The following is a 60948-nucleotide window of genomic DNA, read 5'->3' as shown; positions in this document are numbered from 1 at the left end:
CAGCAGCTCCTGCAAGCAGGTTCCATGCACCATCACGTGGAGACTATCTGTTCCGAAGTTCACTTTGGGAAGGGAAGCCTGCAAGAAAGGTTGCTCTGACTTGTTGCATGTGTACTGGAGCTGGAGGATGTGGTATCTGGAGGACTGTACTAGAATTTCAAGCGATCACTTTTAGAGCAGGGCAGGTTCCTGGTCCTGCTTCCAACTGGAATCAGTCTGGAAAGAGACAGTTTAAAGCAAGGGCTGGTTTGTTGTGCCTTGGTGAGCAGCCTTCTTTGTCTCTCTCTGTTTTAGGTCCTTGTGTGTTATTGTTCAGCATTCCAAGAAATAAAGTAGCCTTATGTTGCAACCTTCCAGCAAGAGAGTTTATAGCAGAACCTAACAGATGCCAGATCAAGAGGGAGCCAGATCAAGAGGGGGTGGGGGGGGGATAAACATGGGGAAATAGTTTTACTTTGTGTAATGACCCATCCACTCCCAGTCTCTATTCAAGCCTAAGTTAATTGTATCCAGTTTGCCCATTAATTCCAATTCAGCAGTCTCTGGTTGGAGTCTCTTTTTGAAGTTTTTTTGTTGAAGAATTGCCACTTTTAGGTCTGTGAAACCTGTTTTTATGTACTTGAAAACTGTTATCATGTCCCCTCTCAGTCGTCCCTCCCCCCTTCAGACCCTTCAGACCATTTCTCCAGTTTGTCCAGATCATTTTGAATTATTCTCCTCTCCTCCAAAGCACTTGCAACCCCTCCTGGCTTGGTATCGTCCGCAAACTTTATATACCATTATCTAAATCTTGTCTGTGCCCACCAGGGAAACTCTCCCACATCTCACTGCTGCTGGAAGCACAGACGCTCCGTGCTAGGCTCCTCGAGCCCCACTGTTTCTCTCTGCAAGCTCTCAACTGACACACCCCACCTTGCTCCTCTTGGCTGCCTGGTGCTTTGTCTTCTGGGCACCCACCAGGTACCCCACTCCTCTGCCTCTGGGGAAGCAGGGCTCCCCCGTCCCCGGGGTTCCCCTCAGTCCAGCATGCTATGGAGCCCAAGGCATTTCAATGGGTTTAGAGTAAAACCAAACTGAAGTTTATTTAACAGTGCTTGGAAGAATAATTCAAATAAAAGCAAGTCAAAGGGTTTGTAAATATGAGAAAACACGACACAATCTATGGCCTGTGCTAATTAACAAGGGACTTTCCTGTCTGATAAGGGATTGTTCACCATCCTTGTGGTGCTTGCCCGGTTCAAAGAGCCGGGACCCGGCCCCAGAGCCCTTCTCTGTAATCGATTCCATCTTGTGCCTTTCTATACCACTACAGACTATTGTCTGCACCCCAGAAGGCCAGCTCTTCAGAGAGCTCTTCCGGGGTTCCTTTGCCTGTGTAAATGCCCAAGGCTCCACCTCCTCCAGACCGGAAGCAAAATGCTCGCTCCAGGGATGTCCGTTGTCCCCTGTGCGGAAGGAGTTAGCCCTGTGATAAGTTGAACTGTCAACAGATTTGGAACAAAATATCACACGTTACACAGAGCTGGAACTATGCCACACGGAAACATCTCGCACTGAGAATGGCACTGAGCTAGTGCTTAGCTTTCGGCACAGACCGCAACCAAACTCCGGGGGTGTAATAACGAGAAGGTGGTCAGACACAGATGGGATCTATCTGCCAGGGCCTGCCTGGGAACGTCTGGGGATAGGGTACACTTAGAACCAGTGTTACTTGGGATGAACAGTAAAACCATCTCTGCCTAAGTCACTGGCTGATTTACACACATTCGTACATTTCTAGGCAAAGGAAATGCAGTCGATGTAAGCTACCAGGATGTCAGTAAGGCATTTGATACGGTTCCACAAGGAATTTATTAGTTAAACTGGAGAAGGTGGGGATTAATATGAGAGTGGAAAGGCGGGTAGGGAACTGGCTAAAGGAGGACTACAACGGGTCACACTGAAAGGTGAACTGTTTGGCTGGAGGGAGGTTACTAGCAGAGTTCAGCAGGGATTGGTCTTGTGGTCAATCTCATTTAACATTTTCATTCATGACCTTGGCACAGAAAGTGGGTGCGTGCTAATAAAACACAGATGACACAAAAGTTTACACTAGTGTTGCCGGTGGAGTCTCTGTAACTTGAAGTCTTTAAGTCAAGATGTGAGGACGTCAGTGACTCAGCCAGAGGTCAGGGGTCTCTCACAGGAGAGGATGGGGAGGCTCTGTGGCCTGTGATATGCAGGAGGTCAGTCTAGATGATCACGATGGCCCCTTCTGGACACAAAGTCTGTGAGTCTCTGATGCTAAGGCAAGCAGGGCTGCTGATGCGGTGGGATGGGGTTAGGCCGGGTGAGGGGCGCCATCTCTCTCCGCCAAGCCAGTTTGGGCAAGGAGCCAGCCACAGGCCTTCCCCACTCGCCTGCCTGGTGTTGTCTGCAGGCTTTCTCAGCAAGGACTGTCTGTTGTTCGAGGGACCCTATTAGAAACACCCCACTAGGCGACGAATCCCCTTTCACCACTACATCTGGAGATCTATCAGTTAGCCAGTTTTGAATCCGTTTACTGTGCGCCATGCTGATTCTGTGGCATAGCACCACCAGAACGGGGCAGTGTTTCAGGCCAGGGAATGTAGATCGGGGGTCAGCGTTTACTCTTCCTCCGTGCTCACAGCGTATCCATTCTGTGATGACGAGGCGGAGGATGAGCGGAGACTATTGCGGCTGAGCTGCTGAGTTCCCTCCATTAGCAAACAGCCCCTCCTGGCGCTCAACACCTGCAGCTGCACACAGCCAGCCTATGAAACTCTCTGTTCTCAGTGTGGTTACCTTGCAATTATTCCCTCATTTGTTCCTTCCCCCCTTCTCTGGCGTCCTGCAATAGCGTAAGGGTGTAAACGCTGTGACTGCGGGCGTCTGTTGTTCACTCTGTCTATACGGCACCCGGCACAACGGGGTTGTGTCCTTCCGCCAAGTACATGAGACCAGCAGGGCGGCAGGAGCAGTGTCTAGCTGTCAGAGAACAAGGAGGCAGGAAATCTGCTGCCTTTGCTTGTCTCTGCCACAGATTTCCTTTGTGGCCTTGGGGAAGTCACTTAATCGCTCTGTGCCCAGTTTCTCCAGCTGTAAGTTAGGAATATACTGCTTATCTACCTTGCGGGCAGGGGAGGGGTGAGATCTGAGATCCTCTGATGGATTGTTACTGTAAAACTGAATCGGCTTAAAAACTGGAGAAAAAATGCACATAGCCAGAGAGTCTCAGATTCGGCTGCCCTTGTGGGGGATTTGCCCAGCTGGCCTGTGATGTTTCACTTGCCAAGAGGGCCATTGGCCCCCTGACTGCTGCTGGCTATGGCCCAGAGCTGGGAGCCTCAGGCATTGACCGTTGCCCAGAATGGGAAGCCTCTGTTTCTTTGGGACTCTTCTCTTTTCCTGAGGGAGACACCAATGTGGTGCTCCATGGCAGGACCCTTTTGCCGCCCTCCCCAGGGCCCAAGAGGCCTGTTGCCAGCACTAAACCCACCCCTGGTTCTTTGGACATAGGACAGAGACGTCCCTGAAAATTCAGGAGGCAACAGCTAGGCCCACACGCCCCTCGTCCCTCCCTGTCCCCACTCAGCCCCCCTTGAGAGGAGGAAGCCGGTTTGCCTTTACCCTGGCTTTGCCCAAAGGCAGAGGAATCGAAGGGGAGCAAGGCAGAAGGGGGTGACAGAGGCTCTCAGGATGACGTGCTTGGTGTGGGATAGAGCAGGGTGGAGCCTGCTGGGTGATGCCGTTTGCAGACATGGCCTCCTGGCTTGGCTTTGCTCCCCCGCGTTTGCCGACGCTGCTGAGCACTGGGCCGAATTCTTGGGCGGGGTCAATTGCTGCGTTCGTGCCGGCTGTGCATGAGGACAATCTACACCGCCAGGCCCAGGCGGGTGTCAAGCAAACCAGCCAGCAGCTCCCTGGGCCCGCCGTGGATCTCGGCAGCCCCAGCCCAGCGGGGACCCTCAGCCCTCCCAGGGCCCTGCTCCTGCGCTCCGTCTGGCTGGGAGCCAACGCGGTGGCTGCGGCCTCCCCACTCACTGCGTCCCTGCTGGGCCTGGGCGGGGAAGGAGCAGCCAGGAGGAATGGGAGTAGGGGAGGTGGCAGGGACAGAATGTGGGGTGGGCTCAGTCCTGGACTCCCTCAAGTCCCCTACCCCAGGTCCCCCAGGGTCCCCCCAGAAAGTGCCAGCACCCCCCCACACACTCTCCCCACACTCTCTGCCTGCCACCCATTCAGCTTCCCACCCTCCCTCCTGCCACTCTTGCCCTCTTCCTCCTCCTTTCGTAAAGGGAAATCATGCCTCACCAATCTACTAGAATGCTTTGAGGGGGTCAACAACCACCAGGGCAAGGGGGATCCAGCGTACTTAGACTTTCAGAAAGCCTTTGATAGGGTCCCTCACGAAAAGCTCTTAAGCAAAGTAAGCTGTGATGGGATAAGAGAGAAGGTCATTTTGTGCATCAGTAACTGGTTAAAAGATAGGAGACAAAAGGTAGGAATAAACGGTCAGTTTTCATGGTGGAGGGAGGTGAAGAGTGGTGTCCCCCAAGGGTCTATACTGGGACCAGTCCTATTCAACAAATGATCTGGAAAAAGGGGTAAACAGTAAGGGGGAAAAATGTGCAGAGAATACAAAATTACTCAGGCTACTTAAATCCAAAGCAGACTGCGAAGAGTTACAAAGGGATCTCACAAAACTGGGTGACAAAATGGCAGCTGAAATGCAAAGTAATGCACATTGGGAAGCATAATCTCAACTACACACATAAAACGATGGAGCTGTTCCCACTCAAGAGAGAGATCTGGGAGTCATTGTGGCTAGCTCTCTGCAAACATCCACTCAGTGTGCAACGGCAGCCACAAAAGCGAAGAGAGAGTTAGGAAAGAAGGCTGCACCGAGGGATTTTTTTCCTCTTCTGTTCTTGAGGGGAGAGCCCCCCTGCTTCCAGACAGGTCCTGGTGGGACTGGATAGCCTGGCACTCCCCCAGCCCCTCTGCCATGCCTGAGGGGCTGGAGCAAAGGGTAGCTGGGGGAAAGCAGCTGCAAATGCCCTCCAGGCTGCCCCAGGGGCTGGAGCTGCCCACATCCAAAGCCCCACGTCCTCATCTGAGCAGGAGAGGAGCAGGCTAGCCTACCCACCCCGGCCCTGCTTGACTCAGCGCCCCTGCCCTGGGAGCAGAGCCCGGGGGTCAGGCAGCAGCCGGCAGTGTGTGGGCTAAGAATAAGGGGGACCGGTGCCATTCACAGCAGCTCCCTCCCCCCGTGCAGACAGCAAGGGCCACCTGCTAACAGCCCGGCCACCCTCCAGCGCTAGCCAGACCACCAGACGCAGCCAAGGCCTGGCCTTCTCCCATCCCCGCGGGCTGTCCATCTGACCCCCTCTCCCTGCCCGGCAGCTGCTGGCCCCTTAGAGGCTTTGTTATGTCCACACGCTGGGCAGTTTTGCAAGGTCATTTTTCAAAGAAAAATCCTAAACGCTCTAAAAAAATGGAGGGGAGAGAAAATAAAACCTGGCCCCAGTGTCCCAGAGAAGGAAGTGCCTGGACACGCCTGTGGTAGACCCCAGCCTGCCTGGCCCCTGCAAAATTCCCTGGTTTGGATGCATGACACACACCACACAGCGGAGGTCACCCGTGGGCTGGAGGCTGTCCTGGGTCCTACATGATTTGTAGGGGGTTAGCCTGACTGAGGGTAGTGGGGGAGGTGACCGCCCCTCAGGACGGCTTGGGAGCAAATGGACCTGGAGAGGGAGAGGTGCTAACTGCCTCTGGGGTGAGGAGGAGGGTGCCCGCTGCCCCTGGGTCTGGATTCAAAGGGGTGCTGGATGCCCATCCGACAGGTATTGGGGTGACTTAGTTTGAGGGGCGGGGGAGCAGCTGAGAACCCTTTGGCTGGGTTTTTAGTGTGCATCACTTGAACTGCTGGCCTGGGCTGGCTTTCCTTGCAATTCAGTAATCACATCCCTATTGATGTGTTGATGAACCCCAGGGCAAGGGAGAACTGGGGTTGTTTCTGTGTCAGGCCTGTTGATTTGCAGCATCAGCCAGGCCCTTTGCCGGCCTGTCCTAAGGAGCTGCCGTGTTTTGGCACAGAGGGAGGGGGTTGGCGGGGCTCGGTTTGTGCAGACCTGGGTGCTCCCCCTGGTGCTGTGGGGCCTCGAGGATTATTTTCAGGGGGCAGCGAATTCTGGCTGCATCAACCCTTAGAAAACAAGAAGCTAACCGCTCAGCAGGCACCAGCAGCTGCCCCCAGACCTCCTGTGTCCCCCCCGGCCCCCGGCCCTCCCAGCGCACACAGAGACTCAGACACATCGGTGAAGGCTGCAATGTAAGGCTTTTATTTGACTGTCACAGCCTGCCGGCCCCCGGGCGGCATTTCCAAGGGTGCAGAGGGGCCTGGAGCGACGCAAGCTCTCTCCGTCCCGCGGGTCCCTGCTGAAGGCTCAGTGGTACTGGTGACCCAGCGCGTGGGCCACCACGCTGACCAGCTTCTGCCAGGCGGCCTGGCAGGCAGGGGTGAACTCCCTCCCGAAGTGGGCAGCCAGGATGATGATGAGGATGTCACCCAGGAGCTGCAGGGGAGAAGGAGGAAAATACCCCCTTGAACCTCCGCACACCTGTTTGCCGGGGTTCCCAACCCCCTTCCCAACCTTTTGCTCCATCGTTTCTGCTCGTCTCTTGTCTCTTTTCAAACACACCAAGGGCAGCCCAGGCCATGGCTTAGGGGTACAAGAGCCCGTCAGACACTTTCTGGCCCAGCCGGGGGCCCTCTCTAGGGCATATAGACTGCGAGCATTGTTTTCAGTAGTCCTTTTCCTGTCCCTGATCCCCACCTCCCTCGTGCAGAGGGCCCCAACAAGGGTTGGTCACTGTATCTAAGTCCCACGTGAGCCCCAGGGGGGGTCCCCTCCAAAGCCGTGTGTTCCCTTCACACGCCTCGTTCCACCCCTTGCTTCTTTGCATCCCCCAGCCCCGCCTGCCCTAGTTCACCTGCTATGCACCGCCCCACACCTGCCTTTCTCCCCTGGTTCTCTACACCCACCCCGGTTTCCCCTGCTTCAATGACTCTCTCCCATAGACCCTCCTCCCTCAGCCCCCCGCTTCGCTGGCTGACCCAGCTGGCCCCGTCTGCAGTGCGGTTCTGGTGCCACTTCCTGGCGCCGGTCCCCAAAAATGCCACCCAAAGGTTTTTTGTCAGTGGCCGAGCCAGACATTTCTGGAGGGGGGAAAAAACCTGGGTTGGCTGAAAAATCTTTCTGTTTTGTTTTGTTTTTCAAAGATTTTCAAAGGCCCAAACTGAAAACGGTCCATTTTTAACAAACAAACAATCTGGTTTGGGTTTTTTTTTTTATGGAAAACTGGCAAATTTTGGACCAAGTTAACATGAAAAAGAACCCGAAATGGCCATTTCCCTGCCAGGCTGTGTGCAGCTGGGACTAAGCAGAGATCTGCTCCGGCGCACACAGGGTGGGAGGAAGTGGGGGTGGAGGAGAGCCCTTCATGCTGTGGCAATCCCTGCCTTCCTCAAAGGATCCCCTTTCCCACCAGAGTCCCACCCCACTGCTGCTCCCCCTGAACCTCTGCTCCCCTCGGCACCAGGCCTTGCCCACCCCAAATACCCCACCCCTTCACGGCATGATTACTGACCATGGGACACTGCAAACTCCCCCTCTTTGGGGGAGACCCCATTTATGGCAGGCTGGCAACTCTCTGCAGTATTATTTACTCACTGCGTCTAAGCGCCCATTGTCCCGGAGCTTCCCCCAAAGTGATGCCTCCCTGTCCTGGAGGGAAAAGTCCGTACCTGTGTCCCTAGGGGGCTGGGCAGAGGGGTCAGCCCGGAGCGCAACTCACCCTGAAGTTCTCGGGGTCCACGTGTAGCCTGTCACAATGCAGCTCGCTCAGCTTGGCATAGGTGGCCTTGATGTTGTCCAGGTTCTTCACGGCGTCCCCAAAGGAGGTCAGCACCTTCTTGCCGTGGTCACGGACCTTGGGGTTGCCCACGATGGCGGTGGGGCTGGAGAGGTTCCCGAAGGAAGAGAAAAACCTCTGGGTCCAGGGGTAGACGATCAGCAGCCTAGAGAGAGGGAGACAGGAGCAGAGACAGACGCAGGGTTACTGCAGCCTCCCTGCAGAAGCAGAAGCAGCAGCTTCGCCAGCCCGGGAGACAGGGGGGCAGATGCCATGGGGCTGGGCCTACCTGGCCAGGGCTTCGCCACCACATTCGGCCACGTTGACCTTGCCCCACAGGCCGGTAATGAGCTGCTTCTCTTCGGCTGTCCAGTGCACCATGGTGAGGAGCGAGGGGTCCTTTGCAGATGCAGCTGAGGGAGGAACCTGTAGCTGAGGGGTAGACCCCCAGTGGGGCCTTTATCCTCCGGCCTCCGCTCCTCCCCCTCTCTGTGGACACGGCCATTGGTCAGCCCTGGGGTGGGGTCTGCGCGGGCTGGGGAGGGATGGCCTGGGCAGGGTGTGATCTCCGAGGAGGGGGCCCCAGGGCAAGATGAGGGCAGGGCTCAGTACTAGCCCCCGCTCTCTATACCAGCACCCCACCGCTCTCGAAGGGGGTCTGTGACCCCAGCAGGGAGCTGGCCCGAGGGATATGTACTAGTCCAGTTCCACTTAGCCCTTCCCAACTGGGCTGGGCTGGGCCTGTGTCCAGTGCCAAATGCCTCAGGGGCAGGGGCAGAGCTCCTCGGGTTCAGCCTGTTTCAAAAGAACCCCAAAGCAAGCAGAAAACCAGCTCTCCTGCAATAATCATTTACACAAGTCGTGGGGGGCGGGGACGACAATTCCCCTTGGACCCTTGGGGGACACTTTACCAGGCATCCTCTCTCCACCCCCCGCCCTGGGGATCAGCACATGGGCTCTCTAAGCCCTCTGAAAGGGGCATAAGCAGGCACCCAGGTTAGCACTGCTGCTCTCTGCAGAGGGGAATTTCCTTGTCCCCAGCTCCACTCGAGTGGATAGAAAGCTCCCCCATACACACACGCTCTGCCCGCTGTTTAAAACGACCAACCAACAGGCCACAGGGCCGGCTCACCCCTTCTGCCACGTGGCAGCCCGTCAGCTACCCAAGCCGCCGTCTACCGGGGCCTGTCCCTCAATCCGGGTCTCTCACCAGCCTGCTTGAAATTCAGAAGCCCACAAAAGTCCATCACACAAGCTGGGTTGCCTCGGGCACTGGAGTGTGATTCTGGGGAGCATTGATTCGGGACAAAGGCTGTCTTGGAAAGGTATGTCGTACCCCGTGACCATAAGCCCAGTCAGCCTGGGGTTCATCCTGATCTCTTCGCACAAGGAGTCCCCCAGCCCCGGCCACTCTGTTCCCAGCGCGTGGCCTCTGGGGAGACATTTGCCTTGCTTATATCGCCTGCTCACGCCAATGTACCCGCTGTGGTTCCCAGCATGAAGTCTGGAGGGCGCGGCGCAGAGGAGGTACTGACTGCCCCCTACTGGGGAAGTCGGGGAACTCGATAGCCTCTACTGCCGTAGGGGGCTGGCGGGTGGCAAACACCCCTTAGTCTATTCACTGTGTTTGGCATGGGGGGGCGGGGAGGGCAGGCGTAAGTGTCTCCTACCTTTGGTAGTGGGAAGGAGGCTGGTGGGGGACAGGGGGAAGTATCCATTGCATGTTGCTGCTATGGGATACCACTTTCCTCTGTTGTTTCCTGTTCTCCTGGACAGTAAAGAATGTCTCTGTTACTCTGATGGCTATTCACATGAAAGCAGCAGGCCCTGTGCAGCCAGGAAGGAAAGTGCTGTCCTGCTCAGGCCAGGTTACATAAGAACATAAGACCGGCCAGACTGAGTCAGCAAAAGGTCCATCCAGCCCAGTGTCCTGTCTTCCCACAGTGGCCAATGGCAGGTGCTCCAGAGGGAGTGAACAGAACAGGGAATCATCAAGTGATCCATCCCCTGTCGCTCATGCCCAGCTGCTGGCAAACAGAGGCTAGGGACACCATCCCAGCCCATCCTGGCTAATAGCCATTGATGGGCCTATCCGCCATGAATTTATCTAGTTCTTTTTTAAACCCTGTTATAGTCTTAGCCTTCACAACATCCTCTGGCAAGGAGTTCCACAGGTTGACTGTGCGTTGTGTGAAGAAATACTTCCTTTTGTGTTTTAAATGTGCAGCCTATTCATTTCATTGGGTGACCCCTAGTTCTTGTGTCCTGAGAAGGGGTAAATAACACTTCCTTATCTACTTTCTCCACATCCATCATGATTTCATAGATGTCTCTCATATCCCCCCTTAGTCGTCTCTTTTCCAGGCTGAACAGTCCAAGTCTTATTAATCTCTCCTCATATGGAAACCGTTCCATACCCCAAATCATTTTTGTTTTGCTCTTTTCTGAACCTTTTCCAGTTCCAATACATCTTTTTTTAAATGGGGCGACCACATCGGCACGCAGTATTCAAGATGTTGGCATCCCATGGGTTTATACAGAGGTAATATGATATTTTGTGTCTTATTATCTATCCCTTCCCTCATGGTTCTAAAATTCTGTTTGCTTTTTTGCCTGTTGTTACACACTGAGTAGATGTTTTCGGGGAAATATCCACAACACCAAGATCTCTTTCTTGAGTGGTAACAGCTAATTTGGACCCCATCATTGTATATGTATAGTGGGGATTATGTTTTCCAATGTGCATTAATTTGCATTTATTTACAACCTACGGGTCCCGTCCTGCGAACGCTTATATATGTGATTAACTTCACACACAAAGGGGCGGGGGGTGAGGGGGCTCTTGGAAACTGATGGCAGCTACTCCCGGGCATCAAGTTACTCATATGCACAACAGTGGCAGGATCAGGCCCCAGGAGGCCACGCAATGGCCAAAGGGTGTTGGCAAGGGATGTACTGAACCAAGTCTGGCCAGGTCTTGATAGCTCCCTTTAAACCATTTATCTAAAAACTGCCCCCACCCATGCCTGGACTGAGTGGGTGTGAGTCAGCAAACTGCTCAGAAGCAGCATGCCAGCAGAGGGCATGGGCTGATAAAAACCTTCCCTTTGGGGACGGGGCTGGGGGGTGTAGTTCTTATTTGTTCCTGCTGCTAGAAAGACAATAAATAAATAGTGCACTGAAATACCCCAGGGGGTCCCATGCACTTTCTGCTTTCTGCTTACAGCAGCTTACACAACTGCTCATCCAAGTTGCTCCTTAGTGGAGCATGTGTGTGTGTGAGACGCTCTCTCTTAGTGCGCTCACTTGTGGCAGGCCTGGAGGTCCCCTGGCCCTGTTGATTTGTGAGGCTGGTTTTCAGAGCACAGGGCCCTGGCCCTTAGAAGCGAAGAAAGACAAACCAGTGAAGGCACTGACCTATTGTTGCTCTAGGAAACCTACAAGCACCCCCCGGTTCTCGTTGCCCCTCGCCCCCACCCCACCCATGTACACATGGACACAGGGACTCAGAGAGACTTCAGCAGAAGGTTTTTATTTGGTTGTTACAGCCTGTCACTCCCAGAAGGGGATTCTCATGGGTGCATAGGAGCCTGGGAGGTATCTGGAGACCTCCCGCTGGTGGGTCCCTCCAGATGATTCAGTGGTAGTGGAGGGTCAGAGCATGGGCCACTGCACTGACCAGCTTTTGCCAGGCGGCCTGCCAGGTGGGAGTGCACTCCTTCCCGAAGTGAATGGCCAGGACAATGATGAGGATACTGCCCAGGAGCTGGAGGAGAAGGAAGAAAATACCCCCAGGTAAGCACCGCTCCGAACTCCCACCTCTCTCTTTGCAGATCTCAGGGCAGGTGCAGGGGATATTTACCTTGTGGAGTCCTCGAACTATTCTGGGAGTTCATAAATCTATCTGGAGACTGTGCTCCTTTCCACTCTATAATATAAACTCACTTACCTCCCTCCCCAGGAGAGCCCATTAAAGAACATTAACCAGCAACCTGGTTCTGTAGCTCTAGGGCACTCTTGGAGGCCCTATATAGAGAATATGGATTGTTGGCCTGAGCCTCCATTGCATCACGCCAGCCTCACCCCAGCCCAGACCATCCTCTTTCACTGGTGTTACAAACTCCAGGGGGACTCTGGCATTCGGGTGTTTCTGCCAGTGGAATTTCTCACTGCCCTTCCTTGCTCAGAGGAGCCTGTGTGTCTCTGCAGAATGACATGAAACTGAGCACCTGGTGCCTTCCAAAATGCTCCATGAGGTTCTTAGCCTTGGGACACCTGCCGAGCCAGGATGCTCCCCTCTCGCATCGGGCCCAGAGCACAAATCCAAACAGCAGCCCCCAGTAACTGCAATATCAGGATTCAGGGAGGTGGGAATTTGTGCTACCAAAGAGTTGCCGGGAAATGCATTTCACCCCAGAAAGCTCCTGGCACTCACCGGCATGCCTGGGTTGTCTCTTCGCCAAATCCCATTCTTCTTTCCTTCTGCGTCTCTCCTGTTTCTGACTCATACACTGTCCTTCTGGCTCCTCCAGGCTGATGGTCTCTCTCCTGACACCCCCTGGCTCAGACCTCCTCTTGCTCCCATAGCTGCTTTCACTTTTCCTTATGCTTCCTCCTGGCTGCCCTCACTTTACCCACCTCCTCCCCATCCCTCTCTGCCTTTCCCTTCCCCTCCTGCCTCCACTCCTCCTCTTCCTCAGTCACCTGCCTGCGCCCGGAACCCGTTACCACACTTTGACTTCTTCCCCCTCCCATACCATGGCTCCATGCCCTCCTCGTCTCTCTCCTGCCAGCCTCGTGGTTTCCTCACCCTGTCCCTTGAGGCTTTTGCTGCCACTCCCCCAACGCGCGTGAACCTCCTGCCTGTAGGAGAAGCACTCCCACGGGTGCATCCCCTTGCCTGCTGCCCACCTCTCTACGCTTTCCCCACTCAGAACTTTCCCTCCCAATCTGAATGCCTTTCATGTTTAGCCCTCTCCCACAGATGGCATCTGCAGATTTGTCACAGGGGTCCCTGAACCTGAGACAATTCAGAATTTCCCCTTGAGCCCTCACTGGTGAAGACCCTGATCATCCAAGCCTGGTATCACTTCCATGGGTGGTATGGCGCTCCTGATGCCACTACCTGGGAGGCCACCTTTGACCCTGCTCTCCTGGGAGTTTGCCTGCAAGTGACTGCCCCAGAACCAAGGATGGCCACAGTTGCTCCTGCTGGCCATGCTCTGGGGATGAGCAGGGGGCTGGGAAGAGGGGTCAGCCCGGAGCCGGACTCACCTTGAAGTTCTCGGGATCCACATGCAGCGTATCGCAGTGCAGCTTGCTCAGGTCAGCGAAGGTTTCCTTGATATGGTCCATGTTCTTCACGGCAGACCCAAAGGAGTTCAGCACCTTCTTGCCATGCTCTTGGATCTTGACGTTGTGCATGATGGCGCTGGAGCTGGTGAGGTTCCCGAAGTCAGAGAAAAACTTCTGGGTCCAGGGGTAGACGATCAGCAGCCTAGAGAGAGGGAGACACAAGCAGAGACACAAACGGAGTTAGTGCAGCCTCCCTGAAGAAGCAGTAGCTTCTCCAGCCCGGGAAGCAGCGGGGCAGATGCCGTGGGGCTGGGCCTACCTGGCCAGGGATTCGCCTCCAATCTCTGCCACATTGATCTTGTCCCACATGCTGGTAATGTAGTGCTTCTCTTCGGCTGTCCAGTGCATCATGGTAATGAGAGTGGATCTGCTCGGCGCGTCAGCTGAGTGAGGAACCAGTAGCTGAGCTGGAGTCCCCTTCGGGGACTTTTATACCCTAACCACGGCTCCTCCTCATCTTAGCCCACAGGGCCATTGGCCGGGCCCGGGGCCAACACTGCCAGGGCAGCCTGGGGGAGGAGGCAATGTGTGTTGGGGTGTGGTCTGCGGGGCAAAGTGCCCGGGGCTAATGCAGCCGGAGAGCTCAGGTCCCCCTCCATCTGTTCTCCCGGCTACGGCCAGGCAGCTCCCATACCCAGCTTCCAAGGGATGGTGCAGAGGTCTAGCCTGAGACCTAAGGACTGCACCCACCCCGCTCACCCCCTCAAAGGAAGGCTCACCCTGGGCAACAAGTCCCGGGTGACGGCTGGATGAAAACATTTGCTTGTCCCCCTTGATTTGAACCCGGTCGGCTCTGGGCACACCTCGGTCTCGTATTAGTATGGTCGCCAGTCAGATGAGCTATGATTTATTGCCCAGCCCCAGGGCCCCGTCCCGCCCGACGGGGTAAGGGCGATGACCTGAGCACCAGGGTTGCCCGGGTCCTGGGGCCTGGTCACTGGGACATGGGTCTGACCTCTGGAAAGGCGTCATCTAGGGGCCACGCATTGTGAGGCCGCTCTGGGTAGCCACGTCCACACTGGTAAAAAGCTTTGTAGAGCAGGACAAAGCCCTTGCATGCTGCCCTGAGCCATGGAGGGGGCGGGGGGCACAGGGCAGACATGATTGTGTTGGACTAGGCATCTGCTTCCACCTCCATCCAGCCCCACGCACGGGCTTTGGGTCACCTGAGACACAGCAATTGTGAGCCTGATCCAGAGCCAGCGGGAGCCAATGGCTGCCCAGCTCTTTGGGTCAGGCTCCGAAGGAGATGTTAGGCTATGGGGCAGCCCAGGCAGGGCCCTGGCTCTCCAGGGAAAAAGCAGCGCAAGTCTTCATTGTGAGTCACTGATTTAAACACGTGCAGATACTTTCAGGGCCTGCTTTTGGGCCAGGCCCTCCATCTTTCCACCTGATTACCGTGTGTCTGCATTGGAGCGGAAAAGAGCATGCACAACACAGGGGTACGGAAACTCCCCCCGCCCCTCCTTGCCGTGGCCTAGCGAGCGTCGAGAGGGGGCTGGGGCCTGGTGATCGCTACACGAGCAGGCAGGCGATCTGCAGGGGCAAGGGGGAAGGGGCATTCGTCACGGGAGGGCGCAGTGAACGTCCCCCGGGTGTTTTTGTGGGTAGTAAATTGACCGTTCAATGAGGTCTTTCTCAAGCTGGCTGCGCTGGTGCACACAGAAAAGAAGGAGCGCTCCCATCCCAGTCCCGGGGCCTGCTCCCACCGACACTTGTGCGTGCGAGTAACTTTACACACGTGAGCAGCCCCACCACACCTGCGGAAGCAGCAGCAGCCTTCTTGCACCATGACACCTGTGTGGTGTTATACACTGTCCTGTTAAAACATCTGTGTGTGTGTGTGTGAGTGTGTGTGTGTGAGAAAGAGAGAGAGTATTTCTCTCTGTGTGTGTATTTCTGTGTGTGTGAGAGAGAGAGTGTGTGTATTTCTGTGTTTGTGTGAGAGACAGAGAGTATTCTATGTGTGTGTACTTCTCTGTGTGTGTGTATTTCTGTGTGTGTGAGAGAGTGTATTCTCTCTGTGCGTGTACTTTTGTGTGTGTGTGTGTATTTTCTGTGTGTGTGCATTTCTCTGTGTGTGTATCTCCCTGTGTGTGTGTATTTCTATGTGTGTCTCTGTGTGTATGTATTTTCTGTGTGTGTGTATTTCTGTGTGTGTGTGTGAGAGAGAGAGTGTGTATTTCTGTGTGTGTGTGTGTGTATTTCTGTGTGTGTATGTGAGAGAGCGTGTATTTCTCTGTGTGTGTGCTTGTGTATTTGTGTGTGTGTGTATTTCTCTCTCTCTCTCTCTCTGTATTTCTCTGTGTGTGCTTGTGTATTTGTGTGTGTGTGTTCAGTTGTGACAGGCCTGACTACTCCCTGGTACTGCCCTGCTCGATGTACGACTTTCAGAGTGCAGGGAAGTCTCATTTCCACCAGCCCTTAGAAAACAAGCCATGAGCTACCCCATTTCCTGGTTATGAAATGTCCAAGCACCCTGTCCCTGCCCCTCCCCGGGCCCTCGGGCCCGCAGCACATACAGACTAAGGGAGGACAGGCAGACTGCAGGGGATGGTTTTTATTTGACGGTTTGGCCATCGGTATTTCCCTGAGGGGGGCTGTGCCTGGAAAATAGCAGGCTGTCTTGCTCTGGTGGGTCCCAGCAGCGGGTTTTGTGGCACTCGTGGGTCACCACATGGAGCCAGCTTTCGCCAGGCTGCCTGGCACACAGGAGTGAACGCCATCAGGGTGACGATGAGGAGTCAGCCAGGAGCTGGAGGGGAGAAGGAAGAAAATCCTCCCCACCCCCCTTTAAATCTCTCTCTTCCCCCTTGACTTTGCCCTCCCTCCCAGGTGGGGAAAGGCAAAAGTCACACAAGGGCTCAGGCACCTTCTAGGCTTGTTCGGGAGGGTTTTAACCTCAGGACTCCCACCCAGAGAGGTGGTAAAATCCCCCCAGCACAGGAATTAGTCTCTATTTATCCAAGTATTCGGTGAGATGCTGGGAGCGGTTTTGTCACAGCCCAGGGTCTGCCATCACACTTCCTATGGGGCACTCCCCGGGATCCTGAATTTCCTCCATTCCCCTTAGCTCTCTGCCTCCGATCCCACTCGCTTCTCCTTCAGGGCCTCTGCTGTCCTTTCCACTCCACCGCCGGCTGCTTCAGTCCCTCCTCACTTCCCCTGGTTCCAGCCTCTTCATTCTCCAGCGCTGGCTTTCGCTTCACTTCCCCCCTCCTCTTTTGCTGCCCTGGTGGTTAACCACCTCCTGGGTCTCGCACCCTGCCTTTCCCTTCCCCTCCTGCCTCCTTTCCTCCTTCACTCTTGATTTCTCCCACTTGTGCAACTCCCTCCTCTGGCTACTCCAGGCTGCACGTTCTTCCCATCAGCCTGTCTGGCCCCTCTCCCCACAAGTTCCCCTGGAGCCCCTGACCCCTTTCACGGGTGGCACCGGCCGTGTATTGATGCATGTGACCGACTCAGAGAGGCTTTGGAGGTTCCCCTGAGCTGTCTCTCGTGGGTGCGCTGCTCATCCCCCACTGGCATAGGTACAAGACCTGAGCACCTTGGCGCCAGGGGGTTGGTGAGGTTGGCGGGGAGACAGGAACAGAGACAGGCCCACGGTTAAGCACCTCCCTGCAGAAACGGCTGCTTCTCCAGGGAAGGAGGCAGCTGAGTGGTGCCCATTGAACAGGTGGGAAATCCAGGCATGGGGCAACTGAATGACTTGACCAGGGTTCTGGAGCAGAACTTGAGCCCTCTCTCCTGAGCCCCAGGCCGGTGCGTTAGCTGCAAGACCTTCCTTTCCTTGTGTTGTCTGGCAAAAAGTCCCACAGTTGTGGCCAATAATGCTCTGTCCTCAGGGCCTGAGAACGGGAACCTGAGTCTGTCTGACTGTCTGGGGAGCCAGCAGGGTGCGTGAGGTGCAGGGGCTGTGTGTTTGTATCAGTGTCTATTGCTAATGGCATGGTAAATTAGTCACATAAGGCAGTGGCAAAATAGGCCTCCTCCAAGCCACATTTATTAACCCTACCCTGCCTGGAAGGCAGGTCAGGATCCTTCACCCCATTGTACTATTGGGGAAACGGAGGCACTGTGCAGGGACGGGAGTTGCCCAAGCCCACAGAGGGAGAGTGCGTCAGAGCCAGAAATGGAACTCGGGAGAGCCTGCGTTACAGACGGGCCCTGGGCCAGAAACAGGAACTGCAGCTAGAATCCCAAAACAAACCTACGGCTTAACCTTCTTCTGTAGCCTGCTGTGGGGAAGGGTGAATGCGGATATCCTCGGGCAGGGCACCGACTGTCCTTCCGAACCCCGGGGCTGTGAGCTGTGGCAATTAACATCATCCCTCCCACCCCCACATCTGCTGGAGGGAATGGGGGGTGGGTCTTTCAATTGGACCCTTAGTAACTGGCCTAGCGGCTGGGGGAAGCAGTAGACACGAGAGATCTCAGTTGCGGTGAGGCTTTTGACACCATCCTCCAGGACTTTCCCCACGCCAACTAGGGCAGTGCGGTCACATGTCATTACTGTATGGTGGGTGCACAACCAGTTGGAAGTCTGTACTCAAAGAATCATTGTCAATGATTCATTATCCAGCTGGGAGGGCGTATCTAGTGGGATCCTGGCGGGGTCAGTCCTGGGTCCAGTGCTGTTCTACGTTTCGTTAATGACTTGGAGTGAAGAGAATGCGTATCAAGTTTGTGGACGTCGGCGAGCCGGGAGGGGCTGCTAGCACTTTGGAGGTCAGGATTAACCTCTGAGGATAGGACAAGAAGCAATGGGCTTAAATTGCAGCGAGAGAGGTTTAGGTTGGACAATAGGAAAAACTTCCTAACTGTCCGGGTGGTGAAGCACTGGAATAAATTGCCTAGGGAGGTTGTGGAATCTCCATCATTGGGGACTTTTAAGAGCAGGTTTGGACAAAAACCTGTCAGGGATGGTCTAGATAATTCTTAGTCCTGCCATGAGTGCAGGGGACTGGACGAGATGACCTCTTGAGGTCCCTTTCAGTTCTATGATTAGAATTCAAACTGATCTTCACAAATTGGAGAATTGGTCTGAAATCAGCAAGATGATTCAAAAAAGACAAGTGCAACTGTAACACCGACAGACCCCGGTCATCAGGATCAAACCTGGGACCTCTGGAGCTAAATGCCACATGGCTCTTAGCTAAGGCTGTAGAGCAGACTCATTAATCTCTAAGTGATCTCAGTGCCACTAGATGGGACAGAACACCACACCCAGGAGGTGTGTGGGTTCCAGATGGTTCCCTGTCAGGGAATCGAACCCCGGTTTCCCGCATGATGGGAGGGGAAACTTAGTTTCCCACTATACTTAGGAAGAGAAAATGAAAGGCACAGCCACAAACTGGGGGATGACTGGCTAGGTGGTCATACTGCTTTACCGGACCTGGGGCTATAGTGGATCACAAATTAAACATGAGTCAACAGTCTGATGCTGTTGCGAAAGAAGCAAATCTCATTCTGGAGTGGATTGACAAGAGTGTTGCCTGTAGGGCAAGGCAGATAATTGTTCTGCTTCACTCCGCACTGGTGAGGCCTCAGCTGTGACCTGTGTCCTGCTGTGGGCCCCACGCTTTAGGAAAGATGGGGACAACTGGAGAGAGTCCAGAGGAGAGCAAGAAAACGGATCAGAGGTTTGGAAAACCTGACCCATGAGGAAAGGTTGAAAGACCTGGCCCTGGTTAGCCTAGAGAAGAGAGGGCTGAGGAGGGACATGGTAACGGTTCTCAGCGATGTAAAAGCGTGTGATAAAGAGGACTGTTCTCTGTGGCCACCGAAGGCAGGACAAGAAGCAATGGGCTTAAACTGCAGCGAGGAGTTTTAGGTCTGATATTAGGAAAAACTTTCTAACTCTCAGGGCAGAGAAGCTCTGGAAGAAGTTACTAGGGAAGTTGTAGGATCCCCGTCACTTAGCCACTCCCAGTCTCTATTTAAGCCTATTCATTTGCAAATTGGATACTATTAATTTAGGCTTAAATAGAGACTGGGAGTGGCTAAGTCATTATGCAAGGTAGCCTATTTCCCCTTGTTTTTTTCCTACCCCCCCCCCCCCCGATGTTCTGGTTTAACTTGGATTTAAACTTGGAGAGTGGTCAGTTTTGAAGGGGTTTTACCAGCAGGAGAGTGAGTTTGTGTGTGTATGGGGGTGGGGGGGTGAGAAAACCTGGATTTGTGCTGGAAATGGCCCACCTGATGATCACTTTAGATAAGCTATTACCAGCAGGACAGTGGGGTGGGAGGAGGTATTTTTTCATATTCTCTGTGTATATATAAAGTCTGCTACAGTTTCCACGGCATGCATCCGATGAAGTGAGCTGTAGCTCACGAAAGCTCATGCTCAAATAAATTGGTTAGTCTCTAAGGTGCCACAAGTCCTCCTTTTCATTCAAGGATCTGAAGACCACTGTCATGTCCCCCTTCAATCTCCAGTCTCCAAGCTAAACATACCCAGTTCCTTCAGCCTTTGCTCATATGACTCGTACTCCATCCCTTGGATCCTCTTTGTCTCGCGCCTCTAGATCCTTTCCAGTTTCTCTACATCTTTCCAACACATCGGAGCCCCAAACTGGGCCCCGAGCTGCAGCTGAGGCCTGGCCAGCGCGGAGCGGAGCGGTGCTCTCACCTCCCGTGACTCGCCTGCTCTGCCTCTGCTCATGCAGCCTCACCTTGCATTTGCTTTGTTTGCAGCAGCATCGCATTGCAGACTCCTGCTGATGTTGCGATCCACCCTGAGGCCCCATGCTGCTGCCAAACCCCGCAAGGAGGAGCATGTTAATTATGTGCATTGCATTGGCTACTAGGGCCCACGGACAAGAGCAGGGCTGATCCAGCCCCTGTACGGATGCAGAGCAAGGCCTTGTCCGCGCTAGCAAGCCTTTGCCTGCAGAGCTCTGCGGGGCCGGCCGTAGCGGCAGGCCCCACAATGGAGACACAGCTTATACCAGCCAAAGACTACCTTAGCCAGCATCACTTATGCCACTTCCCCAAACAAACAAGCTCTCCTGGGGAAAGTGCTCTTTGGCCAGCCTAAATGTGTCGACACTGGGACTTTGGCTGGCATGGCTCTGTTGGTTGGCGCATGATTCTTTTGCCCGTCTAACCGACACAGGCCAGGCCGGGCCGACAACCCCAGCTCCAGGGACCTGGCCCTCTAGCTAGGCAGGACCAGGAGGGGGAGAAAAGACGTACCACTTTGCACACGGAGCCCGAGGGCCCAGCGAGATGAAGTGAGCTGCCCAAGGTCTGGGTTAGAGCTGAGGCCAAGCCAGCACCTTTCCTGCGAGTGCGGCCTTCCGCTCTGTGTGAACAGCCGCTCTGACTGGAGGCGCCCTGTGTTCCCTCAGCCCTGCGTTCCTGCTTCGCGGGTAAAGCTGGAAGGGATTGGTAAGAGCAGGGAAACTGAGGCAGGTGCCAGACTTGTGTGGCATGTAGGGGACTTGGGCATCCCTCAAAATGCAGGCCAGCTGTGGGGTACGAAGCATGGCGCTGAACTGGCGTTGCTGAATCTCCGGTTTATTGACCGGTTTGTTGATTTGGAGTGTTTTTCTTCAAGCCCAGCTCCCGGAGTCATTTGGGGGTGGGAAAATTTCAGATTTTTAAGTTCCCAGTTTGGCCCTGTGCGGAGACAACCTGGAAACCGTCAAGCCCCCGGGCTCAATACCCAGAAGGCAAAGGGGAAAGAATCCAACAGATTTTTAAAATCTCGTGATTTCAAAACCAGTCCCGTGACTTTGGAGGGCCTGACTCGTGATTTTGGCATCCCAGTGCCAGGCCTGTCTCTCAGCCTGGTCAGTTGGAAGTGCGGTGCCGGGCTGGGGGAGCACTTGTTGTAAACTGCCCAAACCAAAGTGGTTTGGCTGTTTGCCTTCCAGCTCCGTGATTCAGAGGGAGGGACTGTCCCGTCTGCTGCAGCCTCTGTAGGTCCCTCCAGCCGTATTCAGGGTCTGTAAAATCCCCACCCCCACCCAGGGCAGGCCCCAGGTGGGACAGCCAAGCCCCCTGCCACCTCCAGTGCAGAAGGAGGCTAGAGTCAGGGGTTGCTACAGCCACTCTGGGTTGCACAGCTGCTCAGAGACAACCCTGGTGTGACTGAGAACTCCCTGGGCTGCCTTAGATATTCCAGGGGTCATCTCCATCCCTGACCACCCTTGACCATCCCTGACCACCCGGGCACAAAGATGGCTGACAGCCAGGCGCGCCCCACAATTCCGGCCATTGATTTCCTGGCAGAGGGGCCCGCTGGGATCACCTGGCCACAGTTCCCCATTGGAGGGAATGGCGCCCGTATTCACCTGGGAGTTATTCGTTGCGTCTAGCACCCAAAAGGAAGCTGGTGTCCCCCGGGGACAGCCCACCCCATGCTCTTGCACCTCAGCACAGGGCAGAGCCCTGAAGGCCTGATCCTGCAGATGCAGACATAGCTGTGTAATGTTACGCCCATGCCTGGCACCCGCTCTCAGCAGGAGGTGGTTTCACAGTGTCACAGGGCTTACGGCCAGACGGGACCATTAGATCACCCTGCACACACAGAGAACTCCACCATTACCCCTGCACTGAGCCCAGTGACATGGGCTAGACTAAAGCATTTCAGTCCTTACTGTAGTGTGCCCCAAACAGGATGGACCCAGGGACCCCCCAATGCCTGAGGCCCCCTATAATGGAAGCAAATTGATTGGGTGAGATATACCCAGATGATCCCAGCAGGTGACCCCACTCCCCAGGCCCTGCCAAAGGTCCCTCCCGCAAGGTCCCTGCCAAAATGACCTAGGTGAAAATTCCTTCCTGACCCCAAATCTGGCATCAGTTGTCCCCTGAGCAGGTGAGCCAGACCCACCAGCCAAGCATCTAGAAAGGTTTTGCCAGGCCACCTCAGATCACCGGTCCACCCTGTCCAGCTGTGGCTGATCTCTGATGCTTCAGAGAGAGGCATCCCCCCCCCCCCACCAAATTTATCTGCCCAACTGTGCGTGGGGGAAGGGGAGGAGATTCCTTCCTGACCCCTGAAGGTGACAGGCTGATGCCCTGAAGCATGAGAATTGATCATAGTCATTGTTTTAGTGCAGAGCTACAAGTGTTATCAGCTGTTGGGGGCAAATCAGGCCATCCTGTTCTCCCCACGGCCCAGGGAGGAAGGGAACGAACCGGGGGACGCACACATTCACAGCCTCCATGACCAGATGCCCAGAGCTAATTGTGTGGGGACGTGTTTGTCAGCCTGGAATCCAAAGAAGCAAAGAAACAGACAAAGGGTGAGGCACTGGGAGCGGTACATGAGTGACAACTGGCTATATCCGGAAACGTCCATTTTTTAAGAAGTTACAGGTGAATAGAGCTGTCCAGAGGGCGACAACTCCACTTTACACCCACTTTGGAAGTTTCCAATATAAGAACATAATAGCTAGAATGCCGGGAAAGCCCCGAAGCAGCACGCCTTAGAAAACAGGAAAGACGAACCAGCAACTGAGCGAAACCCTTTCCTGTTTATAAAGTCTCCCAGCCCCCCTGTCCAAGCTGCCCCTGACCCCAGGATCCCGCACCATGCACAGACACACGGACCATGACCCACTGCAGTGGACGGGTTTTATTTGACTGTTACAGCCACTGGTACCCAAAGGGCATTTCCATGCACGTGGGTGCGCCTGGAACGGAGCAGGGTGTCTTTGTCGTGCGCGTCCCTGCCGAGGGCTTAGTGGTACTTGTACGACAGGGCGTGGGCCACCACACGGACCAGCTTCTGCCAGGCGGCCTGGCAGGCAGGGGTGAACTCGCTCCCGAAGTGGGCAGCCAGGACGATCATGAGGATGTCACCCAGGAGCTGCAGGGGAGGAGGAGGAAAATACCCCCCTGGTGAGCGCGGCTCCGAACCCCCCACGTCTCTCTAGCCACATGTGAGCAGTAAGGGCTGCTGCTCAGCGACCATGGTGGAGAGATATCTGTAGATATTGGTGCAGGGTGGGGGGAGAGGGCAAGTGGATGGATGGATGGATGGATGGATGGACGGGTGGGTGGATGGATGGATGGATGGGTGGGTGGGTGGGTGGATGGATGGATGGATGGGTGGGTGGGTGGATGGATGGATGGGTGGATGGATGGACGCACGGACGGGTGGGTGGGTGGATGGATGGGTGGGTGGGTGGATGGATGGATGGATGGGTGGGTGGGTGGATGGATGGATGGATGGGTGGATGGATCATGAAGTTTGGGGCTCTGGGATTTTATCTGCATTGACACTGCCATGAAAATTTCTCCCCAGCCCAGGACCCCGTGAGAGTCTCTGTTTCATCTCTATGTTCTGCTCGCTTTACCCGTTTGCCTCCCCCAGCTCCTTCTCTCTCCCATCTGTGTCTTTCTGACCTTAACTCCTCATGCCTTCTCCTCTATTCCTCCGTGGTGAACCCTCTCTCCCTGCCCCCCCCCCCGCCCCCTTGAGTGCAGGGCCAGGCCAGCAGAAGACCTATACGCTACTTAAGTCCTCACAATAGGGCCTAAGTGGGACCTAGGGGGTGTCCCCTGCACCAGGGGAATGTCACTCTGACCAGCTCTCTCCTCCCTCTTCCCTGGCTCAGACCCCTTTCCTCTCCCCCAAATCCTTCCCCTCTTCTGGCACCCACCCCTTGCCATCCTTCCCCTTGCTCCCACCACCTGTCCCGGCCCTGTTGTTCCCCTGCCCCTCACCCCCTGCCATCAGCGCTGTATCTGTCTGTCGCTGGCATCTCCCCACCTCTCTAACGCCACCCCAGTGATCCCCCCCCAGTGCCCCTATAGCTTCCACTGGCACCTGCCCTTCGCTCGTGGCCTGCCCCGTGGTTTCCTCCTGCAGGCCCTTAGCCCCTTCCCTCCTCCCTCCCATCAGTCCTCTGCCCAAGGGGCGGGACAGGGGGGTTGTGCACAGAGCGCTGTGGGGCTGGGGTCATCACGGGGGAGCAGCACTTTCACTCCCTGGACATCCTTCTCGGCACCCGCCAAAGGGGCCGGTCCACCCGAGCATGCCCTTCTCCCCACAGATCCCTCCCCCTAGCACCCCGCTCACTTCTCTTGGACCAAACCCATATCACGCCCCCACCCCCTTCAGAGCACCCCACCTCCTCCCTCCATCCCTTCTGACACTGGATCCCAGGCCCAGGTGGCCTTGGCAGATTTCCACCTGCATTACTGGATCCTGCCAGACTCTCCCCTGAGCCTGCTCCCCAGGCCTGGCACCTTGTACGGGGTTATACAGCGTCACTTACTGTCTGTCACCTGTAGGCCCAGTGCACCTTTGGGAGCTTGCTCACCGGTGGCCTCCTCCATGCCCCAAAGGGAGAACCACCACTTGGCCCTGCCCTGTCCTGGGGGATCGAAGCGGGGGACCCAGGAGCCCAACTCACCCTGAAGTTCTCGGGGTCCACGTGTAGCCTGTCACAATGCAGCTCGCTCAGCTTGGCATAGGTGGCCTTGATGTTGTCCAGGTTCTTCACGGCATCCCCAAAGGAGGTCAGCACCTTCTTGCCGTGGTCACGGACCTTGGGGTTGCCCACAATGGCGGTGGGGCTGGAGAGGTTCCCGAAGGAAGAGAAAAACCTCTGGGTCCAGGGGTAGACGATCAGCAGCCTAGAGAGAGGGAGACAGGAGCAGAGACAGACGCAGGGTTACTGCAGCCTCCCTGCAGAAGCAGAAGCAGAAGCAGAAGCAGCAGCTTCGCCAGCCCAGGAGACAGGGGGGCAGATGCCATGGGGCTGGGCCTACCTGGCCAGGGCTTCGCCACCACATTCGGCCACGTTGACCTTGCCCCACAGGCCGGTAATGAGCTGCTTCTCTTCGGCTGTCCAGTGCACCATGGTGAGGAGCGAGGGGTCCTTTGCAGATGCAGCTGAGGGAGGAACCTGTAGCTGAGGGGCAGACCCCCAGCGGGGCCTTTATCCTCCGGCCTCCGCTCCTCCCCCTCTCTGTGGACACGGCCATTGGTCAGCCCTGGGGTGGGGTCTGCGCGGGCTGGGGAGAGGCCACTCCACTGCTTGCTTCGTCCATGCAGGGTGCGGTCTGCCGAGTCGGGATCCCAGGGCTAGCTCAACGGACATGCTAAATCCACCCTCTGGACTCTCCCGCTGTCCGCACAGCACCCCCACCCTAGGGCCCTGTCCCCAGGGGGATATTGACCCCAGCAGGCAGAGGTGTCACAAAGGACTTTGGCACTTACACCCTTAACCCTTGTCTCCTCTTTAGGACCAGAGAGGACCTTAAATTGGGGGCGGAGTCGCCCCTGCCCAGAGGGGTGACCCAAACCCCACACATCTCTGAAGTGCCGCTCCCAATGGCCCAGATCCTCCACTAGTGCAAACTGGCAGAGCTGCACTGAGTAAAACAGAGTTACACCAGGGAAGGATCTGGCCCTAGCATCATTGGAGTGAGTCCCAAGGGGCCAGCCCTGACCGTGTGGAGGGGCTGTGGGTGGGGACTGTTCCTGGATTGCTGCTGGCAGGGGGTTGGCTAATGGGGCAGGTTTCACGGGGTTGACTGTGTGCCATACTAACAGGGCAGACAGGTGACTGGCCCCGACCCTCTGGCGGGGACAAAGGCCTGGTGTCGGCTCCCCCGCGGCCGGCGTCAGTGAGCGCCAGCGTGGTCGATGATGAAGGGCCTGTTCACACCAGCTGAGGATCTGGCCCACCGACACAGTTTCCAATGCAGGGCGGGGCTCTCCATTCCCTTATACCATGTGCAGTGAGAATGGGACACAAAATCCAGACAGATCAGTGTGATCATGTTTTGCACCCACGGGACACAGGTGCAAGTGACTTTCCAGGGGAGGAGAGGGTCAGGCCCATGATTTCGAGTGGTTCCAGGTGTTTTAGGGCCTAAACAAGGGGAAAGTGAAAATTTCAGCAAGGAAACCAGTGGCACCTTATAGACTCATACATTTATTTGGGAGTCAGTTTTTGTGGGTAAAAAGCCCACTTCTTCAGATTCTTCAGGTGGCCTTCTCCTCCCAGGCTGATCCCCTGGGTGTCTGTGGTGTTTCTCTGGCTTTAGCCCAGAGTCAACGAGTGCGAATTATGATGCCCAGTGAAGACCTCAGGATCTGGCTCTTCACAGAGGTCATTTGGGGACTACATTTAAAAACGCTAGCCCAGATCCTCCGCTGGCACAAATCAGCCTAGCTGAGACCCTGGCCTATTTCACGTTGTGTCCGACTTACACTCCTAGCCAACAGGCTGGCACGGGGACCCCTCCTTTTCACTTGGGACCCATGAGCCGGCTCAAGAGGCCCCTTTCAGAGAACAGTTCAGCCCCGTCCCATTGGGCCGATAACTCGCAAGGAGCCGCAGCTGCACATTGCAGATAAATCTTCCAAACCACAGGCCAGAGCTTGCTAGAGTTTTCCATCTCTGAGGTACACACATGCCCGACACGCTAAAGGGGCCTGCAGGCTTCAGAGGACCATGTTTTTTATAAGAACTGGGAACCAGAGAGTTAAATCATATATAGGCACTTCTCAATACAACCTCGGCCATACACCCCCTGACCTACCCCCCTCCACCTGAACTCTTTAAAAGAAAGCTACACTACACACTGGGAAATGAACTCTGAGGACCCATCCTCAACTCACAATGGGGACTAGACAGCGTGACCAGGGGGTTTCCATTTGTTATTTCTGCCAGCTCACCCTGAAGTCAAAGATCAACCCAGACATTTGAATCGAGCATTTATTAGACATTTTCCTGAACTGAATTCCAGCTGTGGCAGCATTTTAAAGGGCTTGATAGTCTCACCCCCTGCCAAAGATGAATGTTAAAAGCTGCCGGGTAATGGAGTTTTCTCCTGTCTTTGGGTTCAAAATGTGGGAAACTTCTAGGAGGGACATGAGGTGAGGGAAGGAAACAGGGGGGCGTTTGGCTTTGAATTAGGGCAGAAATGCCCTTTCTGCTCCCTGGAGTTTGCATCGCCCATACACACAAAGGCAATTAGTAACCATAATAATTGCTCATATGACTGTCACAGTGAATCTCTGCAGTGCCCCCAAAACACGCTAGGCACCCCACAAAAAGGCAGGCAAAGCCCTGGCTGCTGCCCTGACGTGCGCAGAGCCTAAGCCCCAGAGCAAAGGATTTGCGCCAGGAGGGGTCTGATTCAGTTACGGGGATGGGGACTCTGTTCAGCATTCAAACAAGAACCTGGCTGGTAGCCAAGAGGCTCAGGGCTGCATCTCCACACTCGGGGAGACCTTAGCCTGCTGACCACCGGGAGCCGGGGGTGGAAGAAGGGGCAGATCATTCCATGGTCGCCCTGCTCAGTGTGTTCCCCTGACACCCTGCTCCAGGCCACTGTCGGAGACAGGATCCTGAGCTAGATGGACCCTGGTCTGACTCAGTGTGGCAGCTCTTATGTCCTTAAGATGCAACAAGCGAGGGGCATGAAGCGGGGAAAGCAAGGAGGAGGAGAAACACAAGGGGGGCAGCTGTAAGATTCTCCAGTTGCTCAGTTCTACATTGCTGGGTTGGCAACGTGGCCATTCCTCCCCTCTTCCTCCCCATCCCCCCTCTCATGAGCCGGGCGAGATCCCGGAGGAGAGCTTGGCAAACAGGGCTGGGGATAGACCTGCACAAGCAGCAGGGACCTACACACACCCCTTTCTCCCCACCCCGAATGCTCATAGCCCGTGACGCTGCCTTACAGGCCAGTACTGGGCTACCAGCGTTAGCCATGTCTGCAGGATGGCCTGACCGGGCCCGGTGCTGGCCCTGGTGGAGGAAGGCACGTGCCGGAAGGTAATCACACACTTAAGTGCTTTCCTGAATTGGGGCCCCTGTGAGCTGCTGCGTGCCTGGTAGAGATGGGAGCTGAGGATGCTGACACCTGCGGGCTCCGGCTGCTGGTCTCTGTGATACGTGTGCTGCCTCGCCGACAATCTCCTTCAACGGGTGCCCAGCGCGGGGCCGATTGCAGCTTCTTCATTGCTGTCTCTGGATGGAATTCGCCAGTGTGCAGAGGCCTGGATATGCCTCCATAGCAGCAGAAGAGTTCTGTCCCACGTACGGGCTCCTTAAGCTCTTATTGCAGTGACACTGGCAACCCTGGGGTAAGGCAGGGCGAACCAGCCGGTCATATCACAGCCAGGTGCAGCTCTGTGTATATATCCAGAACAGACTCGCATCAAAGCTGCTGCCCACTCTCACCCCCAGGGCTCTGTGGCTTTGTCTAGACCTGCGGCTCATGTCCGGTTCGCATTCAATGGGCAGGTCATCCGAGCTAATCAACACGCCTGGGAATGCTAGTTGTCTGCCCGCTCTGTGCCCCCCCCCAGGCCCCCTGGGTGCGGGGTTCTGTCCCAGCTGGTGGCACCAAGACCACTGAGAGGGAGCTTGAGTCCGCTCCACACCCTGAGCTAACAACCATGCAGTTAGAACAGGAGGACTCGGGGCACCTTAGAGGCGAACCAATTTATTTGAGCTTAAGCTTTCGGGAGCTACAGCTGTTCTTTTTGCGGATACAGACTAACACGGCTGCTCCTGGGAAGCCATGCAGTAGTGGCTTCTAGCTCATGCGGTAGAGGCTCATGCACTCAGCGCGAGAGGTCCCTGGTTCGATCCCGACGACCGGGGTCTATCAGTGTTATGGCTGCCCCTCGCACACCAGTCTGCCCTGGTACAGTACAACCAACCGGTACGGAACAATGCAACAGGTGACACTGAACAATCACAATTTCAATTAATTTTCCACGCCAAGGCTTTTTCTTTGACGTTATTAACTGGTGCCATTAAAAAGAAGCGACATTGTGCAGGGTGCGGTTTATATGGGGGGGGGTGTGAAGGGAAGGGGGAGAGATAGAAAAGCGAGAGGCCTGTGGCAGAGTGGGAGCAGAATCGGCTGAGGGAACTGAGGTTATTTAGTTTGCAAAAGAGAAGAGTGAGGGAGGGATTTGATAGAAGCCCTCAGCTGCCTGAAGGGGGGCTCCAAAGAGGATGGCTCTAGACTGTTCTCAGTGGTAGCAGATGACAGGACAAGGAGTAATGGTCTCAAGTCACAGTGGGGGAGGTTTAGGTTGGATATTAGGAAAACTTTTTCACGAGGAGGGTGGTGAAACACTGGAATGTGTTACCTAGGGAGGTAGCGGAATCTCCTTCCTTAGAAGTTTTTAAGTCCCAGCTCGACAAAGCCCTGGCTGGGATGATTTAGTGGGTGTTGGTCCTGCTTGGAGCAGGGTGCTGGACTAGAACCTCCTGAGGGCCCTTCCAGCCCTGATCTTCTGTGATTCTGTGACTCCAAGGGGACAAAAGGCTGGGAACCCCAGTGGGATTGTCCTTCTCTAACATGTCGGAGGAGAGGCTTCTTCTTTTCAGCACTGTACAGCTATATCGGGCCAGATTCTCAGCTGGTGCAACTTGCCCCGGAGCCCTCCTTGCCCCTTTGTCATTGCCGGGTTGGTGTAGCACAGCAGAGCAGCTGCCTTTCAGCCCGAGGTTAGCAACACAGACAAACTATCAGCTGCAAAGTGCCCTGGAACACGCCCTGAAGTCTTGGCCGGGGGGGTGCATGTTCTCTTGGCTGCCTCCCTATCTCCCCAGAGCAGCCCGGCAGGGCCACACGCCCAGAAAGCGTGAACCCTCTTCCACCCTAACTGGCCGCTTCGATAAAGGTGTTGGGACGAGGGGCACGACCGCCCTCAGAGATACGCCCTGGCTCAGCAGGTCTGTGTACTTGGGGGCTTCGCAAGCCAGCAGAGCGGAGCTTCGCCTGCAGACAGGCTACCCATTGCGGGCTGGGGTCGGCCCGCATTGCTTATTTCCTGGGGGTCTGAGTCCTTTGATGCTGGCTGAGTTACACCAGTGTAAATTTGGGGTTGCACAGTGGGAAAGGGGGCCCTGTTATTTCCCGGTCTCTGGATTCTTTAGACACAGCCAGTCCTGCTTCTTGGCAGGGGATTAGACGAGGGGACCCTTGTGGTCCCTTCTGGCCCTGTGGCTCTATGGTTCTGTTCTGTTGTGGGTGAAATGGGGGCAGATGGACAGGGCTAGACAGGTAGGCCCAAAGGGGCTGATTCACCACGGCCTTGCTCCATTTACACCAGTGCAAGGTGAGTGCGGGACATTACCAGATGAGAAGGACTGGGTCTGATGCCCATTACCCCGAGGCCCCTTTGCACGGGCGATGTCCAGAAGCATGTACTTTAGGGACCCTAAAGGCAGAGCAGCATAAAGGGGCCGTAGTGTAAGTGAGCATTAGCACTGTGGGATTTGATGCTCACTTTGCACAGATGCACCAGAGGCACGTGATGGAGAAGGCAGACTGAATCCCAGCTCAGCTTCCCTTTGGGAGAGTCTAGCAGCCTTTCTGGGACACAGAGCCCCCAGGCACTGAGCAATGCCCTGTAGCTGCAGGCTGCCTGCTCTGGGCACTTGCTTTCCCATGAACCAGGGGCTTAAACCTTTTTCTGAGCAGGCAGCATCCTCCAGCCCTAGCACAAGCTGCCCTTTTCTCGTTAAGCCAGCTTTCCCCATAGCAGGCTGAGCCGTGTGCACCAATGAGAGGGGTTCTATCCTGGGGGCTGGGGAACTTGCATTGCTGAGTCTGGGAAGGGCTATGGGGTTGATTTCTAAAAGCCCCTTTCTTAAGTGCCTGGAGATCCTGGGCACCTGAAAAGGGATGGCATAGGGTTGGCTGCTACAACACTCAGCATTGCAACACATAAGTACCTCTGTGAATCTAGGCCACACACCCTCATGCTTCAGGGCACCAGCCCACCTCTCATTCCTGGGGGTCAGGAATCATTTTCCCTGTGGGGCAGCTAGCCCATAATTCCCTAGTACAGGGCTGTTGTCTATTCCTCTGGAGCAGCTGGTGCTGGCCATGGTCAGAAGCAGGGTGTGGGGTAGAAGGCCCTGGTCTGACCCGGTTTGGCAATTCCTAGGTGGCTAAGTATAAATGCTGCCCATGTTGGCAGATGAGACCCTCTGAGAGATCGAGTCCTATGCTGCTGTCACTGACACTGCTGTCAATCCAGAGTGACACCAAGAGAGCCAGTGGAGTCACTCTGGATCAGCACCAGTGTAAATGAGAACAGGCTTTGCCTCCTAACCCCTGAAGACAAACACTAACTGCACTGATCCAATTTCCACCAATTCCCTGAATAGCTGGATCTGGCCTTTTGTGTCTGGAGTTTCTCAGAAGACAAAGGGTAAATGTGATTCCCTGTCTGTGTGACCCTGGTTCACGTGCTAACTGAATTGTCTGATGATGGATTGTATCTGCAAGGGTCTCTTTGTTTAATCTGCTCCTTAATACAACTTCCTAGCAGAAGGAAGCCCTGACTGATTAAGGGATCTCTGCAATCCACAGAACAGGCATTTGAGAGCAGGGTCTGGCCTTGAAACGCACATCACACCTGCTGGGAGCCCCAGGGTCTCATCCTGAGAGCATTCAGAATGTCCTTGTTCAACTCTCAGGTCTTCTGTGCTCCTGGAGGAGCTCTTCGATGAAACCTTCATAACCTCTGGGGCTAGATCCCCTGGTCTGGCTGAGCTGCACCTGCAGAAGGTCTGATGGGTGGGAGAGGGATCTGAGCCATCTGTGTGGTCCCTAGATCTTGGGGCAAACTGGGGACTGGCCTGAAGGTTGCTTGTTTTTATACCCAGCTGCCCACAGCCCCAGAGGATCATTCTGACTGCTGGGAATAGCCAGATCACAGAGGGTCCCCTTTCTTCCCACAACCCGCACCCTGGGAATCTCTGTGTTCTCACTTAAGCTGCGGTTGGCCGCAGAATCTGGCCCACCGACTCCATCCTGCATAAGGCCAGACGGGCACCTTATTCTGGGACTTTGACAAAGAGATAGGGGGAGAATGTCCTTCCTTAGAGGTTTTTAAGGTCAGGCTTGACAAAGCCCTGGCTGGGATGATTTAATTGGGGATCGGCCCTGCTTTGAGCAGGGGGTTGGACTAGATACCTCCTGAAGTCCCTTCCAACCCTGGTATTCTATGATTCTATGTCGCTCTGGAGCCAGGAGACTCAGCTGGGACCGTTCCAGTGCTGCCCACGACTCACTCCTCCTGCACTGGGATCTTTTATTTATTCCTGCTCTTTTTTTTTTGCCAGAGGTTGGGCTGGAAGCACGCTGGCCCCGCATCCCCCAGCCACACTGACCAGCACAGGGTGTCAGCAGAGTGTGCCATGACTTTGCAAACTCTGGCTCCCAGATCTGCTGAGTCATGTAACCCCCGCGTGCAAACACACCGCCTAGGTTAGAGGGCTGCAGGGCTGGGGCAGCGTGATAATAAACCCTGCGTGAACAGGAAAGTGACTGTGGCCCAGATAAGGCCCTGCCTTGGACACGCTGCTGCTCTTCCTGCTGTGTCAGAATTCTGACGCGGCAGAAATCGATGTCGCATAACATCCCAAATCTTTTTCAGCAATTTGCCCCAGGGCTTGCAAAGCGAGAGGCCCTGGGCTCGACTAGAATTTGCTGCTCACGCACAGCTGCTGCTGTTATTCCAGTGGCTGATTGATCCCTGGATTGATTTATCGAGCGTAAGAGCAGGGGTTGCAGAAGTGGCTCGTGATTTGAGACGCTCCACTTTCAGGGAGCCGAGCTTGGTAAACCTTAAAGGGACCTAATTTTCAGAGGGTGGGTGCTCACCACTGTCTGAAAGTCACCCCCTCCTCCCGTGAGGTGAACATCTTGGCCTAATTTCGAAAGAAAGCAAAGAAACTGTCCCATCCCCACCAACCAGAGCCAAGGCCTGACAGACTGAGTTCTCTCCCCTTCTGCATTGCCTGCCCACCACAGATCTCACAGTCACCCAGAAAGCCCAGGGCAGACCTGTGAAGAGAACCCAGACTTCCAGGCTCGCAGTCCCATGCTTTAACCACACGGCCTTCCCCTTATACCAGCCCTAGATCAGGGTATAATCCCCCTAGTCCAGGCTGGGCTGTATGTGGGGTAGCAATTGATTTTAACCACATGTCTGCATGTCAAGTGGTCTTTTGACCTCTCGTCATAGAATCATAGAAGATTAGGGTTGAAAGAGACCTCAGGAGGTCATCTAGTCCAACCCCTTGCTCAAAGTAGGACTAGCACCAACTAAATCATCTCAACCTAGACCTCCCCCACTGCAACTTGAGACCATTGCTCCTTGTTCTGTCATCTGGTGCCACTGAGAGCAGTCTAGCTCCATCCTCTTTGAACCCCCTTTCAGGTAGTTGAAAGCAGCTATCAAATCCCCCCTCATTCTTCTCTTCCGCAGACTAAATAATCCCAGTTCCCTCAGCCTCGCCTCATAAATCATGTGCCCCAGCCCCCTAATCATTTTCCTTGCCCTCCACTGGACTCTCTTCAATTTGTCCACATCCTTTCTGTAGTAGGGGGGCTCAAAACTGGACACAATACTCCAGATATGGCCTCACCAGTGCCGAATAGAGGGGAATAATCACTTCTCTCGATCTGCTGGCAATGCTCTTACTAATGCAGCCCAAAATGCCATTGGCCTTCTTGGCAACAAGGGCACACTGCTGACTCATATCCAGCTTCTTGTCCACTGTAATCCCCGCATCCTTTTCTGAAGAACTGCTGCTTAGCCAGTCGCTTATGCTGTATGAACGAGGCGAACGTTATTTTTCATTTCGCTCTTGCAGATGGTCCTTGCATCTGGATGGCTGCGGCTGAGACTTCTTGCGAGCACTCGAGCTGACTGAAAACCCTGAAGCCCTGGTCTCCTTGGGAACTTTTGGGGTTGCCCTGCCCTGCCTTATGGGCATTTGAGTCTTTTGTGGAGTTTAAAGCCAGAAGGGATAATTACCCCATCCAGTCTGACCTCCTGTATATCACATACCATTAATTTTCACCCAGTTACTTCTGCATTGAGCCCAAGGGCTTGTGTCTGGCCAAAGCAGGTCCCCCAGAAAGGTGAACAGGCTGGATCGGAAACCAGCAAGAGTTGGACACCCCACCACTGCCCTGGGTTGTTTGATTCAATGGCTAGTCACCTTCACTGGTTAACATTGGGGCCTTATTTCTGAGGTGAACGTGTCTGGCTTTTCCTTCCAGCCACTGGCTTTTGTTCTGTCTTTCTCCAGGACATTACAAGGCCTCTAGTACCTGGTATTTTCTCCCCTGGAAGATGCTTATAAACTGTGATCAAGTGTATTATAGATCTTCTTTTGGATAAACGTATTTGCATGTCTACATCTAGTAGGAAAGCATGCAGGCCATACTTCTATAGTGGGGGACTCTCTCCTGGGAAGCAGGAACTCTGGAAAAGATTTGGGGGTCATGATGCATAATCTGCTGACCATGAGCCCCCAGAGTGACGCTGTGGCCAAAAGAGCTAATGTGAGCCTGAGCTGCATGAAGAGGCAAAGCTCAAGTAGGAACAGAGAGGTTATTTTACCAGGGTGTTTAGCACTTGTGCCACCGCTGCTGGGATCCTGCGTCCAGTTCTGGTGTCCACAACTCAAGAAGGATGTTGATGCATTGGCGAGGGGTTCAGAGAAGAGCCAGGAGAATGATTAGAGGCTTGGAAAACCTGCCTTACAGCGATAGACTCCAGGAGCTCAATCTATTTAGCGTAAAAAGAGAAGGTTAAGGGGTGACTTGATTACAGCCTACAAGTACCTACGCATGGGGAGCAAATAGTGAACGATGAGCTCAGTCTAGCAGAGAAAGGTCTAAGATGATACTTTGGCTGGAGGTTGAAGCTAGACACATTCAGACTGGAAGTAAGGTGTAATTTTTAACAGGGAGGGTAATTAACCATGGGAACAATTTCCCAGGGTCGTAGCAGATTCTCCATCACTGGCAACTTTTAAATCAAGGCTGGATGTTTTTCTAACTGCTCTGCTCTAGGAATGATTTGGGGGCAAGTCTCTGGCCTGTGTCATACGGGGGGTCAGACTAGCTGATCACAGTGGTCCCTTCTGGCCTTGGAATTTATGACAAGGGCGGGGAGGAATCTTCATGCAGAGGGAGCTTGACCCTGGTGCGGAAGCCCAGTCTGAGGCCGAGGCATGTTAAGGCCTCACTGAATTAAGTGGGGCCCAGACCTTGCCTTGGGCCTTTGCATGGGGCTGAATTTCAAAGACTCTGCAATCTTGGGACTAAACTGCTCTCATGTAGCCTGGTCTAAACCTGAGTAACCCCACTGACTTGAATGGCAATGCTCCGGATTTACACCCATTTCACAGAGAGTAGAATCTGGTTTTTTGGGCAACCTGGTACTGCTCCAAGTAACTTGTGCTTTATCCCTGCGGAGTCAGCACAGAGGAATTGTGCCGGCCCTGGGCCAGGTCAGCCGGCTTCTGTGTCTGTGGAAATGCTCTTTGCTGGTTCATGCCAGCAGCGTTTTAATGAGCTGGAATAAAACTTTCATGATTGAAGAGCCTGGGGGCAGTGTGACGTACCGGTTTTCCATGCCACTAGTAAAGCTCAGCTCGTATGAAGCACTTTTTGGCTGTAGATTTGTAAGCCCTTTACCATTATGGCAACTCCCACTATCCCAGATGGGGAAACTGAGGCACAGAGCAGGGACACGGCTGGCCCAAGGTCACCCTGCAAGAGGCTGTGACAGACACACAACTAGACCACCAGGCATTTGCAGTCCTCATTTCATGATCTAACTGCCAGACCACGCTGCCTCCCTACGTGCGGCTTAGGCATTGGCTGTGGCGTTACCAAGCCAAGTTCTGATCTTTCCGAGCAGGGGGCAGAACAAAGGAGGAGCAGAGGGGGCTGAGCAATCTGTCTGGCACTCTTCACTGCTGCTCCCTTCCCTCCCAGTCAAAAGAACCGCCCGGCCTCGCTAGTGCCGATCCACCGACCCACATCGACCCCAGACCGGCTACAGCACTGTAATATTCCTCCCAAGTGGCGGGAAGCTGCTTGCTTTTGGATTCCTTGTTGCTCTGTCTCTCTGCAGAACAGAGGAAAGTATTTTCAGTGGCAGCAACCTGAATGTGCAATAAACCCGCAGTGTTTCTGAGCCCTGGGTAGGCTGCTCTCGCATTCCCAGAACAGTCTGGGCACCCTCTAGTGGCACAAGGACTGCAAGCTCCCGGGACATGCCTGCAACACATCACAAGGTGTTTGGGGTCAAACTGAGCCCCCCAAACCAGGGGCTGAGTTTGCCACAGGGATCTGGAGTATTATTCACTGTTATTTACAGGTTTCAGAGTAGCAGCCGTGTTAGTCTGTATTCGCAAAAAGAAAAGGAGTACACTTGTGGTACCTTGGAGACTAACAAATTTATTTTGAGCATAAGCTTTCTTGAGCTACAGCTCACTTCATCCCCAGCCCACTGCCCAAGACTTTAACACACTCTCTCCTCAGCCGTGCCGAGCGCTCGTCAGCTGCAGGGGCACCCCCCGCCCCGGTGCACGCCAGCGAGCGATGAGCCGTGTGTGTCTCGAGGCGGGGCGTTTCTGTGTTGGGGAGCGGCTCGGCTGCCATTTGGGAAGGCAGGGCTCGTGCAGCCTGTGTCGGGATCCCCGTGCTCTCCTGGTGACTTTACTTTCTGGTGTCGCTGGCCCCCTAGCTCTCGGAGAAACCGCACAGGCTGCGGCTGGGTAAAAGGTGCGTCCCCAGCTGGATGCTGGCTCTGAAACGTGGGCCCGGGCACGAAGCAACTGTGCTGGGCCCTTCGCCTGACCAGGGAGCAGAGTGCCCCTGTGAGCACTGATATAGCCGCTCTCCCCTGCAGTCCAGAAGCCTGCCTTACATTGCGAGACCCGCCTGCCTGGACTGCTTTCCCACGTTGCTGGGTTAGTTTTGTGTCCCTAATTCCCACCTGGTGAAAACTCTGCCTGGCTCCCGTGGGGACCCATCCTCTAAGCCACGTGGCTGCTCTTTTGTATGGCTAGTCAGTCCCCTTCCCACACCCAACCCTGCACTGGCAGATAAGCAAGGGCTCCCTTATCGATGCAGGTCAATTTCCCAGTCTGTTTTTCTTTCCTTCCTTCCCTCCCTCACTGCTTCTCCCTTCGCTCTCCCCTCTGCTCTTTGGAACAAGGCCCTCGGGACTGGGGCAGGAGTGGCACCATCTTAAACAGCCCCTTCAGAATGGGATTAGCCCTAGGTGCAAGCCTGCCGGGGGCAGACACCCCTGAATGCTCCCAGGGGTGCATTACCCATCTCTGACTCGCCTCCTCTCCAGAGCCCGGCCTGCTCTTTGGAGCAGTAGATCCCCAGGTGGAGAAAGGAAGGTCGGGCTCTGCTATGTTGTGGAAAAACTCCACGAGCCAAATTCTTCCCTGGCCTGGAATGATGTGGGTGGAATTCCACCTGCAGAGAAGCTGAATCCCGTGGGACCAGGAACAAGCAACTACTGACCCCGGGGTGGAATTCTGACCTCTGTTGCAGTGGTGTAAATCCAGCATCAGGGTAGCAGTTCTGGATTGACACCGGCTTCACAGAGAGGAGAACATGGCCTTGGTACTTTGGTGTGCTGGGAGCATACCTGCCCCCCCCCCCCCACCCAGTACTCCTTGTGTGGGCAGGTGAAATCAATCATTTATAGTGCAGTAGCACCAAAGGCTCCCGTCAAGGCAGGGCCCCTGTTGCACAGGGCACTGCACCTATGCTGCCCCTGTCCCAAAGAGCCTGTCCCGGAGAATGCCCAACCAGAGGATCAGACAGCAGCTCAGCCCCTTACCACTCCTTACACCAGACGCCTGTCTGCATGGGAAGGCAGAGCGCTGGATAGGGCTGGGAACAATCTGCGACCGGGCACAAGAAGTGGGGAAACCCCACTGTGCATTTTGCTGAGGTAAAGCAATCGCACCTGGATGAGCCATGGCATGGAAGATTAGAATCATAGAATATCAGGGTTGGAAGGGACCTCTGGAGGTCATCTAGTCCAACCCCCTGCTCAAAGCAGGACCAATCCCCAATTTTTGCCCCCAATCCCTAAATGGCCCCCTCAAGGATTGAACTCACAACCCTGGGTTTAGCAGGCCAATGCTCAAACCACTGAGCTATCCCTCCCCCCACGAAAGGTAACTAAAGCAAGGGGACCGACGAGGATGGGATTCGAACCCACGCGTGCAGAGCACAATGGATTAGCAGTCCATCGCCTTAACCACTCGGCCACCTCATCTTGAAGGTCTGGAAGAGACCTCAGGGGGTCATCTAGTCCAACCCCCTGCTCAAAGCAGGACCGATCCCCAACTAAATCATCCCAGCCAGGGCTTTGTCAAGCCTGGCCGTAAAAAACCTCTAAGGACGGAGATCGCACCACCTCCCTAGGTAACCCATTCCAGTGCTTCACCAACCTCCTAGTGAAAGAGTGTTTCCCAGTATCCAACCTAGACCTCCCCCACTGCAAGTTGAGACCATTGCTCCTTGTTCTGTCATCTGCTACCACTGAGAACAGCGGAGCTCCAGCCTCTTTGGAACCTCCCTTCAGGTAGTTGAAGGCTGCTATCAAATCCCCCCTCATTCTTCTCTTCTGCAGACTAAAGAACCCCAGTTCCCTCAGCCTCTCCTCATAAGTCATGTGTTCCAGTCCCCTCATCATTTTCTTTGCCCTCTGCTGAACTCTCCAATTTGTCCATATCCCTTCTGTAGTGGGGGGCCCAAAACTGGATGCAATACTCCAGATGTGGCCTCATTAGTGCTGAATAGAGGGGAATAATCATGTCCCTAGATCTGCTGTCAATGCTCCTACTAATGCAGCCCAATATGCCATTGGCCTTCTTGGCAACAAGGGCAGACTGCTGACTCTTATCCGGCTTCTCATCCACTGTAATCCCCAGGTCCTTTTCTGCAGAACAGCTGCTTAGCTAGTCGGTCCCCAGCCTGTAGCGGTGCGTGGGATTCTTCCATCCTAAGTGCAGGACTCTGCACTTGTCCTCGTTGAACCTCATCAGATTTCTTTTGGCCCAATCCTCCAATTTGTCTAGGTCACTCTGGACCTTATCCGTACCCTCCAGCATATCTATCTCTCTCTCGCAGCTTAGTGTCATCTGCAAACTTGTTGAGGATGCAATCCATCCCATAATCCAGATCATTCATTAAGATGTTGAAAAAAAACAGCCCCAGGATTGACCCTTGGGGCACTCCGCTTGATACAGGCTGCCAACTAGACATGGAGTCGTTGATCACTACCCGTTGAGCCTGACAATCTAGCCAGGTTTCTATCCACCTTTTTGTTCATTCATCCAGCCCATACTTTTTCTTATCTTGCCGGCATATGTGGTGTAAAGCCCAGTGTCAGGAGTGAGCTTGCCCCAGGGAGAAATTCAGCCCAGCGGAGAAACAGATCCTGAGTCTGCAGAAGAGAAGAATGAGGGGGGATTTGATAGCTGCTTTCAGCTACCTGAAAGGGGGTTCCAAAGAGGATGGATCTAGACTGTTCTCAGTGACAGTAGATGACAGAACGAGGAGTAAGGGTCTCAAGTTGCAGTGGGGGAGGTCTAGGTTGGATATAAGGAAATTTTTTTTCACTAGGAGGGTGGTGAAACACTGGAATGCGTTACCTAGGGAGGTGGTGGAATCTCCTTCCTTAGAAGTTTTTAAGGTCAGGCTTGAAAAGGCCCTGGCTGGGATGATTTAGTTGGGGATTGGTCCTGCTTTGAGCAGGGGGTTGGACTAGATGACCTCCTGAGGTCCCTTCCAACCCTGGTATTCTATGATTCTACCTACAAGCTCTGTTTTGAACTGTGTTCCTGTCGTCTAATAAACCTTCTGTTTTACTGGCCGGCTGAGAGTCACGGTGAATTGCAGGAAGTGAGGGGTGCAGGGCCCTGAGTCCCCCACACTTTGTGACACAGTAGATCTAATCTATCAGGATATCAGTAAGGCATGTGATACAGTTCCATATGGGAAATTATTAGTTAAATTGGAGAAGGGGGATTAATATGAGGATCAAAAGGTGGGTAAGGAAGTAGTTAATGGGGAGACTACAGTGGGTCATACTGAAAGGTGAACTGTTAGGCTGGAGGGAGGTTACTAGCAGAGTTCAGCAGGGATCGGTCTTGGGATCAATCTTATTTAATATTATCGTTATTGGCCTTGGCACAAAAAGTGGGAGTGTACTAATAAAATTTGCAAATGACACCAATTTGGGAGGTATTGCCAATATGGAGGAGGCCAGAATATCAATATCCTTCTTGAACTCTGGGCACCAGAACCGGAGACAGGAATCCAGCAGCGCTCGCACCAGGGCCAAATAGAGGTAAAATAACCTCTCAGCTTCTACTCAAGATTCCCCTGTTTATACATCCCAGGATTGCATTAGCCCCTTTGGCCATGGTGTCACACTGGGAGCTCCTGTTTGGCTGATTATCCACCTTGACCCCCAGATCTTTCTCAGAGTCCCTGCTTCCAGGAGCAGAGCCCTGCCTTGTAAGTACAGCCTGCATTCCTTGATCCTAGATGCATATGTAACACCGACAGACCCCAGGTGTCAGTGGGCAAGACTGAACCTGGGGGTGCATGAGCCTCTACTGCATGAGCTAAACGCCACATGGCTGACTCGTTCATCTCCGTGGTCTCGGTGCCACTACATGGGGACAGAGTACAACAGGCATGGGTTACGTCTACATCTACATTTAGCTGTATTAAAACCCATAAAGTTTGCTTGTGCCCTGCTTACCGAGTGATACAGATCTCTCTGCTATCAGGGACCTGTCCTGTTCAATATTTACCACTCCCTCTGCTAACTCTATCCATGATGATTTTATGTTTTCTTCCAGCGCATTGATAAACATTTTAAATGGTGTAGGGCCAAAAAGGGATCCCTGTGGGACTCCACAGGATTCCCAGTTTACAGTTACATTTTCAGAGTAACAGCCGTGTTAGTCTGTATTCACAAAAAGAAAAGGAGTACTTGTGGCACCTTAGAAACTAACCAATCTATTTGAGCATGAGCTTTCGTGAGCTACTGCTCACTTCATTGGATGCATACTGTGGAAAGTATCGAAGATCTTTTTATACACACAAAGCATGAAAAAATGGGTATTTACCACTACAAAAGGTTTTCTCTCCCCCCACCCCACTCTCCTGCTGGTAATAGCTTATCTAAAGTGATCACTCTCCTTACAATGTGTATGACAATCAGGTTGGGCCATTTCCAGCGCAAATCCAGGTTTTCTCCCCGCCCCCCCCCCCCCCCACACACACACATACAAACCCACTCTCCTGTTGGTAGTAGCTTATCTAAAGCTTATCTACTACCAACAGGAGAGTGGGTTTGTATGTGTGTTTGGGGGGGAGAAAACCTGGATTTGTGCTGAAAATGGCCCAACTTGATTATCATACACATTGTAAGGAGAGTGATCACTTTAGATAAGCTATTACCAGCAGGAGAGTGGGGTGGGGGGAAGTATTTTTTTCATGCTTTTTGTGTATAAAAAGATCTTTGATACTTTCCACAGTATGCATCCGATGAAGTGAGCTGTAGCTCACGAAAGCTTATGCTCAAATAAATTGGTTAGTCTCTAAGGTCCCACAAGTACTCCTTTTCTAGTTACATTTTGAGACCTATCAGTTAGCCTGTTTTTAATCCATGTAATGTGGGACACGTTAACTTTCTCTTGTTCAATTTTTTAATCACAGTGTCATGCGGTACCAAGTCAAATGCCTTACAGAAGTCTAAGTATATTACTTCTTTATTAATCAAGTCCCACATCAGCTGCGTCATTATCTTGTCTAGGATCAATATCAAGCTGAGAGGCCTGTAATTATCCACGTCATCCTGTTTACCCTTTTAAAATATTGGCACATTAGCTGTCTTCCAGTCTTCTGGAACTTCCCCAGTGTTCCAAAAGTTAGTGAAAACCAACAGTTCAGGGATCTTCTCAGCCAGGTCTTTTAAAACTCTTGGATGCAAGTTAGCTGGCACTGCTAATTTAAAAATGCCTAACTGATTTTAAAATACCTGCTGTTTAATCTAACTTTAGTAGCTGCCATTTTTTGCAACAGAGTTGCATAAAGCAGCAAGTCTGCACCATGGAGTTCTGTGGCTAGAGTCAGCTGGATGCAGGATTAAAGATGGAACCAAGGCAAGACAGGGGATTAGTGGGGAACCTGAAGACTCTGGGAGGAGCCGCCACAAGGATGGTACAGCAGGGAGAACTATGGGTAAAAGTCCAGAATCCCAGTTCCTGTGCAGCATCCCCTGCCAGAACAATGGCTCATGCACCAACTTTAGGGATGCTCTGCTTCTGGCAGAGCAGGTCAAGCACTCGCACCCGGATCTCCTTGATCTTCACACTGTACACAATGGGATTCAACATGGGTGGCACCAGGAGGTAGAGGTTGGCCAGGAGGATGTGGCCATGGTGGGGGACGTTAGGGCCGAAGCAGTGGGTGAAGGAGAGGAAGGCCAGCATGTAGAAGCTGGTGAAGATGCAGATATGGGCCCCACAGGTGCTAAAAGCCTTGAGACAGGCGTCCCTGGAAGAGAGTATCAGCACAGCCCTGAGGATCAGGATATACGACACCATGATGAAGAACTTTCTGTCAAAAAATAGAGCTCTAACGACCCACTTCTTGAGGCAGGAGTCAGCTCTTGTTCCGTGGTTGTCCCAGGCCTGGCACCTGAGTGCTGCTGGGCCCCACGCATTCCCGCAATACAAAGAACAATAGGAATAGCTTCCTGTCTCACGCACGCAGTAGGTGTCTCTTGGTGCCTCGGCCAACAGAGCAATAGATACAGAGGGAGAGAGAGCACGTGAGGATCCATGGGATATAAGGGCAGCTAGCAGCATACAGGCTGTTACTGACCAGCGGCTTAGGCCTGAATACTAATGTGCATGAATACAAGTTCCATGTCACCCACCCATCACCAGCTATTCTGTCTCTGCCCCGTGTCCGACAGACAAACTAACCTCAGCTCTCGTCCCCTAAAGCCCCTACTCTACTTGCGCTATATTGATGACATCTTCATCATCTGGACCCATGGAAAAGAAGCCCTTGAGGAATTCCACCATGATTTCAACAATTTCCATCCCACCACCAACCTCAGCCTGGTCCAGTCCACACAAGAGATCCACTTCCTGGACACTACAGTGCTAATAAACAATGGTCACATAAACACCACCCTATACCGGAAACCTACTGACCGCTATTCCTACCTGCATGCCTCCAGCTTTCACCCTGACCACACCACACGATCCATCGTCTACAGCCAAGCTCTGCGATACAACCGCATTTGCTCCAACCCCTCAGACAGAGACAAACACCTACAAGATCTCTGTCAAGCTTTCTTACAACTACAATACCCACCTGCGGAAGTAAAGAAACAGATTGATAGAGCCAGAAGAGTTCCCAGAAGTTACCTACTACAGGACAGACCTAACAAAGAAAATAACAGAACGCCACTAGCCGTCACCTTCAGCCCCCAACTAAAACCCCTCCAACGCATTATTAAGGATCTACAACCTATCCTAAAGGATGACCCAACACTCTCACAAATCTTGGGAGACAGGCCAGTCCTTGCCTACAGACAGCCCCGCAACCTGAAGCAAATACTCACCAACAACCACATACCACACAACAGAACCACTAACCCAGGAACTTATCCTTGCAACAAAGCCCGTTGCCAACTGTGCCCACATATCTATTCAGGGGACACCATCACAGGGCCTAATAACATCAGCCACACTATCAGAGGCTCGTTCACCTGCACATCCACCAATGTGATATATGCCATCATGTGCCAGCAATGCCCCTCTGCCATGTACATTGGTCAAACTGGACAGTCTCTACGTAAAAGAATAAATGGACACAAATCAGATGTCAAGAATTATAACATTCATAAACCAGTCGGAGAACACTTCAATCTCTCTGGTCACGCAATCACAGACATGAAGGTTGCTATCTTAAAACAAAAATACTTCAAATCCAGACTCCAGCGAGAAACTGCTGAATTGGAATTCATTTGCAAATTGGATACTATTAATTTAGGCTTAAATAGAGACTGGGAGTGGCTAAGTCATTATGCAAGGTAGCCTGTTTCCTCTTGTTTTTTCCGACCCCCCCCAGATGTTCTGGTTTAACTTGGATTTAAACTTGAAGAGTGGTCAGTTTGGATGAGCTATTACCAGCAGGAGAGTGAGTTTGTGTGTGTATGGGGGTGGGGGGGATGTGAGAAAACCTGGATTTGTGCAGGAAATAGCCCAACTTGATTGTCATGCACATTGTGTAAAGAGTTGTCACTTTGGATGGGCTATCACCAGCAGGAGAGTGAATTTGTGTGGGGGGGTGGAGGGTGAGAAAACCTGGATTTGTGCTGGAAATGGCCCACCTGATGATCACTTTAGATAAGCTATTACCAGCAGGACAGTGGGGTGGGAGGAGGTATTGGTTCATATTCTCTGTGTGTATATAAAGTCTGCTGCAGTTTCCACGGTATGCATCCGATGAAGTGAGCTGTAGCTCACGAAAGCTCATGCTCAAATAAATTGGTTAGTCTCTAAGGTGCCACAAGTCCTCCTTTTCTTTTCCCGGTTCTTAGTGTCCACCTCCCACCTCTTCCTATCCCTGTTCTGACACTTCCTGCAGACTCCCACCACAACTGGCTGCTGTAGCCTGGTGAGTCTTCCTCTGTAGGGGATCTAGTACTTACAAGTGAAAAAGAATTAGCTCAACATTGAAACTGTTAAATAGCCATTCAAGTGGTAATAAGAACAGGAGGACTTGTGGCACCGTAGAGATTAACAAATTTATTAGAGCATCAGCTTTCGTGGGCTGCAGCCCACTTCATCGGATACATAGAATGGAACATATAGTAAGAGATATACACACATACAGAGAAGTTGGAAGTTACCATACAAACTGTGAGAGGCTAATTAGTTAAGATGAGCTATTAGGTAATGAAGCCATTTAACAGGCATTTGCCGACCCCCAGGTATCTACTGTCAGTTTCTGAACGTACTGAGGAAAACAGTTGTGCATGACTGTTATATTTACTCAGAACATGTCAGTCTACAGGACCTTAGTTTAAAATTTGCTTTAAAACTATTTCATTAGCATGTTACTGAAGACTATAAAATCACGTCTCCAAAAAATCCTTGCATAGATTTATAGATGCACAATCTGGGGATTCATCGTCAGCCTTAAATGCTTGGATCTTCAGACGTATAGATTTTTAAATAAATCCTTCAAAAGACCACCCTTATCCAAACTACACATGTGAGCCCGGGCTGCTGTCAGGCATAGGGGCACCAGTTTAATAATACCGCATAGGGCCCCATAAATCCTAAGGACGGCCCTGCTGCCTCCCCCCCGCACCCCCCTTCTAATCCTACAGTGTGCCTGCTTTTACTCCTGATTGGCCATGAGACGTCAGCGCCTAAAACTGAGACTGGCCCAGGTCTGAACGTTGCCCGTCCTGGGCCTCGGGCCAGTGTAATGTGGGGAGAAAGTTCTGCATTTGGTGGGAAGGAAGGAACCCTTCCTCTGGCAGATTGTGTCTTAGACGGTGGTGGCTGTTGGAAGCTGCTCAGAGGTTTGGGGTCTAGAAGGAGCCCTGGCAGAAACGGATTGGCATGAGTAGGGCCGGGCAGGTAGCCACATGGCTCTGCAGGTCATCACATGAGCAGCACCACCCCGAAGCATACCCATCCTGTGTTCTACCAAAACCTCCGCTCTGCTCCTATTGCCTGGGATAGAGTAGCAGGCTGTAAGGATCAGCACACACCTGTCCCCCGCCCCATGCACAAGCAGGGGGCGGGCGCAGCCCTTGCCAAGTTCAGGGGTTATGTCAGACGAGTTAAGTGCTTGTGAAAGGTGCTGGCTCGACAGCTGTGGAGATTTAAGTCGTCCCGTGCCTGGTCTCAGCCACGGCCCCTTGCCCCCCCCCCCGCCCCCGCATGGAACACCCACCACAAAAGTCAGTGCACACTTGCAAACTGTGTCACTGCCTAAAGGTCCCATTGCGTGTCCCCTGCACTGATCCCCAAGAAGCACTAACGGAGCTACACCCGGGCACAGGGAGGTGCAAATACCGCTACGGGGTTAGAATCCCCTGGGCCTGTGAGCGCCTCTGGCCTTGGGTTTGCCACCCTCTCTCCAAGCTGCAAAGCCTGTCTCCTGGCTCAGGGTGGGCAGAGGGGCAGAGACTATAAGTTAGGGAAGTCATTACTACTGGGGCAGATAATTATTAACTAATTTGACTGGGCATCAATTATTGATTTATATTATAGAACCATAGAAGTGTAGGACAGGAAGGGACCTCTTTAGGTCATCTAGTCCAGCCCCAGGGACTGAGGGAGGACTAAATAGACCATCCCTAACAGTTGTTTGTCTAACCTGTTCTTTAAAAACTCTAGTGACAGCGATTCCACAACCTCCCCGAGTAACTTGTTCCACTGCTTAACCACCCTGACAGTTGGGAAGTTTTTCCTAATGTCCGACCTAAACCGCCCTTGCTGCAATTTAAGCCCTTTGCTTCTTGTCCTGTCCTCAGTGAACAATTTATCACCCTCCTCTTTATAGCCACCTTTTACATACTTGAAGACTATCACCATGTCCCTCTTCAGTCTTTTCTTCTCCAGACTAAACAAACCCAATTTTTTCAATCTTCCCTCACAGGTCATGTTTTCTAGACCTTTAAGCATTTTTGTTGCTCTTCTCTGGACTTTCTCCAGTTTCTCCACATCTTTCCTGAAATGTGGCCCCCAGAACTAGACACAATGCTCCAGCTGAGACCTAATCAGCGCAGGGTAGAGCAGAAGAATTACTTCTCGTGTCTTGCTTTCAACACTCCTGAAAATAATAAACCCCCAATGGTGTTCACTTTTTTTTTTGCAACAGAGTTACACTTTTGACTAATATTTAGCTTGTGGTCCACTATGACCCCCAGATCCCTTTCCGCAGGCAGTCATTGCCCATTTTGAATGTGTGCAACTGATTGTTCCTTCCTAAGTGGAGTATTTGGCATTTGTCCAAAGTTCATCCTATTTACTTCAGACCATTTCTCCAGTTTGTCCAGATCATTTTGAATTTTAATCCTATACTCCAAAGCACTTGCAACCCCTCCCAGCTTGGTATCATCTGCAAATTTTATAAGTGTACTCTCTATGCCATTATCTACATCATTGATGAAGATATTGAACAGAACTGGACCCAGAACTGATCCGTGCGGGACCCCACTCGTTATGCCCTTCCAGCACGACGGTGAACCACTGATTACTCTCTGGGAAAAACAACAAGGAGTCTGGTGGCACCTTAAAGACTAACAGATTTATTTGGGCATAAGCTTTCATGGGTAAAAAGTAAGGTAAGGTGCCACCGGACTCCTCGTTGTTGTTGTGGATACAGACTAACACCACTACACCTCTTATACTCTCTGGGAACGGTTTTCCAACCAGTTTTGCACCCACCTTATAGTAGCTCCATCTAAGTTATATTTCCCTAGTTTATGAGGTGGTCATGCGAGACACTACTGCTGCCCTTTTCCAAAAAGCTTCTTAACCTGTCAAAGAAAGCTATCAGGTTGGTTTGACATGATTTGTTATTGAAATATCCATGCTGTTACATATCCCCTTATTATCTTCTAGGTGTTTGCAAACTGACAGCTTAACTATTTGCTCCATTATCTTCAAGGTACGGAAGTTAAACTGACTGGTCTGTAATTCCCTGGGTTGTTCTTATTCCCCTTTTTGTAGATGGGTACTATGTTTGCCCTTTCCCAGTCTCTGGGATCTCTCCTGTCCTCCACAAGTTCTCAAAGATAATAACTAATGGCTCAGAGTCAGCCAGTTCCTGGAGTATTCTAGGATGTATTTCATCAGGCTCTGCTGACTTGGAGACATCTAAGTAATTCTTACACTCACAGGGGTTCCCCCGCAAATCGCACTCACAGGGGATCCCCCGTCACTCTTGCCAGGGCTGGCTGAATGTCTGCAACACTAAGCCACGCACAAGACCCACTGCAGCCACTACCCGCTGTGGTGATGCCCAGCGCTGCCCGTACACCAGGCCAAGTGCCGATCTGGGGGCTCACGGCCTGGCCAATCGAGACCCAGCATGCGGCGGTCGGGGGGCACAGGGGTTGAAGGAGCGAGCGGATTTGCATGGGGAACGGTGTAAGGAACGAGGAGAGGCAGAGGAGGGCCCGGCAGCTGCTGGCCTGGGAATGTTCAGAGCCGGGGAAAGAGGCAGGATAGTGCTCTAAAGCAGTGGTTCTCAACCAGGGGTCCGGGGCCAACGGGGGGGGGGGGGCACAAGCAGGTTTCAGGGGGTCCACCAAAATAAACCAGAGAGGAGGGGCAGTGTTAGACTCACTAGGGCCTGGGGCTGAAGCTGAAGCCCAAGCCCCACTGCCCTGGACTGAAGCCGAAGCTCGAGCAACTTAGCTGTGTGGGCCCCCTGTCGTGTGGGGCCCTGGGCAATTGCCCTGTTTGCCACCCTCTAACGCCAGCCCTGGCTTTTAATCCACTGGATATGCTGAAAAAGAGATGTTGTGGCACAGGCGGGCCGTGGAGTTTTTATAGCACTGGGGGCTGGGGGGTGGTGTTAAAAGGAAAAAGATTGAGAACCCCTGTGCTCAAGGCAGGCCGGGCTTCCTGAAGGAAGCGTAAGGAGCTGCAGGGCCCAGGCTCAGAGAACCAGGCTGCACGCACCTGGGGCACGGCCCAGCCAGGGCAGGCCGGAGCGAGGCATTCCTCAAGGGCAGGTGCTCCTGGGCAGGTGCTGCACCATGCTTTACCCTGGGAGAGGTGCCATCCGTGCAGAGCCCGGCCCCCATGCAGCGCTTGGGTACCTACGAAAGGGGCCCCGAGGCCTGAGAGCCCTCCACTCTGGCCATCCATGAGGCTGCTGCATGGGGCCGAATCAGCCCCCGGCCAGCCCCCTGCACTCCACTGGCTGCTCACACTGCACGAGCGGGGTGACTTACCCTCTCCTAGCATGCTCAGCCCTCACCATGGCACGTGAATGCAGCCAGTTAACCCATTCACCTCCCTCACCCCGCCCAAGGGAAGGCGCAGTGATATTCTCTGTTAAGAAGGGGGAAACTGAGGCAGACGGGGCTGAAGACACCCTGCACAGAGGCTGCTGCAGTTCCAGAGCCAGCATCAGGCTGATCCCCCAGTGGTTACACAGCAGTGGAAGTGAGATGCAGGGGGCCAGCAGGTGTGAGTGGCGAGGGGGCAAATAGCCCAACTCGCAGCAGCTGTAAGGGTGTGCAGAACGAGGGCAGCTACATGCTGACGAGGGCTTTTCTCTATCCACACCCTCCTAAGCGCTGCTTCCCCTCCCCACCCCACTCACCTCCTGACACCCCAGGGAGCAAGTTACACACGCCCTGCCGCTCGCCACCAGAGACCCTGCCGGGGAGCTGTCCCGGCCGACAAACGGGGGCAGATTCTGCTCCCAGTGACGTCCTGGTGCCCGTGTAACCCGCACACCTCCGGGTGGGGTGTCCTGTCCCATCTGGTGGCACCGAGACCACTTAGAGAGACTTAAATGAGTCTGCGCTACCGCCTGAGCTCACAGCCAGTTGTCTTTTCGCTCATGCTGCAGAGGCTCATGCTGGGGCACCTCCAGGACTGGCAGTTCGTAACCCCGGCACCTCTGGGCCTGGCCCTTTCACAGCCCCGGCACCTCTGGGCCTGGCAGTTCAGAGCCCCGGCACCGCTGGGCCATTCAGTGGAGAGCTCCGGTACCTCTGGGCCTGGCAGTTCATAGCCCTCACATCTCGGGGCAGGGCTGTTAATAGTCCCAGCACCTGTGGGCTTGGCAATTCCTAGCCCCAGAAACTCTGGGCCTCACAGTTCAGAGCCCCGGCACTTCTGGGACGGGAAGTTGGTAGCTGCAGCACCCTTGGGCCTCGCGGTTCATAGCCCCGGCACCCCTGGGCCTCGCGGTTCATAGCCCCGGCACCCCTGGGCCTCGCGGTTCATAGCCGTGGCACCCCTGGGCCTCGCGGTTCATAGCCCCGGCACCCCTGGGCCTCGCGGTTCATAGCCCCGGCACCCCTGGGCCTCGCGGTTCATAGCCCCGGCACCCCTGGGCCTCGCGGTTCATAGCCGTGGCACCCCTGGGCCTCGCGGTTCATAGCCCCGGCACCCCTGGGCCTCGCGGTTCATAGCCCCGGCACCCCTGGGCCTCGCGGTTCATAGCCCCGGCACCCCTGGGCCTCGCGGTTCATAGCCGTGGCACCCCTGGGCCTCGCGGTTCATAGCCCCGGCACCCCTGGGCCTCGCGGTTCATAGCCCCGGCACCCCTGGGCCTCGCGGTTCATAGCCCCGGCACCCCTGGGCCTCGCGGTTCATAGCCGTGGCACCCCTGGGCCTCGCGGTTCATAGCCCCGGCACCCCTGGGCCTATCAGTTCATAGCCCTGGCACTTCTGGGATGGGCCGTTCAGAGCTCTGGGACCTGTGGGCCTGGCAGTTCCTAGCCCCAGCGGCTCTAGGCCTGGCCGTTCAGAGCCCCGGCACCACTGGGCCGTTCAGTTGAGAGCCCCAGCATCTTTGGGCCTGGCACTTCATAGCCCCGGGACTTCCAGGCTAGGCACATCAGTTATGAATTTTAAAATATTGCTTGAGCCCCGGCACATCTTTCATTACAAATCAACCACTGACGACACCCCAAGTGACTCACACCACAGATGGCCTGGGATCCCAGCTCCCAGGCCTGTGCTCAGGCCCCTCGGTTGCACCCCTTTCTTATGTGGTGCCCGGCTTACAGGGTCCACAGGTTCGAATCCCAAGACCACGAGGAGACAGAACCAGATTGAGCCACATGGCTGCTAGATGGGGCGATGGATGAACCCGATCCGTCCCCTCCATCAACTACCTACAGCCCTCCCCTGCAGAAGGGGAGTCGCAGCCCCCCTGCTCCAGACACGACGGGAACATGTGACGAGATGGTACCCAGGTGGGCCATGGGCCGTGATGCCAGCCTACAGCCTGGCCCCTGCACTGCCCCCCATCCCTTCAATTCCGGCTGGCTCTGATCTGTTTAGGGGGTTATGGGGCCGAGGACACTTCCCCCCCACATACACAATCACATGTCCCTAGGGGAGGGTAGCGATGGCTTCCCCAGCCTCACCGAATGCCAGGGATGTGCATGGTCCTGTACAGACACGTAACATGCCAGGTCCCTGTGTCCCAGAGCAGCAGGGGATGTTGTGACCATGGGGGTGGGGGGGAAAGGAGTGAGTGTGTGCTAGCAAGAGCGTACATGGGGGGCTGGCCTCTTTCGCTGCTCCTGTTATTTGGAAACAGCTGGGGCTCCTCTAGCCCCGGCTGCTGCTGCCCCCTGCTGGTGACTGGTGATGATGAGCTTTTAAGCTCCTCCTCTGACCAGAAAAAAAGGAACATGCAGGAAGGGGGGAGGACTGAGGTTCGGATTTGTAAAGGTATTTCGGCATTGCTGCGCTCAGTGTTGCAATGCCTACCAGATCTAGGAGCCAAAATCACAGGGACAGTGAATGGGATTTAGGCTCCAAGTGCCTAAATCTCGTGGGCTCCTAATCCCCTTAGGCCTTGCGCTGATGAGCACAGCAATTCCTAAATACCTTTGACAAAGCTGGGACTTCGGGCCTGCTCCTGCTCTGGTGTAAATCAGGAGTGGCTCCACTTGGCCAGCAGGACGACGCTCGTCAGCGTTCGTGTCCAGTTAAAAGCCGAGGGCCAGACGCTCAGCGGGCGTCACTGGCCCCAGTGCCACCGGTGGCCTAGCCCTGAGTGGGTGCTGAAGTCAACGGAGCTCCGGCTGCTCACGCAGTTGTTGCTATAGTAAGGATTTGGCCCACAGGACTTCACAAAGGGTTGAGCCTGCACCATGGGGGGCAATGGGAGTCGTCCCCCTCCTCCCCAGGCCCGTTTCCTGGCTCAAAGTGAGCTTGGCGAGAAGAGAGGCCAGCAGATGCTGGCGAATGCTCCTGTGCCCCCCGGCCCAGAAGGGCAGCCTCATGGGACGAGAAGGAGCCATTGGCTTCTCTCCGCCCAAACCCTTAGCTAATCCCCCCCCACAAGCCAATCCCTCACCGCCCCGCCCCTCGCGTTGTCATTCCCACCCGTGCAAAGAGACCGCACACAGCCACCGCGCTGGTCGATACCCGCTTGGTGCTCGTGTGAAATGCTGCCCAAAGGGGCACGGCGGCGATGATGGGCCCCATCGGCCTGTCTCCCCATGCTCCGCAGCACCGGCACTCCCGGAGCCAGGCTTACTGCGGGATCTGAGCCCCCCGGCTCACGTTCCTCTGCCTGCCCCGCCCCCTGTACGGGCCCTGCATGCGCATGCATGCGCCCCTGCCCCATGGAATGAACAGTTCAGACCCTGAAGCATGATGCTATCTAATGACCTACGGCTTATCCTATCGGTGTTAGGAAAGCTTATACAGTCAGGAAAAACAATGAGGAGTAGTTGTGGTACCTTAGAGACTAACACTTTTACTTGGGCATAAGCTTTCGTGGGTGAAAGGCTAAAATCCATACGCTGTTTACGTTACAACCTGCTATATAGACGGTGTCAGCTCTTTTTACAGGCCCAAAATCCAGAGTTTGGTCAAGAAGACAGAGGCCTAGCAAATAGCGAACAATCTTAGCCAAGAAGCAGAACAAACAAAGGACAGCCTTGCTTTTTGCTAAGATAAGCTTGGTCAGCAAGAAGCCAGGTGGAAATTATAATTGGGGGTTTTATCTCAAAGTTGCAAACATACCAAAGGAATGAAAGGGGCCCTGTTTCTTCTGTAGAAGAGGTGCCTTCCTACACACCAGCCTTGAGTTTATGGAAGAGGTTCAGACATATCAGTATGAGATATGATATCCTCCCTCTCACAGATGTGCATCTCTCCTCCAAGCCATTGCCAGTGCCTGCCTTAGAAACACAAATGAATATTTAAAAGACAATCTTTATTGCTATATACTTTTCATTTGTCCTTTTGCTTTAACTCCTAGGTGTGTACCTGTCGGACAATCAGGGGAGCTACTTCATTCCTATGGATTCCAAATCAGAATTCAACATATATATTTTAGACTAACACACTCTATATATTGTTTAATGGAAAACACCTATGAACTAATTAAGTGTCATGTGTTAACTTGAAACCATGGGCAGAGACGTTATGTAACCTTTTGACCATTGGCTACTGTGCATCACCTCTTGGCCTCACTCACTCCAGAACTCAACACCTGGAAACACCTTAGGAACAAGAACTGAACGGGGAATGTGGTCCCAGGCTGGAGAGATGTCTAGCCTGTGTATGGAAGATTTCTGGACGGTTTGTTCCATCAGGGTAACATACTCCTTGTATGGAGCGTAGATTGTAATTTTGTTTATTTCTTAGTAACTAACTTTGATCTGTCTATCTTTCTGTGTAGTTAATAAATCCTTTTTTTTTTTTTAACCTACCCAATACAGTGTGTTATTTGAAATGCAAAAGGGAAATCTGCTCAGGAACACGGGTTGGTGCATTGTCGTCTCCACATTGAGGGAGCGGATCAGGTAATAAAATTACACTAGTCAGGCTTTTGAATAGGGCAAGACGGTACAGGTCTGCGGTCCTAGGCTGGGGAACTGGGGGGAAGTGGCTAGAGCCTCTCTATTGTTGGATCATGAGTGGCTAGTGAAAGCATTCATGTAACTGCAGCTGGGTTTGCCCCTGTCTCTGTATGGCTGTGTAAGTGCAAGACCTGGAGAAGATTGCAGCTTTTCAGAGCTTCACAGTGTGAGGGGGGCACAGATTGTTGTGCCAGAGGGGTCAGCGGTACCCCAGTTCAAGGTTACACCTGAGGGAATTCCATCACACCCACCCAACGAACAGGCCCTGCTAGATTGTGAGTCCCATTTCCCTTTTGTCAAGCGCTCAGTTGTTGATGGAGAGACCATGATTACAGCAGGGGAATCAGGACTCCTGGGTTCTGTCTGTCATTCTCTGTATGACCTTGGCCAAGTCAGTCTCCCTGAGAATCAGTTTCTCTATGTGTAAAATGGGGATATGCTCATAGTGACTTTCCTTTGCTAGGTGTTTTGAAGATCCTTCAGTGAAAGGTGCTACACAGTCTGATGATAGTTACTGATGAGAATTACTGATCTCTGGTCCCTTAGCAACAGCCCCTGTGCTTGGAGAAAGTGTTTGTGTCTCCCCTCAGGCATCTTTTTCCAGATTTCTCTGTTTACTCTCTAAGCATCCCTCCTGGGCATATACAAGGTATCAGACCCTATGGAGATCTCGGCATTATCCCTAGTTTTCATACTAATCCACTGTATTTTTTTAAAATATGCACAAATGCACAGAGCAGCCAATTCAACGCTGACTATGCAGAGAGCCCAAGAGTTCTCATCTCCCTTTGGGAAGGTCCCTTAAATATTGTTTACTCCTAAAGGTGGATAAAGAGCACAGAAGCGCAGACAGGCTGGTCTCCAGGCTGTTTGCATTCAGATGCCGCTTCTCCAGTAGAAGCTGAGCGAACCCCCCTGGGATTGCAGAGCTGTATTATAAACGGTGCACACCCCTGTATTGGCTCTTGGCGTGGGAGGTTGCTCTAGACGCTGGGGTGAGAGAGACGTGCGACACAGCTACCTGAGGGGGATTCCCAGAGAAGAATCTTCCATCTCAGATTCACAGGTACCCATCTCTCGCTGAGGAGCTCAGCGGCTTAACAATCCCAGTGCAATGTGGGTGTGATGGGATAGAGAATAGGTATGGGGTCCTTTCCTCTCTGTGCAGCCATTAAACATCCCAGGGCCCTTGCCACAGGGGATGGATTTGCTCCCGTATCATTGCCATAAATGTCCCTCTTTGTTGTGCTCCTCCCTCCCCCGCCGGCTCATGGCCTCCATCCCCAAGGTGGCTGCATTTCAGTGACACAGTGAATCCTTCAGGAGGAAAGGTGTCAGTAGATGGACAATACAAAAGTCAAATTCTGAGACCATAGCCTGTAGTTTGCTTAGGCCCCACTGAGGCAAAACTCCCCTTGGAGTAAGAACTGAGGGCTTGTCTACGTGAATAGCGTAGCTGAAGTCAACGTACTTGGATCTACTGACCGCAGTGTCTTCACTGAGGTAAGTCGACAGCTGACGCTCTCCCATCGACTCTTCTTATGCTGCTCGTTCTGGTGGAGTACCGGAGTCAACGGGACAGTACTCAGCCGTTGATTTATCGCCTCTATAATAGAAGCGATAAATCGACCCACGCTGGATCGATCGCTGCCCGCCGATCTGGCGGGTAGTGTAGACAAGCCCTGAGTAAAGGCCTCAGGAGACACTTAGGTGTTCATGCACAAAGACTGTCACCTCCTCCTCTAGTATCCCAGGGCTCTGGTTGCTACCGGTTGGGGCTGGGGGGCGGGAGATTGGGCGGCTGTTACTTGACATGGGCAAGACATGCTTTCTCCTAGCTTCATTTCAGAACTTGTCTGAGCTGTTACGCCTAAAATGTCCAAAGAATGATTCAGCCGGAATCAGAAACCCTGCATGGGAAATTTCAGTCCAACGGGTTAAAGTTTGGCAAATTTATAAGCAACTGAAAATGAGGTTTTCTAATGGAAGGTGTCAGACTGCCTTAACTAATGGTGGTGCTACCATCACCACCTAGAAGGGCCAATCCATTTGTGAATGCCATTCAGCGAAGCTCTTTGCTCCAGTAATGTCTGTGAGTTCCACAGGCCAAATGTGTATTATGTTAACAATTTTCTTTTATCAGTTTTATATGTCAGACTTGCAATGTAATTGAATGGTCCACTGTTCATCTGTTATGAAACAGTGACTATAAATGCCTGCTCTACTTTCTTTATCAATAGATTCATAGAATTTCAGACCTGAAGGGACCATTAGATCATCCAATCTGATCTCCTGCATTGCACAAGCCATTAAATTTGACACCGTTATGCCGGTATTAAGACCAATGCCTTGTGCGTGACTGAGGCCTTGTCTACATAGGGTTAGAAGGGACCACAAGGGTCATTTAGTCGAACTCCCTGCAAAGATGCAGGATCTGAACCATCCCAGATAGATGACTATCAAGCCTCCTTTTGAAACTCTCCACTGAAGGAGCTTCCACAACCTATTGTGGCATCTGTCCCTTTGTCCTCCTGTTCTTACAGTGAGGAAGTTTTTCCTGAAATTTAATCAAAATCTTATATGCTGTACTTTGAACCGATTGCCTCTTGTTCTGCCCTCTGTGGCAAGAGACAACATTTCTCCATCTTTTTATAGCAGCCTTTCAAGTATCTGAGGACAGCTATCATGTCCCCCCTCAATCTCTTCTTTTCCAAACTAAACATACCCAGCTTCTTCCGCCTTTGATCGTATATAGCTGGAGCGCATGGTAATACTGAGCATATTATAATTAAATTGAACATCCCTGTGGTGGGGAAAACATCACACCAGCCCAGCACTGTAGCATTTCATTTCAGACGGGGAACCACACAAAAATGAGGAGGCGAGTTACACAGAAAGTATAAGCTACAGCTCTGAAAATGAAATCCCTGCAAGCTGCATGGAAACTTTGTGAAGACACCATAATAGAGGCTCAACTTAAATGTACACCCCAAATTAAAAAACATAGTAAGAGAAGCAAAAAAGTGCCACAGTAGTGAAATAGCAAAGTAAAAGAAGCAGAGAGAGGCAAAAAGGCATCCTTCAAAAAGTGGAGGTGAAATCCTAGTGAGTAAAATAGAAAGGAGCATAAACTCTGGCAAATAAAAGGAAAACAATATCATTAGGAAAGGCAAAAAATAATTTGAAGAACGGGCTAGCCAAAGACTCAAAGTAATACCAAAAAAATACCTGTATTTAAGTCCATCAGAAGCAGGAAGCCGGCTAAACAACTTGTCAGACCACTGGACAATCGAGATGCTAAAGGAGCACTCAAGGATGATAAGGCCATTGATGAGGAAATAAATTAATTCTTTGCATCGGTCTTCACAGCTGAGGATGTGAGGGAGATTCCCAAACCTGAGTCATTCTTTTTAAGTGACAAATCTGAGAAAATGTCACAGATTGAGGTGTCATTAGAGGATGTTTTGGAACAAACTGATAAACTAAACAGCAATAAGTGACCAGGACCAGATGGGATTCACCCAAGAGTTCTGAAGGAACTGAAATATGAAATTTCAGAATTACTAACTGTAGTCTGTAACCTATCTTTTAAATCAGCTTCTGTCCCAGACGGCTGGAGGATAGCTAATGTGACGCCAGTTTTTAGAAAGGGCTCCAGAGGTGATTCCAGCAATTACAGGCCAGTAAGCCTGACTTCAGTACTGGGCAAACTGGTTGAAACGATAGTAAAGAACAAAATTGTCAGACGCATAGATTAACATAATTTGTTGGGGAAGAGTCAACATGATTTTTGTAAAGGGAAAACACGCCTCACGAATCTACTTGAATTCTTTGAATGGGGTCAACAAGCATGTGGACTGGGGGGATCCAGTGAATATAGTGTTCTTAGATTTTCAGAAGAAGGTCCCTCACCAAAGGCTCTTAAGAAAAGAAAGCTGTCATGGGATTAGAGGGAGGGTCCTCTCATGGATTGGGAACTGGTTAAAAGATAGGAAACAAAGGGCAGGAATAAATGGTTAGTTTTCAGAATGGATAGAGGTAAATAGTGGTGTCCCCCACGCGTCAGTACTGGAGCCAGTCCTATTCAATATATTCATAAATGATCTGGAAAAAAGGGTAAACAAAGAGGTGGCAAAATTTCCAGATTACGCAACATTGCTCAAGATAGGCAGGCAGATTGCAAAGAGCTATAAACAAATCTCTCAAAACTGGGTGACTGGGCAACAAAATGGCAGATGAAATTCAGTGTTGATAAATGCAAAGCAATGCACATTGGAAAACATAATCCCAACTATACAAGGACAATGGTGGGGTCTAAATTAGCTGTTACCACTCAAGAAAGCTATCTTGGAGTCAGTGTGGATGGTTCTCTGAAAATACCCACTCAGTGTGCAGCGGCAGCCAAAAAAGCGAACAGAATTTTGGGAATCACTAAGAAAGGGACAGATAATAAGGCAGAAAATATCATGTTGCCTCTATATAAATCCATGGTACACCCACATCTTGAATACTGTGTGCAGATGTGGTCGCCCCATCTCAAAAAAGATATATTGGAATTTCAAAAGGTTCAGAAAAAGGCAACAAAAATCATTCGGGGTATGGAACGGCTTCCATATGAGGAGAGATTAATAAGACTGGGAATTTTCAGCTTGGAAAAGTGGGTATGATAGAGGTCTATAAAATCATGACTTGTGTGGAGAAAGTAAGTAAGGAAGTAAAAAGAAAAGGAGTATTTGTGGCACCTTAGAGACTAACCAATTTATATGAGCATAAGCTTTCGTGAGCTACAGCTCACTTCATTGAATGCATACTGTGGAAAGTGTAGAAGATCTTTTTATATACACACAAAGCATGAAAAAATACCTCCTCCCACCCCACTCTCCTGCTGGTAATAGCTTATCTAAAGTGACCACTCTCCTTACAATGTGTATGATAATCAAGTTGGGCCATTTCCAGCACAAATCCAGGTTTTCTCATCCCCCCTACCCCCGCCCCCCCCCCCCACAAACCCACTCTCCTGCTGGTAATAGCTTATCTAATGTGACCACTCTCCTTACAATGTGTATGATAATCAAGGTGGGCCATTTCCAGCACAAATCCAGGGTTTAACAAGAATGTCTGGGAGGGGGGGTAGGAAAAAACAAGGGGAAATAGATTACCTTGCATAATGACTTAGCCACTCCCAGTATCTATTCAAGCCTAAGTTAATTGTATCAAATTTGCAAATGAATTCCAATTCAACAGTTTCTCGCTGGAGTTTGGATTTGAAGTTTTTTTGTTGTAATATCACAACTTTCATGTCGTAATCATGTGACCAGAGAGATTGAAGTGTTCTCCGACTGGTTTATGAATGTTATAATTCTTGACATCTGATTTGTGTCCATTTATTCTTTTACGTAGAGACTGTCCAGTTTGACCAATGTACATGGCAGAGGGGCATTGCTGGCACATGATGGCATATATCACATTGGTGGATGTGCAGGTGAACGAGCCTCTGATAGTGTGGCTGATGTTATTAGGCCCTGTGATGGTGTCCCCTGAATAGATATGTGGGCACAGTTGGCAACGGGCTTTGTTGCAAGGATAGGTTCCTGGGTTAGTGGTTCTGTTGTGTGGTATGTGGTTGTTGGTGAGTATTTGCTTCAGGTTGCGGGGCTGTCTGTAGGCAAGGACTCGCCTGTCTCCCAGGATTTGTGAGAGTGTTGGGTCATCCTTCAGGATAGGTTGTAGATCCTTAATAATGCGTTGGAGGGGTTTTAGTTGGGGGCTGAAGGTGATGGCTAGTGGCGTTCTGTTATTTTCTTTGTTGGGCCTGTCCTGTAGTAGGTGACTTCTGGGAACTCTTCTGGCTCTATCAATCTGTTTCTTTACTTCCGCAGGTGGGTACTGTAGTTGTAAGAAAGCTTGACAGAGATCTTGTAGGTGTTTGTCTCTGTCTGAGGGGTTGGAGCAAATGCGGTTGTATCGCAGAGCTTGGCTGTAGACGATGGATCCTGTGGTGTGGTCAGGGTGAAAGCTGGAGGCATGCAGGTAGGAATAGAGGTCAGTAGGTTTCCGGTATAGGGTGGTGTTTATGTGACCATTGTTTATTAGCACTGTGGTGTCCAGGAAGTGGATCTCTTGTGTGGACTGGACCAGGCTGAGATTGATGGTGGGATGGAAATTGTTGAAATCATGGTGGAATTCCTCAAGGGCTTCTTTTCCATGGGTCCAGATGATGAAGATGTCATCAATATAGCGCAAATAGAGTAGGGGCGTTAGGGGACGAGAGCTGAGGAAGCGTTGTTCTAAGTCAGCCATAAAAATGTTGGCATACTGTGGGGCCATGTGGGTACCCATAGCAGTGCCGCTGATCTGAAGGTATACATTGTCCCCAAATGTGAAATAGTTATGGGTAAGGACAAAGTCACAAAGTTCAGCCACCAGGTTAGCCGTGACATTATCGGGGATAGTGTTCTTGACGGCTTGTAGTCCATCTTTGTATGGAATTTTGGTGTAGAGGGCTTCTACATCCATAGTGGCCAGGATGGTGTTATCAGGAAGATCACCGATGGATTGTATTCAGAGTAACAGCCGTGTTAGTCTGTATTCGCAAAAAGAAAAGGAGTACTTGTGGCACGTTAGAGACTAAACAATTTATTTGAGCATGAGCTTTCGTGAGCATACTGCATCCGATGAAGTGAGCTGTAGCTCACGAAAGCTCATGATCAAATAAATTGGTTAGTCTCACGAAAGCTCATGCTCAAATAAATTGGTTAGTCTCTAAGGTGCAACAAGTACTCCTTTTCTTTTTGCGATGGATTGTAGTTTCCTCAGGAAGTCAGTAGTGTCTCGAAGGTAGCTGGGAGTGCTGGCAGCGTAGGGCCTGAGGAGGGAGTCTACATAGCCAGACAATCCTGCTGTCAGGGTGCCAATGCCTGAGACGATGGGGCGCCCAGGATTTTCAGGTTTATGGATCTTGGGTAGTAGATAGAATATCCCAGGTTGGGGTTCCAGGGGTGTGTCTGTGCGGATTTGATCTTGTGCTTTTTCAGGGAGTTTCTTGAGCAAATGCTGTAGTTGCTTTTGGTAACTCTCAGTGGGATCAGAGCATAATGGCCTGTAGAAAGTGGTGTTGGAGATCTGCCAAGCAGCCTCTTGTTCATATTCCGACCTATTCATGATGACAACAGCACCTCCTTTGTCGACCTTTTTGATTATGAAACAGAAACAGTTGCCCCGGAAACAACTCTGACATCATAAAAAGA

The 60948-nt window shown here is 52.7% G+C and overlaps 3 protein-coding genes across 3 annotated transcripts; all 3 read right to left on the bottom strand.

Annotated features, from left to right (window-relative positions):
- Positions 1-6321: 6321 nt before the first annotated feature.
- On the bottom strand, positions 6322-8367 carry LOC311514630 (hemoglobin subunit beta-like). Its single transcript, XM_084617191.1, has 3 exons — positions 8207-8367; positions 7861-8083; positions 6322-6578 (listed from the first exon to the last, which is right to left on the bottom strand). Exons 1-3 carry the CDS (start codon positions 8296-8298, stop codon positions 6450-6452), a joined length of 444 nt encoding a protein of 147 aa, XP_084473317.1. The 5' UTR covers positions 8299-8367; the 3' UTR covers positions 6322-6449.
- A 3066-nt stretch (positions 8368-11433) lies between these two features.
- LOC311514631 (hemoglobin subunit beta) lies at positions 11434-13659 on the bottom strand. The gene is made up of 3 exons (XM_084617192.1): positions 13532-13659; positions 13192-13414; positions 11434-11683 (listed from the first exon to the last, which is right to left on the bottom strand). The coding sequence occupies exons 1-3, from the start codon at positions 13621-13623 to the stop codon at positions 11555-11557; spliced, it is 444 nt and encodes a 147-aa protein (XP_084473318.1). The 5' UTR covers positions 13624-13659; the 3' UTR covers positions 11434-11554.
- A 9187-nt stretch (positions 13660-22846) lies between these two features.
- On the bottom strand, positions 22847-25164 carry LOC311514628 (hemoglobin subunit beta). Its single transcript, XM_084617189.1, has 3 exons — positions 25006-25164; positions 24648-24870; positions 22847-23095 (listed from the first exon to the last, which is right to left on the bottom strand). The coding sequence occupies exons 1-3, from the start codon at positions 25095-25097 to the stop codon at positions 22967-22969; spliced, it is 444 nt and encodes a 147-aa protein (XP_084473315.1). The 5' UTR covers positions 25098-25164; the 3' UTR covers positions 22847-22966.
- Between the last annotated feature and the right edge of the window lie 35784 nt (positions 25165-60948).

The sequence above is a fragment of the Lepidochelys olivacea genome, assembly GCF_965140295.1.
Source record: "Lepidochelys olivacea isolate rLepOli2 genome assembly, chromosome: 1".
NCBI lineage: Eukaryota > Metazoa > Chordata > Testudines > Cheloniidae > Lepidochelys > Lepidochelys olivacea.
This window is presented reverse-complemented; position numbering and strand designations above follow the sequence as displayed.

Excerpts from the sequence above, each read along its gene's own strand:
- LOC311514630 (XM_084617191.1), bottom strand. The coding sequence starts at position 8,298 with ATGGTGCACTGGACAGCCGAAGAGAAGCAGCTCATTACCGGCCTGTGG. Across the intron at positions 8,084-8,206 it reads GGTGGCGAAGCCCTGGCCAG|GCTGCTGATCGTCTACCCCT; the intron begins GTAGGCCCAGCC and ends CCCTCTCTCTAG. Across the intron at positions 6,579-7,860 it reads TGGACCCCGAGAACTTCAGG|CTCCTGGGTGACATCCTCAT; the intron begins GTGAGTTGCGCT and ends TCTCCCCTGCAG.
- LOC311514631 (XM_084617192.1), bottom strand. The coding sequence starts at position 13,623 with ATGATGCACTGGACAGCCGAAGAGAAGCACTACATTACCAGCATGTGG. Across the intron at positions 13,415-13,531 it reads GGAGGCGAATCCCTGGCCAG|GCTGCTGATCGTCTACCCCT; the intron begins GTAGGCCCAGCC and ends CCCTCTCTCTAG. Across the intron at positions 11,684-13,191 it reads TGGATCCCGAGAACTTCAAG|CTCCTGGGCAGTATCCTCAT; the intron begins GTGAGTCCGGCT and ends CTTCTCCTCCAG.
- LOC311514628 (XM_084617189.1), bottom strand. The coding sequence starts at position 25,097 with ATGGTGCACTGGACAGCCGAAGAGAAGCAGCTCATTACCGGCCTGTGG. Across the intron at positions 24,871-25,005 it reads GGTGGCGAAGCCCTGGCCAG|GCTGCTGATCGTCTACCCCT; the intron begins GTAGGCCCAGCC and ends CCCTCTCTCTAG. Across the intron at positions 23,096-24,647 it reads TGGACCCCGAGAACTTCAGG|CTCCTGGGTGACATCCTCAT; the intron begins GTGAGTTGGGCT and ends CCTCCCCTGCAG.